Here is a 60948-nt window from a genome sequence, read left to right as displayed (position 1 = left end):
TGATTTCGAGATCAGTAATGGCATCCGTCCCTCCATCCCCATCAAAAGTGCAATATGTCTGATGAATTTACTGTTTTTTTTTGTTTTTTTAGTGTTTGGTATGTTCAATAACACAAGGCGGAGAGGTTAAATTTTCAGAGCGTAGTGTCATGCTTTTAAAAACGCACTTAAAGTATGATTTACATATGTAACGGCATGATTCTTTAAACGGTACATTAATGCGCTTTTCTTTTAATATAAAAACATCATTTGCCAACAAAAAAGCTTAAAAAAATGACATGCTTTATCAAAACAATTATAAGTAAACACATACATCAGACCATATTAAACTGCGACAATCTTTTTTTTTTGTTTGCACTATTCACACACAGACATAGAAAAGTTCTACTCACAATATCAGATGAAAACTAGAACTTTTACTTCTGAAATTACAAGATACATTGCACAGGCCTAAAGCTTTTTCTCAACTGTTTTAATTTTTCAGCTTTTATTTCTTCCCTGGGTCATTAGAAAGTCATATATTTCATATTATAGACCCACTGCCCATCGTGTAATATGGGCTTAAGTGATAAAACCCAAAATATCAATGTGCAAGTTATTAGCTTGTTACTTGTTGAACAAGTGAAACGAATGTTCATAAATTCTGACATCCCTATGAAACAATAAATCGATGAAAGTAGTTCTTAAACAGACCGTGTCTCCTAGACTGGGGTCACCTCCTGGAGACTCTCTAGCAACGGAGGGGCCTTGGTGGCGTCCGGCAGCACCGGCACCTCAGGCAGACTGTGCGCAACCTCCGAGCCAAGTGGCTCCAGCCCGAAGCAGTTTCCGTTTGTGGCGTAGTGGTCGTGTCCATTATTGTTTAGGTAGTTCTGAAAGTCAATCTGCATGAGCTGTCCTGCCTGGTCGCCGAAAGCCGCCTTGGCCGGAGGGGCTTTATCCTGCTCTGAGGAGCAGCAGGTGACCATGGTGGTGGCGGAGGAGGCCCCGTTGGAGAGTGTGGTGAAGTGTTGGCCGTTGGTAAACGACTCGTCCGTCTGCGGCGCATAGTCTGTGTACTGCTGCTCAGGAGGCACGGCGAACGCCGTCGGCAACAGCGGCCCGTTACCTTTGGCAATTCTGTCCTGAAATGTGGACGATTCTTGGTAGGCCTCCTGATTGGCCGGAGCTGTGGTGGCAGCAGCAGCGCTCTCCATCTGATAGTACTTGGGTGCGGGGCTCAGGAAATACGCATTGCCGTTGGTGTTGGTGTCTCTGTCCTGTGCTTCTGTGCCATTTGTGTAGCACAGAGCTTCTGAAAGAGTCTCAGGTGTGGTTGCGATGGAGTTAGCATTGCTGTTGGTGCCACTCAGCCCATTACTGTTGCTGTTAGCATTAACATTGTGGTTAGTGGTGGTAGTGGTGGTGGTAGGGTTGGTGGTAATGTTAGTATTGGTGGTGTTAGTACTACTTAGCCCTTTCTGGAAGTCCTTCACCTCCTCTTCCTCCTCCTCCTCCTCATCTTCATCTTCGTCATCCTCCTCATCCTCGGAGTCACTGGCAGCTAGGCTCTGTGTGCTGGAGTCAGACAGGCCACTGCATATGCTGCTGTTCTCCTCTGACTCATCATCATCTTCATCTTCCTCATTCTCCTCATCATCATCATCGTCGTCATCTTCATCCTCATCCTCTTCCTCGTTGTCCTCGTCCTCTAGCCTTTCGTCCATTTCCTCGGTGGCTTGTAAGTGCATGATGGCCGTCTGCTGGACAGACTCGGACAAAGAGAACTCCAGGCCGTGCTGCGACTGCGTTGCAACCAATGGGCTGCAGTGTCCGTTGCTCTCTCCGTAACCATTGCCAGTGGCAACCTGCTGTTGCACTGTCTGCTGTGGTTGTTGTTGTTGTTGATGGTGTTGTTGTTGCTGCTGCTCGCGGCTCTTCTCCAGCTCCAGCTTCATGATGGTGTGCAGAAAGTGGGTGCGCACGCGGATGGGGTTGAACTCGATGCGGCCCGTGGAGTTGCTGCAGCCCTCCTTGGTGCAGCCACAGGGGAAGGACATGCGGTCCACCTGGGCAGAGCAAAAGATTAAGCTTTCAGTGGGCTACCACATCCAATGGACAGTAATGAACAAAGGCAAAGATACACCAGGCCTTGGAGAGTATATGACCTGTGAATAACGTGGAAGCTGACAAAATGATCCATTTAATGCCAAAATATCGGCATAACACAGTTTCAACACAAAACAACTGTTGTTGTTTGTAAAGTACACATTTTGCTTTAGCGGAAACCTAGAATAAGAAGTTCTGCATGTGCACACGTAAAGGCGAGTGGATATGAATACTGTAGGTGTGACCATCTGTTCATACCCATCCACAAATAGGTGTTTACATGCATGACTGAAAATGTGTATGAATTAAATAATCATGTGTGTAGGTGTTTTTGTGTCTGTATGTGTAAAATAGACACAGAGAGAGGGGGAGATAGATAGATCAATAGAAAGAGAGAGAGAGTGATAGAAAGAGAGAGATGTGTTCTGTGTCACAGCCACCTGGCACTTGATCCCTGCCATGCTGCATGCACAGGTCTCTGGGTCGCAGAAGACCCTGCAGTCACAGCCGCAGTCCTCGCGGGAGACGCGGATGGTGCGCAGCTCGTGCTTCTCCTCCACGTCGATCTTCTTGACGCCCGAGGCCCGCAGCAGGGCTCGCCGCTTCTTGGTGGTCAGTGGCTGCAGGAAGAAGTACTCGTCCACCTCCGTGTTGTCCAGGTCTAGGTCGTCGTCCAAGATGTCGTCCAGCGTCAGTGCGCTGGCCTCTTCCGACTCCACTGAGCCGTTCTTTGTCAGCTGGGGGAGAAAGAGAGACACGGAAAGTTAAGAGGATCACATCCAGTCAGCCGAGTGCACTTAAGCCTCTAGGAAATGTGTGTGTGTGTGACAAGTTCTTGAGAGAGGATGTCCACTGATATTAAATGTCACTCTACTGCAACAGCCCCTTGCCTGCCACGGCAATGGTAAATCCTCCCTTTGCACTGTGTACTAGTGTACTACACAGCCACTTCAACTCGTTTGCTTGATGTGAAACCATCACCTACTCTACGTAATTAACCCTGCACAGTGAATCATCTAATCACGCCAAGTTAAACATGAAAGCATATGGAATTTCCATGCACCCACTTTAGGTGATGAGTCATGCCTCTGATTTCTAATAGAACTGTGGAGATAACTCAATGCTAATGGTAATGTACTTATGCTCACTTGAAACAACTGCTGTGGAAATGGCTTTGTTACCTTAGGTTGGGAGATTGGAATGGAAAATGAAACTTGCTGTTGGTTAGACAGGGCAATGCTATATACATTTTCTCTATAAAATGCTAAAATTCAACCTCAGGATGAATAAAGTATCTATCTATCTATCTATCTATCTATCTATCATTCCACCCAAAATATGATGGCCTTCAAAAAGTACATAAATACCGCATGAGTGTTTTTCATCTTGCTCTTGCTATCAAATGCTAATACATTTAACCTAAATAAATAAGTAATTCTGTTGCACTGGTTCTGTGTGTTGTGTGAATTTCATCAGTGGAAAGTCTGGCACGGCATGAGCTTTGCATAAAAAAAAGTGTGTCTGCTAAATAACTAAACATAAACATGCATATGAGGCAATACCTTAATATTGCCTCATTATTAAGGTATTGCCTTGTATGACGTGTACATTTGACTATGTCCTGAGTCAACCTGGTGTCCCCCCTTACCCGTAGCTTGATGGAGTTGAGCTTCTCCTCCTTGAGGTGGTCGCGGAGCATCTCGCGGTGGATGCGTTCCTGCTCCAGGGCGTACTCGCCCAGGGTGTACTGGCGCACGCAGCTGTGCCGGCTGGCCATGCCCAGGGTGCTGCCCCCCTGGCTGGGCACGCTGGTGAAGCCCTGCCTCCGGCTGAAGTAGTACACCGTCACCGTCTCAAAGTGGACCCGCCGCGTTCGCATGCGCTTCTCCCGCTTCAGGATGGACGCGGCTGCAGGAGTGGGGAGAGGAGAAGAAGAGGGGGGGTCGGAGGGAGAGAGAGAGAGGGGAGGGGAGGGGGGAGGAAGGTTCATTATTTATTCAGGTAATCATTTTTTCTCTCTCTCTCTCTCTCTGTCTCAGTCTCTCTCTCTCTCTGTCTGCCGGCTCCTAATGAGCTCGGCGGCCGGTGAGAGTGAGTGAGGCTGCTGATTGCTGCCGCTGGTTTGCATCAGCGTTTTGATTTAGTGCTGCGTGCAGGTGAGCTGAGGCAGGCCGGCTCACGGCAGCAGACAGGAGGCCTGGCGTGACCCCCTCAGATCCGCTCTGTCTCTGTCACGGTGGCTGTGTCTCTGCGGCTGGACCAGGGGGAGAGATCCATCTGCGGTGACGATGCTCAATGCCTGTGTGCCTTTTATCCACAAGCTTTCAAACACACACCAGGGGCTGGAGGTGGGGAGTGTGAGGATGGAGGGGGGGCCCTCATTTGTGCCTCTGGAGGGTGGAATTAAAGTGGCATGCACGGCACAAGCGAACACACCCCCCCCTCCCCTCCACCCCCCAGTACTGCATCTCCCGCCACTCCTCACTGAACGCCTCCGCCCGTGTCAGACACGCGGGAGCCATCTGTCTCCAGTAGCAACCCCCACCCCACCCACCCACTCCCAGCCCACCCTGTCCCCAAGCCATAAGGACAATGCATTTCATTACAGCCATGAGAGGACCCCTCTTACGCAGCCCAGAGCCTGTGGGGAGTGAGTGACAGCCGCATCCATCAGAAGCGCTCGGCGCCACCGAGGACCGAGGTGTCCACGCTTCTACGTCAGAGGAGCCGCAATCAGCGGGTTTCTCGCGCGGCTGCGCTACGTGTCCACATGCAACGATGAGCCGTGGCATAATCCATGAATGACCAGCCTTCCTCGTTTAATAAAGTGGGATGTATTTCACTGGGAGAGATCTGACCCAGCTGCTGTGCAGCTACTTTAGCCTGGCATATGAAGATTATAAACTCCAAATAATTTTTCAAATAAGGACCCTTATATGGAGAACCCGGAAAGTCTGAAACGACAAGGAGGTGTGGGGCAGTTAACTTGACGAGGTTGTCATAACTGTGGCCGGTTTAAGAGTCTAAGCAGAGCGGCTGGATAGGGGTTGGTGCACACAGTCAGAGGAAGGGGACCACCAGCCTCTGAGAACCCACCCTCATAAAACAGTGCACTCTGTCAATGGGAAATAACCATGTCAGTCCCCACACTGCTGCCAAAAGACTTATTTTTGTCTAGTGTCCCTAGCAAAACAAAGACAGATATATTTTTGGGAGCTGTTATGAATTGACAAGTTCCGTTGTCAGGAGAGGTTGCAAATTGCCATGACTAGACTGTATTAAAGGGCCTGGCAAGAGGTAATGTTAGGTTGGAGTGTTATGTTGAATGTAGTTGAATAATAGGTCGGCTTTTCTTAAACAGCGGACATGCTGTGTACGTCCCCTATTGATTGATGTCAGCATGTTCATGAATAATCAATCTTTCATTCAACAATACAAATTATACGTATACTCAGTCAATCCAGGATTACAGATGTTTGGAGTAAATATTTTAGACTAAGCATGCCTGGGGTGTGATCAACTATCATTCTTTAGGTTAAAAAAGGAAGTTGACTGCTGTAAGGTTGAATTTTAGAGATGGAACTCACAGATGCATGTATGTAGAGAGACAGAGCAGTCTTTTGCAGGTAATATATGGTTTAATGTAGTGTGGAAGGTGCTGTAAAATAAAAATGTAAGGTAGTATTTTTTCCAAAACAGTTATTTGGTTGCAGTGTAATATCATGTGGGACAGTTTAATTATTTTATTTTTTGCAAAACGGCAACACAAACCCTTAATATTAGGCCTACATAAGAAAATCAGGCAGCTTTGATAATACTGGGAGCTGATGTCTCAGTTGCTTTTTTGGCATGTTTTTGTTCTGACACAACCAATGTCAGCAAAAAGCTGTTAATCCACAATCCACTTAGTGCTAATTAAAATCAAACCTCAGAAAAAAAAAACAGGAGGGGCTTGGGATTAAATAAATGCCGACTGCACCGCTCAACAGCGAGAATAGAGCAAAAGAAGGTGTGATACAATACCTCCTGAAAATGACAGCAAAGTCCTTGTGCTGTTCTCCTTGGCGGAGACAGGCACGGCGAGCTCTAATCCCCTGAAGCCCTAGGCTTCAGTGGGTACAGCGGCTCCAGAGACTCTCAATCCTTCCCCGCTGAGCTCACTCCCATTACCCGTAACCCAATATAAACCGCCGCTAGCCCGCTAGCATTATCATGACAAACTGAACCCTGTCAGCCCACGGAGCCCTCGCCAGAGAGAGCCATCCGCAAGATTAGCATTTTCAGAGAGAGAAATAAAAAAAAAAGAGGGGGGTAGAGAGAAGAGCTACTTTGCTTACCACCTAGAAAGTCAGAGAACACAACACAACCAGGCCCAGCTGCGAGCGTGTCAGGGAGCTAAGTAACGCACATGTTTCCTGCTGGGGTTGCTAAAATAGCAGGTGGTTGGTTTCTGGAGACACAGCGGTGCGTCACGTCTTTTTCTTTCCCTCCAAAGGTCAAATGGACAGAAGGCAGGATAATAGGCCCTCAGACAGGGAGAAATGGGGGATCAGATGGGACTGACATACAACGCCTGTAGGGTTGTTGTAAGGGACCAGGGTCTGGGTGGGGTGGGGTGGGGTCCTGCCCTAGGGGTCCCCACCCGTCTCGCTTTGGGAGACAGCACTCCCTGGTGGGACAGAGGAGAGGTGCTCTGTGCTCTATATGAGATCTATTTGGCCATGACATTAAAGCAATCACTTCCCAAAGAGGAACCTTGTTCTAGAGAGCTCATTCTCATCTCTTAAATTGGGTTTCGTATATTAACTCAATTTCCCTTTCTGTGTCGTTTTCGACCTGACGCAGGAGGGCTTGTTTGTTACGGTGAAATGAGCCATCGCCACCGCCACAGCCACTTGAGTCTCAAATTACTTGGACTTTTCTTGACTGAACAAACGCACAGAAATCTCACGGAGCAAATTAAACACTTGAAATGCGTCTCTTTGTGGACATAAATTCCACTTTCAGATTAACAATGAATAAATCAGTGGATAATGAACAAATAAATAATCCATGTAAGAGCTTGTAGCGCTGATAATATGCCGTGTTTATGCTCATTGCCGGAGTCTCTCTGTTGTGTGCTGTACACGGTGGGGATTGTGGGGAGTGCATATAATAGAGAGAGTGGGAGGGAGATGGACTGATTCAGTGTGTTAGGTGAAAAAAAAAGCTCCAAAACAGGAGGAGGATGGCGTGAAATGATTAGTGATCGAGAGATGTGGAGGGAGACATTGAGACAAATAGTTCCCACTGGCGTGCATGTTTGTGTATTCCTTAACAGTTAGCTTCATTGCAGTCATTTGATTTTCAAACCTTGTTGATGCCCTGTCGTTAACCCATATTCATGTTTTAGTAATGTTTTAGCACCTTACTTTTGGCAACACTGTACATGAATGAGAAGAGAGAGAGAGAGAGAGAGAGAGAGCGAGACTGACTGGTGGTTGTTTGACTCACGAGAGAAGCGCGACGTTGTCGGATTGAGGCTGTCCCTACTGTCCCCACTCTCACTGCTGGACACGTCGTCCTCCTCAGAGCCGCGCGGAGACGTGCATGGTGAGGCGGCAGCTGCCTCCACCTCCGCAAACTTCCTCTTCAGTATCCCACTCATGGCGGTCATCCGTACCTGGACAACAAGAACACACACACACACACACAGTAGCCCAAACATGAGTGTGAGTGAACAAACATTTTTACGTGTGTCTGTGTGTCTGTGTGTTGTGTGTGTGTATGTGTGTGTGTGTGTACTTGTGCATACTGTGAAAGCATTTGCGCAGAAGGGAGACAATCTCACATGTCCATGCACACACACAACAGTAAACAAACAAGCGGAACTTTAGATCTTTCACATCTCACTCACATCTCCTGTAAAGATATTCAGAGATGTACACCACATAGCCTTCCCACACACACACACACACACACACAGTGAGGTGAGGGAGAATGCTCAATACTCTGAGTATGCCTCCTAGAATCCTCAAAGCACCCAATTAACACAAGCAAGATACACCCCACCCCCCTTTCACACACGTTCACTCACACGCTCTTTCTCTCTCTCACACACACACATGCACTGCCAGGCATATACACTATGGACCTGATTCTACACTCCCCAGGCAATTGATCACCTTGCCACAAAAGACCTCAGATGGAGAGAGGAGAAAAATGCTAATTGAATGCTAGCTCTCTCTCTTTCCCTCTCCATCTCTCTCTCTCTCTCTCTCTCTCTCTCTCCCTCCTCCCTCTCTGTTGGAAAATGCACACAGCTGTCTTTGATTGAGTGGCCACAAGACAAAAAAGGGAAATGTGCTTTCCCCAACATTATCTCATAAGGACTCATAAAAAAGAGCATTTAATTATAACACACCCATCACCTCGGAACATGAACAAGGCACTAGTAAGACATTTAATACCCAATTCACGTGAGAAAACATGAAAAAAATCCAACCATAATCATTCCACTAAAATTTATAGTTGACCTTAGCCGCAAATAAAGAGATCATTTATCTTAAGAATTGAGATTACACATAGCCAGGAAACAATTTTCGGGTGAGTAACTTGTAATATTGCCTGATGCATGTGACAAGAGGTGCCAGACGCAACGTGCTAACATCTCACCAGTGAAGTGATGTGGATATCCCCATACACTCTTATTACACACATCAATCATTCCTCAATTTCATATTTGCATTGAGAGGGTCCTGATATGTTTTCGCAGGTTTTTGATTCCTCATCTTTGGTGTGTCAACGGCAATTAAACCCGATGCCGGAATCTATGTGTAATTTGAGTGGAACGTGCATTTGTGATAATAAAACGAGCTATTATGCAGATGAATGAGACTCCAAACAGAGTCCACAGACTGCAGCTGCACCACATTATGTTGAAGCTGCCAGGCTCTCTCTCTATTTCTCTCCATCCCTCTCTCTCTCTCTCTCTCTCTCTGCATTTTCTCACACTCTCTCTTTTTCTCTTTCCTATCTGGGAACTCGGGAGCAGGAGAGGAAAAAACCAAGACGGAAGGAGCAGGGAGATAGAGAGAGCGAGGGACAAGGAGAGCGAGAGAGAGAGAGAGCGAAGGACAGGGAGAGTGAGGGAAACGGCAGATTAACTTTGCTGGAGCGTTTGGCTCCCTATCAGCGGCGGCAGCCAGTTTTGGGCCTCTCCAGGGGATATATTGTTTCATCTTGAGCGGCTCTCTCCCCGCTGCGCTATCAGCTGATTACAGATGCAGCGCTGCCTTCAGACAGACGCAGCCCTGAGGGGAGGGAGAACCTGTGGAGGCCACGCACTGCCTCCAGCTCACAGCCCACAACTTACGCTTGGCCTCTCCCCTTACACATCGCTCTACACATCTCTCTCTCTCTCTATCTATACATCTCTCTGTCTCTCTCTCTCTCTACACATCTCTCTCTACATCTTTCTCTCCACACCTCTCTCTACATCTCTCTCTCTATATATACATCTCTCTCTACATCTCTCTCTCTACACACCTCTTTCTACATCTCTCTCTCTCTACATTTCTCTCTCAGTCACTCTCTCCATCTCTCTCTCACTGCCTTTTTCTGTCTCTCTCCCTCTCCTTCACTCCTACACTCCTTCCAACCCTCTTCCCATCCTTCTCCCCCCTCTCTCTCTCTCTCTCTCTCTCTCTGTCTCTGACTGCCTCTGCAGTAGCCCCCATTGTTCCAGCTCGCGCCTACTGAGCTCGCTGAGCCTGGCACCTGGAGGAGATCCAAAGCAAACCCTCCTATCTTACTGCAGCGGAATGTGTGGCCTGGCCTCCTCCAAAGGCCCCGGGCCGCCAACCCCCCCCCCCCCCCTTCCCCACCAGGCCAGAGTGCTCCCTGACACTCCCTGGTTTTATGCTGAGACAACATCTGTGTTTTTGTGTCATTGAAATTATTTTGGCATTCATCACATGTACCGCTACATTCATCACATTTATTGGGGGCAGGGGAGGATGGTTAGTGCTTTTGTTCATTAAAAATCCAAGCCTGTGCTCTGCCTGAGAGTGAGTGCAATCCCAGGTAAGAGTGAATCATGCAGTGCATTGAGGCTGAGAGAGAGGCAGCTGAGGCCAGGGAAATGGAAAAAAAGGCTCTCCCATCTTTCGGGATACAATGTAAGTCTATTTCCTCGCAATCATTGCAATTAGTCTCCCCCTTGTTGAGAACCAGCCCCCCCAACACCCTCACCCCCTCCTCGCGTTCTCATCTCACAGCCGATGCAGTAGTTCCCTCATTCCCAAAGTGGTTACCATGGAGATACTAATATACTTGCACAAATAGTGATTTCACCAGTGATGCTTCTGCAGGCCAATTTTGATCAAACACAAGTGCACATCAATGTCTAACAACAGCACACAATAAACAGTCTTCATAGAAAAAACATTAATTAGTGACCACTCTTTGTGGACAGTTGTACTGCAATTACTAACCATTCTCAAGACAGCATGCAGATAATTAACGTTCGCTTGTGTGTCGTCCCTGAAGAACAACAACAATAAAAAAATCTACACGCTGTTGCAATATAATCTCCCTTGTCGTGCTGCTTACACAACTAAAGGTCCTGATAACACATCTGCAGCAACGCACAGACGCGTGCTCATTAAGGGGCTTTGGCAGAGGATGTGACCTGACCTCAGAACAGCAACTTTATTTTATCCGCGACACAATGAATTGGCATGACATCACAGAGGCGCGCAGATCGGCGCTCTAATGAAAGCTGACTCCGCCACAGCAGGGCAGAGCAGCGCTCTCGTTCCCCCACTAGCTCACGCCACACAGTTCAGTCCAGCCAGCCAGCCAGGCGGTGATCGCTCTCTCTCTCTCTCTCTCTCTCTCTCTCTCTCTATGCCTCATTCTCTATCCCTTCCTCTCTCTGTCTGTATCCAATTCTTGCTCCCTCCCTCTCCCTCTCCATCTCTCTCTCTGTCTCTGTCTCTCTATCTTTATTTTACAGTAACTCTCACTCATTCTGTCTTTTTTTCTGCATCATATTTTCTCTCTCTCTCTCTCTCTCTTTGATAATGTTATACTTCCCTCATTCTTCTGCATGCACGCATGCCATGTTAACATCACGCAATAAAAAGTAGCACTGTACAGTCCTTCCCTCAGCTGGCTCCCCTCAACATCAACACGTCTCCACGAAACCTATTAGTGTTCCAGCACACACACACACACACACACACACACACACACACACACACACACACACTAACACACACACACTAACACACACACACTAACACACACACAGAGTGAGAGAGCGGTGACCAGGCTATGCAGATTCAACCCAGATTTTTTTCTCCTCCCTCTCTTTCTTTTCTTTTTCCACTGACGTTGAAGCACTCATATGATCACTGCTCAGTATTCCAAGCGGATAACACGCACGGCAGACTTTGCATCACAGATTTGTTAAGGAACACTATAATGAGCTTGACAAAGAAACTGTCCATCCTTCACACACACACACACACACACACACACACACACACACACACACACACACACACACACACACACACAGACACACACATACACCCCTCCCTCCACCACCACCAATGGTGACAGCAGCAGGCGCGGAAGTTAGTCATGACACATAGGAAGCTCACTGCCCCCAACCCCTATAAAAGGCGGCCGTGGCCACTGACCTGTGCGGAACCCTCCGACCCTCCCGACTCTCCCGGCAGCAGCTCGGTAGCTCAGCCCGAGCCAATCTAAACGTGGCACTTCAGAGCCAGATGAAACCGTGCGAGAGGAAGGAGTCCCATTTCTGCTTTAGTCCAGTGGCGTGCAGCGACCCCAGCACGGAGGGCCATGTGTGTGTGTGTGTGTGTGTGTGTGTGTGTGTGTGTGTGTGTGTGTGAGAGGTGGAGAGGGGGGTGGAAAGAGAGGCAGAGGGGTGGAAGGGGGGAGAGGCAAGGATGGAGAAGCAGGGGATGAGAAAAGGACAGGGGAAGGGAGAGAAGGAGAGAGAGAACGAGAGGAAAAAAGAGGACAGAAAAACCTGTAAATGATCCAGCCCAGGCTCCACTGCTGTTTTTTATGCTGAGAAGACCACAAACCCACTCACTTCAACTCCTCTCTCTCTCTCTCTCTCTGTTATTTAATTCTATATCTCTCATTCCTTTCTCTGCTTCTCTATCTCTCATTCTCCTCTCGCTCTCATTCCTCTCTCTCTCTCTCTCTCTCTCTCTCCCTCTCTCTCCCTCGTTCGCTCCAGCCACACAAAGACTCATTAGCTGCAGCCGGCTGCAGGGCTGGAGCCCGACTGGAGAGCAGGCAGGCAGCAGTGAGATCACATGGGTGGGATGTCTGAGAGAGACTCAGGCGTGCCTGTGTGCCTGCTGTCTGCAGATATTTTTACCAGCAGGAGCCAGAGAGGGAGGGAGCAAGAGAGGGAGGGGGGGCAAGAGAAAGAGAGAGAGAGAGAGAGAGAGAGAGAGAGGCAGAGGAAAAAATGTGTGTGCATGTGTATGAAAGATAGGCAGAAAGAGACAGGAAGCAAGTGAGAGAGAGAGAGAGAGTGAGTGAGAGTGAGTGAGAGAGAGAAAGTGAGAGAGAGAGAGAGAGAGAGTGGGAAAGTCAGTGGGAAAAAGGTGGGTAAGAGTCAATATGAGCTACAGTACAGTAGTCCAACCAGATTAATGGGTGCTAACCATAAAATTGGACTCACACACAGTTCAGATCTGGGCATAACATTTTTACAGTGAAATCACAATTAAGAGCAGCTCAGGAGGGTATCGGAACTCCCCCTATTACCGTCGGTCCCGTATTTCCGCCGTCTTGCGTGTATGTGTCACTAAATATCCATTTCTATACAAACCAAGACGGCGGATTCCTAAAGAAACGCAAGCACCCACACCATAGGTGTATCTAAATTAGCTATGTACCAAAAAATGACATTTTACCGTGACTCGAAGAGCTGTAAACAGTTCGAGCTCCAGTGGAATTTTAATTTCATGATGAGAAAATAGGCGACACATTAGGCCAGCACTATAACTCCGAGCGTGACAAACAAAATCGGATATTTCAGGCAGTAAATGCTCCTGTTAAGAACCAAACCAGATTTTGTTCAAATCTACACACCTATGGCTACTGAAAAATGTAAGGTTCATTTAGCAAATGTTATTTTGAAGTGTTAAAAAACATTGTTGTTTTAGAATTTCCGAACAAAAGTGGTGATAATTGGGGGTGTTACGATAGACTTAAGGCATGTGTAGGTTTACTCTGCGGTTTTAACTTTACTACACCATCTGAAACTGTCAAGATTATATCATATGCACTAGGAGGTAATAGAAAATGTTGACAAGATGTAAAAAAATAGTCAGCCACAGCAATAATTTAATAATCATTCATAATGGGCTATTTCGCTATATTAATGTATTTCCATCACCTGCACAGGTGAGAGCCAGCTCTCTTCAACAAAAGGTGCCTTGCAGACGGCACAGCTTCTTTAATCCCCCCAAAAAAGCCCCTGTGATTTCACTCCTCTGCCCAAGTGCTATTAAGAGAGTGAATGGCAAGTTATGGTAAATACTCAATTGGCCCCTGATGGAGGGCCGTAGTATAGCTGTCACCAGTGTGGTCATTACAATGTAAAGCCTTCCTGTCCCAGGAAGCGGTCCTGAGTGATGGCGCAGGCAGGCCACAGCTCGGGGGGCTCGCCACAGAGTGATATCGATCTGCCTCTCTCAGGCCCAGGATGAACTTCCTGCTCCTCGCCGGCGCACACACACAACAGCGCTGGGTTGCTCAGGCTGATTTACAGCCAAGGAGCCCATAAAAAAACAAAGGAGGCCGGCGGTGGTGGTGGAAACGTGCCACATTTAGGCTCCTATTGATTCCCCTCAGCCCTCTCTTTCCGCTCCAAGCTCCTCAAACGATGGACCCATTATGTGGCACTCAAGACAAAAAAAAGCTCATAATGACAATAATTTGGAGTTCAAGAGAGATATTGTATCTACTATATTGTCTCGGAAGACTTAAGATAAAAAACAGCTGCTTAAGTTTGGAGCCAGAATAATCTTGGATAGCTGGTCACGGTCTGTCACTGGTTAATCACAGAAACACACACACAAAAACGCTCTATTATCAAACATGACATGTAAGCTCACTGTACACGCATAAACATGCATGGCTGCCTTCCGTCCTTCTGAAGACAGAGTCGTTCTTCTCCCTGATCCTGTTTGATACTGTCAGCTCGCTTCCTGGGAAAAAATCCTGCGTTGGCGCTGACAGTTGAGTTTGATGTCCTCAGCCTGGCTTTAGGAGACATTAATAGGCAGAACTGCTCCGCTCTGTTTAACACCCTTGTACTCCACCCCCTCGCATCTCTTTAGAGCTGCGCATCTGTTATCAGCTCAGAGTGATAAGACAGCAAGAGGGAGAGAGGGCGAAAGGGAAAGAGAGAGAGAGAAACAGAGAGAGAGAGAGATGTGTATGGCTGATAGACACTCTGCTCCACAACCACTAATTCTCTCGATGGAAATACAGAAAAACTAACAGCCCCAGTAGATTTTACGCCCCCCATCCCCTCCCCCTACCTCTCTTTTTTTCAAAAACAGCTTGTGTCTGCTTATCAGTTTTGTAAATCAGGCTTGACACTAGATTGTTTAAGTAAGGAGATGAAAGTGTTTGAGATTGACACGCTGCTTACCGAACTAACCTGGAGACACAATAGCAGATAGAAACAGGTAAGGGGTGACACCTCTCTCTCTCTCTCTCACTACTGAAAGAGAAGAGGAGGCCTTTCTGCTCAGGCAGGCAGAAGTTTCAGCCACACCTTCACTACTGAGTCTTCTTTGTCATTCCTGATTTTTTTTTTTAAAAAGTCACTCCTTGCGCAAAGGTCTCAGGTTACTATGAGAATAAAGAGGACTCTGGACCTCCTCGTATTGGCATGAAAATAATATTTTTCTCTGTTCTTTTCCTTGTGCATTGAGGAAGAGAACCATCACCCAGCCTGAGCCCTTAACAATCCCGTATTGATCTGTGGGTGGCTGAGCACTCAGCCATGGATTTAGATAAATGAAATAAAATACCACTAGATGGACTGGATCACAGATAAAGTAATTCTGCACTCTCTGATTTGGCCAAGTAGCCATGTATCTCTTATGAGAGAGCCTAGCCTTTGATTTGTGCCCGATACATTGCAGTGGCTATGGTAGCTGATGAGCCTGTCAGAGTGAATCATGGTGTATGAGTAAATAATCAGAGAAACTACTTTTGCTCCCAAATGTAATTATTTCCTCTCATTTCCTTACCATCTAGAATATCCATCTATTGTGCTACTGCAATATCTAATTTGCATTCTCCCTCTCTCTCCCTCCCTCCCTCCCTCCCTCTCTCCCTCTCTCTTTCTTACTCTCTCACTCACTTACACACACACTCCCTCTCTTATGGTTATCATACTTGCGGCTCCATTACATAAAAATGCAAAACATAAGCTGGAGAAATGGCATTTTTTCCCCTGACTGTGGTACCAATGCAACAGCGATGATGACCTATATTTTTCTCAATCTCACATGTGCCTCTCCCTAGTCAAGGTTTGAGCAGCAGTGGTGGTGGAAAGGCATCCAGTCTTTGAAATTAATCAGAACTCATTTACACAGCAATGCTTCACTTTCTATTGAGGTCATATGCAAAGTAGCAGTGCCCCCTCCCCAGTTCTAGAAAGCTTAAAAACTGAAGGTGCTCAGTTTTGTAACAAAATCATCTTTTTGATGACAAACATCAGTCTTCTGATGTTTCCCTCTAATTGCTTACATTAGCATCCGCATCAGACATCAATTTCCATAGCTAAGCTATTACAAATGGCAACCCTGATGAGACGATACTGGAACAAATTATCACATCGATGTACATGGCATTCAGACCATAAAAACACGCTTTATATCTAATTTTTTTTTCTGTGTAGTACCCTTATTTTTAATCAACCCTATCTCTCCTGATGCAGCAAAGACACGTGAATAGTTTAAATCTGTGCTCCGAGGTTGGAACATCTTTCAGTTGTTTTTCTCTCCTTAAGGGCCAGCTGCCCCGGTGCCAGCAGTGGGAATGAGACCAAGGACCACCAGCTACCTTGGCTGACTCAGAGAGAACCCCATGCCCTTCCCTTCCCTTTTCGAAGCAGCACATTTAACACCGCCTATTATCGTACATCTACAGTGCAGGATGTTTAATATATCTCAGGCTTATGAATTGTTCTAATAGAACCATTATGTGTATGGGCTTTCTATTATAACGCATGGGAAATTCAATAGCAGCACTGTATGTGTAGAGTAGAGTGCGTAGTGTAAAGTGCAGTAGAGCTAATCTAGAGCTTGTACTGCCATCACCCCTGGGAAGCTTCAGAGGTCTAGATTAATGTTTTTCCCCTGTACCTTTCTGTAGGAGGTGTGGAATTAATACAGTATCAGCCTGTTCCCAGACATCATTTCACTATTGCATAAACTGCCATGAATGCTTATTTCCATGCCATATGTCATATTTAAAGAACACAGACAATTACATGAATACCCAGCCATGGGTTGTTGTTGTTGCTGTATGGTTCAAAGATAGGCCTCCCGCTACTTTCCTGCCGAGATACCTCTAAATGCCTGAGGTTTGCTTCCATAATAATCTTACTTCCCCCTCACACATCAGCGATACAGTCTTCGCAACTTTAAGGCTTGGTGTACAACCACCTCTACACAGCAGAGACATATTATTTAAAGCACTGGTTGAGGGCTATATCTTCTTGAGGGCTATGTGTCATGGTCCAAGTTTAACGAACAAAAACATACTAGAGAGAAAGCAATGGTTGCTACTGCTGCTGCTGCTACTGCTCTGGCCTTTAATTAGCATGACGCTAACTCCATGGCCCCTGGGGCCAGGAATTGCAAGGGAAGAGATACTCATAAGAGAAGTGGGGGAGGGGGAGGGGTTTAGGAGAACCTCATAAGTCTTCACTTGGGCTCCAGGGCAAACAAACAAATTATTGGATCACTACAATCGTGAATTAAACTTGCAATGAAATTAAGCAGGGCAGCATGCCGATCACGATAACAGTAATGAGCAGGGAGCTTTGTCTTTGATTCAGAGTACAAAAAAGCCACCTGATGAGCATATATCAGCAGGGGCTGATGCTGCGTACAGAGATAAGGCAGGAAAATTAAAACCTCACTGTGCACACAGGTATCTTGTCTTGTCTTTGTGCTCTTTAGACGTTAATGTTCATGTAGCGCAGCTGGCAAACTCTGTTTTGGCCCTCAGACAAAAGAGCGTACCGTAATGCCAGGAAAGAGAAGGGCCAGTACAGGTCACATTTGGCTTTGGCAGGCGACAGAAAGGGCAGCGACAGAGCTGGTAGCAGACACAGGCTGCCTGGAGCCAGAACAGAGAGAGAGAGAGAGAGAGAGAGAGAGAGAGAGAGAGAGAGAGAGAGAGAGAGAGGAGAGAGAGAGATGGAGGGAGAGAGAGATGGAGAGAGAGAGAGAGAGATGGAGAGAGAGAGAGAGAGAGAGAGAGATAGCTCAATATGGTCAGCCTCATCACAAAGTGTCAGTGTTTTTACAAAGTGTCAGTGTTTTTACAAACATTCAAAGTAACACAGATGGCTGGACTCCTTCTTGCTCTCCTTCATTTTTTTTTTTTTGAAGTACAGTCGCCCTGTGCCAACAGACAGGCTGCCTCAGTGACCACGGTCATTAAAGACATTCAACGGACACCCTCAAAAAAAGACAGAAAAGCAAAAAGCAGGAAAGAAACAGATACTATAAAGAGAGGGGAAAGACAAAGAAAGTAGAAGAAGACAGAGAGAGAGAGAGAGAGAGAGAGAGAGAGAATAGAAGTGTTTTTTCCCGGCTGCGCTGGTAGCTGGCGAGCTCAGAGGTTGTGTTTAACCTCATAAATCACCCATGTCAGGGGGAGCCGTAAACAGCAACCTTGAGAGGGCCGGCTCTCCAACGGGATCCCCTGAGGAGGGGCCAGAGCCTGGAATGATTACACATCTCCAGATGATGCCGTCCGAACATCCCGCCGACCGACCGGCCAAAGGGAAACCCAAATAGAGGATTAATGTATTGCACATTTGCGTCCGTGTTTAAAGGGGGGGCAAAGGGGTGGTTGTTTCTTTACTCATAAACTGTGCCCGTGGGCCGAGCGGTTCTGTCACATACCGCTGTGGGTGCGTAACGTGACGAGATGCGTTCTGTGCAACAAATTTGCATTGTTGCGTTCCCCCAAAGAGAGAACCCTGCCCTGGGTCGCAGACACAACAAATTGAATCAAGGGGGGGAAATCACTGCCTAACAATATGCAATGCCATTGATTTCCATCTTGTTTGAACATCTCAGAATCTAATTCTGAGTGAATTATTCAAAAGGGTATGCTACAGGAAAAAAAACAGCGTGTTTAGTCAATGCCTTATGGATTTTGTTTTATTTTTGATGAATGAGTCAATCGTTCCTAACCCTGTGCAGTAACAAAATTTTCAAAGGATTCTGCTCTCCAAGGTAACTCAGACACTGCTAAAGGCTGACGTGGGTAAAACATCCATTAACCTCAGCTCATGACTTCCATTGACAACATTTATCACTTTGTCATTCTATTTTGACCCTGTAATGTATTGTGCATCAGTTCATTCCTCTGACTTAAAACATTGTTTTAATTAATCATGACCACCACTTGCCAATACATATCTGAGTCAAGAGTCATGCAATTTGCAATAGGACTGAAGGTCTTGGCTCAGAAAAAAATACTGTGTGTTAAGACTCACTGGATAAATCCATATGTCTGTCTCAGCGTTAGTGTACAGGACTAATATTGATCAAGGACACCACAACACAATGTTCACACTGCAATACCAACACAACAATTTCACAACAGCTCTAACACTAAATTTGGGGAAAAATGACTTTGCATCTCTCGGAAAAACACAAGCAAAGGAAACATCAGGCAATTAAAGACAAAGGAACCCATTTAGTCAAATGTAGTACACTTAGTGATTTATGCAAATGAGGCTTCACACAGGCTCTGTACATTTGTTAACTTGCAGTTGCCGGAGGCTGCAGACAGCTCCATGCACATGAAAGGAGAGCGGGAGAAAGTGTGTGTGTGTGTGTGTGAGAGAGAGAGAGAGAGACAGAGAGAGAGACAGAGAGAGACAGAGAGAGAGAGAGAGAGAGAGAGGATGGAGGGAGGGGGGGCAAAAGAGAGAGAGAGAGAGAGAGATGGAAAGAGGAGGGGGAATTCTGTTCAGCACTCCACACACGGAGCAGACTGCTGCAGCTAGCACACAGCCCAGCACAGCATTGATCTCCTCGCCCTCCAAAGAACAATGGAGAGAGTGCTGGTTTTTTTTTATTTTCAGACAACACAGAACACGAGTGCAGTGATGACTGACACAAGAAGGAAATACAGATAAATGAATGTCTAGCCTAACTAAGCCATGACAGGATTCATCTCAGGGTTCTTCTGCTTTGGCTCAGAACTCTGCATACGCTGAAGAGCATAAAATGCCATGTCTGCCCACTAAATAGGCGACTAAATGGGAATGCCATGTCTGCCCATTAAATAGGGTAAATGACATTGTAGAAAGAACCTAAAATAAGATAGGGAGGCGATCTGACCAATTATCCACTACAGTAGCTGTTGTGTATATGCAATACATACGCAATATCTTGTAGGAGGGATTTTAAGCATTACATTAATCACAGCTGCAAAAAACAATAATGAATCATCTGAAATAAAAACACCTAATTTTGAAGCCTGGCCTTACTGTTAATAGAATCATTATTATATATAGACCGTGTGACTAAGTCACTTGGAGTTACTAAACTCTTCAACTCACACATTTTGTGTTAAGCTAACCATGTTCATCAACAACATCAGCCCCATCATGCTTCGGTCTATTTAATGGTGAGTTGATGGTGCTTAGGTACTTCTTTTTATCATTCAAAAAGAACATTTCTAACAATGAACCCAAAATATTCTAAAATATGCAGAATATCTAGTTGCACACATATTTCGGTGCGGTTCACATTGCACTACTCATAACTCAGTCCAAAGGCAGGACACCCAGCCAAGAGAGAGGGAGAGAACAACTCAAATGACATTCTGCACACAGTGTGATGTCCTGGGGAATACTGGAAACGTGATATTACAGAAATGCAGATAGCAGCCAAAAACAACTTTGTGGACCCTGCCAACGTGCCGTCGATCTGCCTTTTCTGCCGTCGCATTCTGTCGGTTTTTCATGTGAGAAAACCTCATTCTAGTCACGTACTGCCAGGGAATAATCAGGTACTTTCACCAACTCACCCCCCCCCCCTTTGTCAATCACAATGCTCGTCTGAATAATTCATATCAAACTATATTTTATTTATGACGACATTTTCCCATGCCACCAAAAAAAAAAGTTATAAGGAGCTCCACAGTCTGACAGAAACAGAGCTGCCGAAGCACCTCACAAAGACTGTGTTGCTTTCATCTTTAATACAGGCTGCAGGAGAGATGAAGGGGGTTGGGGGTGCTGGTGTCTGCGTGACACTCTGTTACACTGATTACTCATTCATTTCCCCCAATGAGATCTTGCAGCATTATAAATAAGGTGAAACATTTCACTTTGATAACGTGGTTGGTTTGTTAAGTGCAGCATTGCACTGACTGTATGAGTTTAGTGGCTTTGAATCTTAAAGATTTAATTGTGTGTGTGTGTGTATAGTTAAAATTAATCTTCCTTATTTTTTTATCAGATCAAAGAGCAATATCAGATATCAGAATAAATATATCTCAGAATGTGAATGAAAACGCGGGAGAGGTTTCTTTCTTGACAAGGTAGATCTGATTCCCTTCCTGCGACGGAAGAATATGCTTTACAGTGAGAAAACATGGCAGAAATGTAGCCTTAAAATCAACATGAACTGTACACAAACCGAATAGATGTAAACTTTAACTTCCCCATTTGGATCTCACAGGTACCTTTTCTTTTGGTTACTTTAATGGATAAAGACAGACATTTCAGAAAGCCTTCCAGGCAGGCTCAATTTATATCTCAGTGGGACAAAAGACAAGCGACACCCACATAGTGTACTACTGCCAAACAAGGGCTCTCGCCTCGCCTGAGATGCTTTGTCACTGAAGCTTTCTGCACCATCATTCCATTTCTCCACCAGACGCAACGCATGAAACAGAACGTGCCATTACACAGCATTTGCACACAGAAATCCACCAGTCATTTATTCAAACAAAGCCGAGTGAATTGTATGTCTTTTGGCCAGGCACGAGGCAAATAACAAGACTTGTGCGTCTGAGTCAGTGACTGAAATGAGACCCCAAGGAGATGAAGGCTTGTCACACAAAGATGACTATCCTCTCCATTCAAGCAAACAGGCGCTGTGTTCCAAGTAGAGTTTAAGGGGATTCGGATTTTTACGGTCAATGGGAACCTGTCCAGCCTCCCTCCCAATCTGGGGCTAATAGACGAGGTGAGAGCAGAGGAGCCTATTAATTCACTGTCTGCTGTGGGTCTACTGAACCTACAATTACATGCAATGACACATATTCGAAAGGAATGTCAGTGTCAAAATGACTGAAAAAAATGTGCATATACTATATTCATTTCTTTTTAAATGACTACTTACTCGCTTTGGCCTTGTGATAGATCACAGAGACATCCCATTTCACAAAGAAATCCAGGCACCTTTCATATGAAACTAGACAGACTTTAACCTTGGCTCTGCAGTGAACAGATCCCATTCATGCACTACACTAGTCACATTATTAAGTTATTGCAGTGTGCAAAGAGTCTTTCACAAGACCACGCAAAGAAATACTACACATCCAACCAGGTACTTAAGAGTCATGTCGTAAACCTCAAATACCAGTGAGCCTATAATTGGTTTTGGTATAATTGGTCTTGGTATAATTGGCAGCAGGATTTGGGTGGGAGTGTCCTCAAAATATGTGTCAGAGAATCACCATACGACTGATTCATGATGCACTTGTTATCAGTAAAAACTAAATTTGATTCAGTTGGCACAAGACACCTGTAATTCCATATTTCTATCAAACAGGCACATCTAAACATACTCAGATCTGGCATGTGTCTCCTGAAGGATTTTTTTTTTACCCCCACATTAAAACTTGTTTCCATGGTAATGGCAGGTGTAGATGGTGGTGGTGCTGCATGTTTGGTAGGTACTGCTGAGAATACAGTATATCCCATACAAAACAACATGCTGTCTTAAGAATCAGAATAGACATCTCAGCGAGGACCAGCAGTGTCGCCGCTGTAATCAGAACACAAACGTACACATACATGGCACAACAAATACCTTCCATTGCGTTCTAAACTGCTTGTACTTCTGCTGTGCTGTTGTGCTTTGCAATCAAGTTGCGGCAATTATGCTTTTTCTTGGTGGAGCAATAGATTAGCATGGTATGCTCACCGTGTTCAAATTAAAGATTTTAGGCATTAAGGGCAAGTCACTAGTGGAAATATGTAAATATAGTATCTATCATGCGTTTGCTCAATTTTGTAGTTTATCATGGAAATGTGTCCTTTTCACTAAAGTTTTTTCAGTAAATGATGCATCCTATGGCCATAACTCTATTTGCTATACATACAGTATAAGTATAGGTATAAGTATATATACTCTTTTGATTAGGCACTCTCTGCATTTATCCCAATCCGTGAATTAGTGAAACACACTCAGCACACACTAATCCCGGCGCAGTGAGCTGCCTGCAACAACAGCGGCGCTCGGGGAGCAGTGAGGGGTTAGGTACTTTGCTCAAGGGCACTTCAGCAGTGCCTACTGGTCAGGGTTCGAACCGGCAACCCTCCGGTTACAAGTTCGAAGCGCTAACCAGTAGGCCACGGCTGCCCTGTATCAGTATATGATTAAGTTCCTAAAATATACTCATCCCTGTCAGAATCCAATAGTGCTTGTGTAAATGAGAACGCTGTGTGAGCACTCTTAAGACGCCTCATAATAATTCTAAACCTTCTGCATGTATTTTTAGTGACTAGGCAGTGTTATTCTCTTGGCCTAGTTTAAGATGACAAATTGTCACACTGCTCACAGAGACTACCTCTCTGGCAGCTCTATTGAATTTCAGCGCAGCGGAGTCTTCCTCAATGGAGATGAAGGACAAGACTGAGGGGTGAGCAGATGCCAGCTTTCCCTGTCAATACAACATCTGCCATCTCATTCAGTGCCCTGAAAGACAAACACTCTTGCTAATTGCTTTTATGAGGTGCTACTACTTAATACAACAACCAAATGGTGTGATCGCTGACATTATGCAGTGGCAGGTCAGTCTTTGTAACAGCCACCATGATTTCCCCCCTGGTCAATTACTCAAAAGGTAAACAAAAGCTGTGTATCTTTGAAGCAGCACATTTAATATGCTAGAAAGTACATGTCATTTTCTCTGGCAAGATTGGAGGTTTTATTGTGTGTGTGTATGTGTGTTTGTGTGTGTGTGTGTTTGAGACCGTGTGCTGCTCTTGGGAATCTAATAAGCGGCCTGGACATTCCTCATCCACATCATGGTGCGTGGAGACTTTCACAGACGCACAGCCATGCAGCATCATAGCCTGATCGGAGAGTCTGGCGGCCAGGTCTGAGACACACTTAGTAGCCGACATAAAAAACATCCACTCCCATACGTAAATTCCCTGTTGGTCCACAGAAAACCACATTGGACACAGTACAGCCTTGACGCTTAAGCCTGTTTGAAATGTGAATGTATACATGAGAGCATTCAAGGCGTACAGAGCTGAATTCCTGCTGCTGTTGAGAGGCTATTGAGCTCTGCAAGGACTCTTGCATTCCACTGCACACTGCACAATGCCTATAGGAGTGGGAGCTCTAAATAGAAAATAAAACATTCAAGATGGTTTTCCCCTTAGCGCACCCCTTTCTCTCCAGTTAAAATAGCCCCAATGCCTCTTTCTCTGTTCGGTGGTTTTTGTTCCTTAAATTAAAAACAGATCAGGCATACAAGCCCCCCCACCCCACCCCACCCATTCCTCCTTGCTCTTTTTCCTTCTCTCCTAGGATATGGGTTACTGAGCCAAGCACAAGCACTGTCATTGATCAAACTGATCAGGGCATTCAGGATGGACAGCCGCTATGAGCTCATATTTTTTCTTCTTTCTCTCTCTCTCTCTCTCTCTCTCTCACACACACACACACACACACACACACACACACACACACACACACACACACACACACACACACACTCTCTCTCTCTCTCACTGCATCCCTCTCTTTCCCACTTCCCTGAAGCTGTTTCACTGCCTGACCTTTTCCCTCTATGTTTTACAAGTGGCTGTGAATGGAGCTCCAAGTCAGATTTGTAATCATGCATGGATTCTGTCCACCCCCCCCCCCACACACACACGCACAAAAAAAGGGGAGGCAAATTGATTTGGCTTCCACGCGTGAACCTCCTGTGTTAGGATTGCCCACCCACGTGGGTGCCGTGCAGAGCCGTGCAGAGTGTGCCACTGCGCTGTTATCTTTAAAAGCCGTGCCACCTTTTTTTTTCCTGGGTGTCTTTAATGGTCCGGATTCAGCAACGCCACTCGCACGGCCCCCACCATCTGTGCCACACCTCAGCCAAAAGAAGAAATGTGCCGAGGAAAGGAAGATTCAGTTATTCAAATGACCCTGGCTTAATGATCGCTCCTTGCAGGCAGTAAATACATTTGGGTAAATGTTGCAGTGTCCTTTAGGTGTGTCACATCACATGCCATAATTAAATCACAAATCCCCCGCGCTTACATACACAGTTCATATAACCCTCCTCCCCATACATACACACATAAAAAAACACATAACTTATAGACAGTGCATATGACTTGCATACATAGAGACATATGGTCATGTGTAAAAAGAATACACAGAGAGGAGTATGGAAAAATACCAATTACAGATCTGGACCATGGACTGGCAGATAAGAAATGCAAGTATGTGTACCCATGTGTGAACCTAAGTGTCTGTCTGTGTGTGTGTGTGTGTGTGTGTGTGTGTGTGTGTGTGTGTGTGTGTGTGTGTGTGTGTGTGTGTGTGTGTGTGTGTGTGCGTGTGCGTGCATTTGCATCTCTGCCATTGTGTGGGTATGCCGGGCTAGGCACACAGCTGCCTCTCCTTGCTGTTGACAAAAGGGATTGGTGGAGCCGCAACAAAGGAGGCACAGCCAGATAACGAGCCGCGCTGCCACACACTCAAACCCCGAGCTGCCGTGTCGCGGGCACAACACACCCCTGCCAGATCCTGCCAGCCCCACTTCTGACAACCAATTAACACAACCCCCCCCCACTGACTTCGACCAGTCCCTTTAAAATGCATGCAATTTTTTAGCTTGAAGCAATTTATGATTTAATCATTAAAATCACCAGGAGCCAGGCCTGGCCATCGATTCATACATCAGGACTCAGCCTTGTTACTGTACAGCAGTTATCGCACACCTATAAATAAAGAATGAGCAATCAGTATGATAGAAAAGCTCCCCTCAACGAGACTTGGCTTGAACCCACAAAGCCTTCTGCGTTTATTATGTAGACTTCAGCTGTTAATCTAGACACACAATCTAGATGCTGTTGCCGTCCCTGTCTTCAACAACAAAGGAGCATGAAGGAGACAAGCAAAGGTAAGCTACTAAGCTATTAATAACTATTAACTATTTTTTTATAGTTTATAACTTTATTAACTATTAATAGCTATTAGGACTACAAATGACAAAGCTCAATAGAGGAGGTCACAGACAGTATCAAAACATAATCAACAACTGGCAGACTCAGTCCATGTGCACCCATTTAAATTAGTATCTGATAACTTTGTGGAATTGCCCCAGGGGTATTTTTGTTTAGGCCTCATGTAATCTGACCAAATCCTCCTGAATCCACCCTAGACCTATTTTATCAACAGCTGTAAATTGGCAGACGTGCCTCGTTACTCGTTATCGGCAGTAGATGTTCCACAACAAGCTGGCTAAGTAGAATGGCATCGTTTTTTTCTTCTTCTGATAGACAGGGAGAGAGAGTTGCCCACTCAGACATCAATGGGGAATCTTTCCCAATCTCTAATCAGAGGAGCTTTTCAAGTAATGCTGCAGCAGCTGTGCCTGCTTTTAACACGATCTCACTGCCAGACATTCAGCATGTGGACCCATTACTAAGACAGGTGGCAACATATTAATTGCAAGTAATAACCAACTAACAATTTTGAGTTAACTGCCAAATCATAAGCACGGTCGAGAAAGAAATAACATTAAATTGTCTCTTACCTTACAGAAGAATTGCAGTTATCTCGTAATTTTCTGTCAAAAACACAGAGAGACATAAAAATGACATTTTGATATCATAATGATAGTTACCGCATTAAGCAAATTAGTCATCCCTATTTCAATTCTCCAGCAAGATTTGCTCAGGGACACATTACAAAAAAACCTATTTGCAACATGCAGGTCTGGTCCACAGTAATATCTATATTTAATCGGTGAGCTCGGCTGGATCATTCAGGCTAATGTAATGATCTAATAGAAGAATGCAGCCATTAGACTCATGGCCAGGGAAAATAACAGAGCCGCAGCCATGTCTCTGGAGCACTTCCTCATTACTGGGGGCTGGACTCCCATGGGAGGCAGTGGGGCTTGCACTCTGCCTGACACAGCTGCCTGTTCTCCAGGAGGGCTCTGATGGCAGCCAGCCCCCTCTTGGAGCCCTGCCTGGCCGCCCGCCTTTTAAAAAGCAGCGACCCACAATTCAGCCTAAGAGGGCTCACAGCGATGCACTTCCATATGCGCGTGAAGGTGTGTGTTTAGTGTATGCCAGCGATTACATGAGAACACGTGTGTAAGTGTGTGTGTGTGTGTGTGTGTGTGTGTGTGTGTGTGTGTGTGTGTGTGTGTGTGTGTGTGTGTTTGAAAGAGTGTAAAGAGTGTCTGTAAGCAAAAATGTATGTGTGTGAGAAAGACACTTTGCAATTTTGTTACAGATCTTGAAACAATACGTATGCAGATAAAACCCTATGAAACACAACATAAATTGTTCATAAAATAACTGAGCATTGTTTCATTGTGTCTGTATGTTAACAACTATTCAATTTTAAGAAAAGACCAATGGAATGCTCTTTTAATATCCTAACATTATTTTATGGACAACACACAGTCATAATTTTCTTTCAATTAACAGTTGTTAGGATTGATATACTCAACACATTGCAACTCGGATGCAATCACAAAGCTGTGAGTTAAAGTGAAGCTACAACACAACACAAAGGATGCAGAATATTACAATGCATCATACACATTATGGCTACTAACAAGAATGTGAAACCACCACAAAAAGTCTAATGCATTACCTTAACATCACCATCCTGTTTGTAGTAAATATAGAGCTTGAAAGACGACTTACCATTCATACTGTTAGATAATCATGTTTCTTGAGAGTAGCGCATTCAAGCTCAATCGCAATGTCGCCTTCTCTGACAAATTACATGTGTGGCTGAAACATTTCCAGCGAAGGGCACTCACACAATCTAAGACTTACAATGTAGAGACTGTTGCCTGTGTCGTCTATGCTCAAGTGGATTTTTGCCTACCCGGCAATTGTCGCATCTACACAATTGCATACAAGGCAGGACAGCTCTTCCGGCTGCCCAGGGAAACAATGGTGCAGAATGGGGCTGACAGCTCCACAGACAACGTGACTGCGGCGGGCCAATCACCAGCCATAGATGAAGGAATCAAGAGTAGCCTTTCACAAACTAAGGTAATCTTAACCGCGGACACGCAACAGAATAATGGTATCCGGGGACACTTTAAAATGTTCAACATGCTTAATATTTGCCTACGTTATCGTATATCAACGCAGGTGACTTGTCTGCTGATTCTGTTAAGGCGAAGGCTATCATGCTAATAATACAAATAATTAATTACTCAGAATGGGACTTAACGTGAATTGTTGACTTGAGACACCTTTACTGGCTTTGAACTACAGTGTGACATTATGAATGAATAGCCTCATTATCTTAGTGTGGCTGCGTGCGATTTAGCGATCCTGTCCATTGGGCCACTCAATGAATAGACACTGTATAAAAACTTTTGCAGTGTTGTGAGTGTGTTCAGTGGGCAATGGGTTTGCCACCAGAACTAGTCTTGAATCGACAAGAATGGACTGCATTGATGATGGTGGGTCTAGCCATTCTGGGAAAGCAAGCAGACCATTACCATTGATGAGTTGGAGGAAATGTCAGTGAAGGAAAAATCCAGCGCATTATTGGGGCCAAATCAATAATTTATTTTAAAAACTCAAAATAATCCATCTGCCCTAAAGAAGCTTATAGGGATCTTCTTGTAGGCTATTTTGGGACAAAATGTTATAGTTATATATATATATATAACTATAACATTTTGTATATATATATATATATTAGAGAATGTCATAGACGTTTTTATTATACACTATTATAAACTAGTATACGGTACACTAGGCCTATTATAAAATTACTATGGAAATCTTATAGTGTTAGGCCTACTGTACTATCGTTATTTTCCCAATAAGGGAGGCTAAGGCAATGCTATGGCTTTTAATGATTTGACAGCTTATAAATAACTTAATAAGTTAACTTAATATCTTAAACATCCATGGAGATTTGATAATGTGGCTTGGGCAAAAAGTATTGCTGTCGTTCTGAGGTCAACATTTTAACATGAGATTTCAATTAACGGTGACCTTGGAAGGAAGGTGAATAATTGAACGCATAAGCTATTAGTTACGATACATATAGGCTTGTATATTTAATGATATTGATATCAAATACTGATTAAGAATTGCAGGCAGACTTCAGCTTGTGCGGTGTCCTGCAGTGTCCACTAGGTATCAGTAGTTGCCTGAACATGCAGGTGAATTCTTTTCAAATTACTATAGCCTACTGACATCTAGTGACGAAATCTAGTAGTCAAGCGCACTAAAAATAACGGATACTAAATTCATTCATACTACGCCATACCATACCATACCATAACATACCATACCACGAGGAATAGATTTATGTTGATAGAATTGTATAATTTCAAGGTCAAATTTACCCTACACTTGAGGCAACGTTTATTTATATTCTGACACATAGAGTAAAGTATATGCAATGAATGAAGAACAAAACTGAAATGCAAATAATTATTGTACAAAAGGAACCCTGCATAAGAGGTAGCCTAGTCTTTACAGAGAAAGTCTTTCACCTTTCAGAAACAAAGTCGTCCACCACCAGTCACCAACAAAAGATCCATCAACAAAAGGAATTAATTTAATGTTCCACTGAGGGAGCTTTTGTAAATGAGAAAGAATTGAATGTCAAATTATAGTGAAACATAATTCCAGGTATGTCATAGATCTATGGGAATTTAACTGGACAAGCTAACTACATCTCTGTAATGAGATTGTGGAAATATCCTTTGTATTCTTGAAGCACACACATAGAAAACATTTTTGAAGCTTTAGAGCATCTAAAGCATCTTTATGCTTTAGAAATTTAAAGGAGAAAATGATTGGCCTGACCATGTCAGAAAAGGGTGATAAAAACATAGTTGAGAGATTTTAAATGATTTGTGTTACTACTGTGTACCAACAATGTCTGTTTTTTTCGTGACGAATGATAAGTCACCTCTTTTGGTCAGCTGTCCAGATTTGCCATGTGTGCACTCGCAGAAGCTCCAGAGCCCATGAGACCTCTTAATGAATGTCGAGACCTCAGATTTGCAGCTCATTTCAGGGAAAGCTCCCGTATTACAACACACACCAGTGATCCCCCACCCCCACCCATTCCACCTCTCCCATCTTGGCAGTGGGCAGGCGAGGCTGAAACTGTTTTGATTAGAGAGAATAGCATCCCCCTCTGGTTTGGCACCAGCTCCTCCAACAGCAACCTGGGATTCCCAGGGGCTGTCCTCCCAGTGCAGTCCCCCATCAGGGTCAGTCTGACTCGCCTCATGCGACAGTGACAGGGGCCCACTGAGAAATGGTGTCGCGCCACGCTGACAAAGACAAAGAGTGGTGGACATGCTTTAGCCTGGGGAAAGACTCGCTGTCGCTGAATGTTTTTGTACAAACGTGGACTTTTTCCACCCCACCAAGACTTTGTGTTATATAAAACTAGCGACTCTCCAGACCGCTGTTAGGATGCCCTGCTCCATGGCTGATCCTCGTGGGAGCTGTCACTCACGTCACTCATATGCGTCCTCAGCCCCAGAGGACCCTGCTTACTGGGGCATGGTATTATGCAGAGTGTCTGAATAGTGTAAAAATGCCCCCCCTTCAGTTTGACATGCTGGCCATGTTAGAAGGAGCAAGGTCAAGTTCGTGCAGAGGAGGATGATGGTGACAAACACCACAGGCATCCATATATTTAGAAACAATCAATCTTCAAACAATAACTCAGTACTAAGGAGAACCAATGAATATTTAAAACAATGCCCTCATCTATTCGTCCGAGCATGGCTTAGATAAATGCAGCTCTAATGAAAAATACTGCACCAGAACACTTGATCATTTTCACTTGGCCGAAAATAAAATTTGAATATTCGATAGATAGATAGATAGATAGATACTTTATTGATCTTCAAGGGGAAATTCAAGAATTCGTTCATTATTCATTGTTTTTGTTTTAAATATTTATCATTTACTCTTGCCGATAGTAAAAGTTACCACTCATAAATACTGCAACTAACCATCTGATTTGGAATGTTTTACTTTTAATGGCTGATATATATATTCTATAAATATTTTTCGACATTAGTAAAGGTATCGCTGCTTGATGTGATTTCCCATCCACAGTCCATTTTCATAACAAATGACACCAGTGGGATGATCAATTCTTTTGTCATTGTCATTTATTGGCTCACAGTTATGCAAATACCAATACATAAGCATCTTCTTGTTTCTTATTTCTATGAAGAGATCATCGAGTCTAACCTTTTTATGCTATCACTGTTGTTAAAATGGCCTACTTGTAGATGCAGACATCTGTCCTGTCCTAAATGCATCCTTTAGAAAAGTAGACATTCACTCATGAAGATGAAAATAATTTAAACTTAGACTAAAATATTATAAATAATACATTATAATGAGTATTTATTTTTAATATAACATTTCAAATGAAAATGTAACAGTTTTTTTATGGTGCTTCCAGTTCCTTCAGACCTAATTGTAATCAAATTGGCCAATTTCAAGTGCCAATGCCAAAAATGAGCTTCTCAGGTTTATTAGCTGATATCAATGTTGATGCTGATATTATCATGAATATATCAAAATGCAAAAGACCAGTCGGTGTTATGGCAGTGTAGCTGGCCAAGAGACGCCTGAAATTCTTCCTCAGACGCTGTAATTTTACAGAAGCTCAGCAGGTGATGCTAGTTGACCATTGTCATGGCTTTCATCTCAGGCTTGCTTCCTCAGATATAATATAAGGTGTAGAGGTTATGAAGCCAGTGCATTTTTTCATGATACCAGATGGGATAATAGTTGGATAGAAGATATTCTGTGTATTTTAATTACACAGGTCATGTGATCTTTTGTTTTAATGAGGAACAAACATCATATCTTACATTGAAGGTTCAACAGAATGCTCTCAGCGTTATGTGTGCACATGATTTTTGACAACTTGACAATCTGATGTATTATTCAGTTTTTAGGTATAAAAATAAAATGCAGAATTACATTCTATGCATTATGTAAAGCAGGCATGTTACTTATGCATTGTGCCCTTGTCATGCAAAAGTAACCAACACATAATATTAACACACTTTTGTCTGTTTTGATTCAGCCTTTACCTATACGTTATTTAGCTTGTAACTGGAATTCACCCATCTGTTTCTCATACAGGCCTTATGAGGTTTGTGACAGTGTTGCATGATATGAGTACAGATAACTGCTCTGCCAGTAGGCTACTGAGACTCTTGTCAGGGTGGAACAATGCAACTAAATGGACTCCTGACTTTAATCTACTGAGACGGCCTCGGCTGAACTTTAATGAGAGAGCTCTGCAGATGTTAAGCAAGGGCCTTAATTGCGTATTTATGCCCTACTGATCATGAAAAGAAGACATTCATCTTAGGCAGCCATGGATAGTGATGACACTCGGAGATGGACCATTTGTGCAAAATGGTTTGAACATTTTTAAGCGTCAGGAACAAAGAAAGTACACAATTATGCAAATCACATTACATTTTTCGCAGCTAATTAAATCACTTAAATGGAAGGCGGCAAATTGCTGAAATAAAGGATATTAGGGGAGAAGTTACTCTGTTTCATGTTCGGACATAGATAGATAGATACATGTCTTTGCTGTTAAGTCTAATTGTCTGACAAATGGTTAATTGTAGCCATGGAGTTTCAGATAGATTTTTAATTCTTGTTTAATATAAGTGACAGATAAGTGAAGGGAAAACTCTACAAAGATACTATATTTAATAGATTTGCTATTGATTACACAAACAATGGAATATTATTTTGGTGCAGTTTACAATGAAACAAACAAAATAGTTCTCAGAACAAACACAGAGTGGGCAAAAAAGGCATGTTGAGAGTGTAGCTGTTAGAACTGGAGCTTCATGGTGTTATCCATGACAACCATCACAGATATGATAGTTACATGCACAGTGTCAATAAGGAACACAGTGGTCTACAACATCTCCCAGAGGGTAGCAGCTGGAGTAGGCAGTTCACAGTGGTAGTTGTGGTAATAGAGTAGTTAAACACAGTCCACAGTGTTAGTTATGGTGATACAGTAGTTAGACACAGTCCACGGTGGTAGTTATGGTGATACAGTTAGACACAGTCAACAGTGGTAGTTATGGTGACAGTCAGACGTGATGGCCAGTGGTGATGGTCTCTTTTCTTTTTACCAACTGTTTTTTTAATTCAGTCAATGATTGTGGAACCTTTTTGACAGTTTATTCCAGATGTTTTTGTCAGGATCACTGCCGCAGGCTGTTATGGACAAGTTTGAAATGGAGCTGTATCCCTCTGAATTTCTTTAGCTGATCCTCTGAAAGGTTGTTGATGGGCTTAAAGCAAGACTATGCAACAGTTTGCCACTTGTCACAGCATGTGGGATGCTTTTATCAGGCAACTGATTTTGGTAACATCCTCAAATTGATTTGATCATGATCAATTTCAGACAGTCATTCCAAAATATGCAGCAGTTCTGTGTTTTGGGCTGGAACACAGCAAAAAATGACCGCACAGCACAACATGACTATACTGCCAAAAGTTAGCATGTTAGCAACTTTCTGGCAGTGCCAATCAGGCTCTGCTAGCTTTTTGTTAGTTGGAGAACAAGACTCCATAGTGCTGCTTTAATGGAGTACTGTCTTTTACGTCTTAAGGTTACATTTTAGACAATTGCAAATGAGTGTTTGAAGTTCAAATAAGTTTGACTGTAAAGTAAAGTAAAGAGAGATGTGAGAGGAAAGGTTGGGGTGAGTAGAGATGTAACAGAAAGACAATGTTCTGGTGTTTTTGAAGAGTTTCATAGCACATAACTGTGTGTTCTCCAGAACACTGCATGGTTCGGCTGCCCCCGCAGCAGCACTTAATTACTGTTGGATATGATGATGATGTTTGTAAACATGTAGGACAGATAAATGGCTGAACGCAAGTGTATTTTATGTATTTATGTATTTTATGTTTTATGTATGTGTGTGTGTGTATGTTTATGTGTGTGTGCTTTACACTTTCTGTCACCTCATTCATATTAATATTCATTAATTTCAGTGTTATGATTCATGAGTAAATATTATTTAATGAAGGATCTTATAGAAAATTACTCTGTGGTCCCTTAGGGTTTTGTGTAAATTAGAGTAGAGTAGAGTATCATTTATTTATCCCGAGGGAAATTAAGGTGACCAGTAGCATACATACATAAATACAGAATAGAAAAACACATATGTTCACCATACAGCACACGCTTACATACATCTAGCCAAAGTCAGATCTCTCACACATACACACACACACACACACACACACACACACACACACACAGCTGTGGTTGTGATGAGAAGAAAATAGTGGTTCATCACATGTGCCATAGCTGAGTGGTACATAGCAAGAGCAGCTAAAAAGAGTCAATAACTGGAAAAAGTGTTCAAGTGTCAGGTATCTCAAAGTGTCACTATGTGCAGATAAGTGTGCAGGTGTGGGAAGGTCGATTATGTAGTCCAGTCACCTATGATGATCTCTTTCTGGGTGTCCTTCTGTGTGGTGTTGAACAACTGGATGGCCCTGGGGACAAAGGACCTCCGTAGCCTGTCTGTCTTGCATGGGATGGCACGGAATCTGTAGCTGAATGCGCTTCTCTGGTTGTCAAAGACTGGGTACAGGGGGTGATTGTAATTGTCCATTATAGAGTCAAGTCTGCTCAGTGTCCTCTTCTCAGCAGTGGTAGTGAGAGTCTCCAGTTCTGTGCCAACAACAGACCCAGCTTTCCTCACCAGCCTGTCAAGGCGTCCAGCATCTCTCTTCCTAATGCTGCCTCCCCAGCATGCCACAGCATAGGAAAGCACACTGGCCATGACAGACTGGTAGAACATCTGCAGGAGTCTGTTGCATACATTGAAGGATCTCAGCTTCCTCAGAAAGTAAAGCCTGCTCTGACCCTTCTTGTAGAGTGCTTGTGAGTTAGCAGACCAGTCAAGTTTATTGTCCAGATGTACCCCCAGGTACTTGTAAGTGCAGACTGTCTCCACTGTCTCCCCCTCAATTGAGACAGGCAGCAGGGGTGGGGTAGCACGTCTGAAATCAACCACCATTTCCTTGGTTTTGGTGGTGTTCAGCTGCAGCTGGTTGGTCCTGCACCACCTGACGAATTTCTCCACCAGTCCCCTGTACTCCCCCTCCTGCCCATCTTTAATACATCCCACAATGGCTGTGTCGTCTGAGAACTTTTGCAAGTGACAGCTATCTGAATTGTCGTTGAAGTCTGTGGTGTAGAGGGTGAACAACACCGGGGAGAGTACTGTTCCTTGTGGAGCTCCGGTGCTACTGACCACAGTCTGTGATGTGAGGTCACACAGTCTGACAAACTGGGGCAGTTCTGTGAGGTAGTCTGTAATCCAAGTCACCAGCCTCGTCTCCACTCCCATCTGCAGCAGTTTGTCTCTCAACAGGAGTGGCTGGATGGTGTTGAAGGCACTGGAGAAATCAAAGAACATTATTCTCACAGCCCTGCCTCCTTTGTCCAGGTGTGAATGCACCCTGTGCAGCAGATAGAGGATAGCATCCTCTACTCCAACATTCTCCTGGTAAGCAAACTGTAGGGGGTCCAGTGCATGGCGAACCTGGGGTGTTGAGAAGTACAACACGCTCAAATGTCTTCATAATGTGTGATGTGAGGGCGACCGGTCTGTAGTCATTCAGTTCTTTGGGGTGTGGCTGGTATGAGGCATGAGGTTTTCCACTGTGTAGGTACCTTGCCCTCATGCAGGCTCTTGTTGAAGAGGTGTTGCAATGGCTCAGCTAGCTCATCTGCACAGGACTTGAGTAGTTAAGTAGCATAGCATAAGTATTAAGAAATGTCTGTTATTTGCTTAGACTTTAATTGGATTGGCTGTAGATTTTCACACACTTTCCGTTGTCTTTCTAATGCACTGTCCAAAATGCCTACCGCACAGCACGTGTGTTTTTTTTTATTGCCGTTGATGACAGAATATAATTACTGTTGAGATTGTAATTATTGTGTTTATGCTGATACATTTTGTGGCATAATAAGGTGTTCATATAAGCAGTATAATTAGTGGAATTTATTCATAGAATGTATTACCCAAAAAGTTGTTATATCTGTCTGCCTGGATGAGTTGCAGCCAAGTTACACTCTTTCATTTCCCAGTGCCTTTCTTAAACATTACAATTCTGCTCTCATGTCTAATTTCCCTGTGCAGTCAAGCATGCACCTCTGTCTTACACTTAATATTCAAATTGCTAAAAATGTTCTCTCTGTCTCTGTGTGTGTGTGGGGGTGGGTGGGGTGTGAATGTGTGTGTGTGTGTGTGTGTGTGTGTGTGTGTGTGTGTGTATGTGTTTTTGTGAGTGTGTGTGCGCGTGTAACAATGTTGTACCTGCAGCTCTTTCTTAGAAGGTTTGGCAGTTAGGGCGATGCGATGTCATTGCCCCATAACATTAAAAACGCATTGCAGGTGCCTCCGCCATGATTAAATCCATTGCCTGTCAGGTGCGTGTCCTTGAGGTGACAAAGCTACGGTCTGTTACATGTATGTTGTGATAAGTTCTCTCTCTCTTTCCTTACTCCCTTTTAAGAGACTGCACTAATGAGTCGGCGATGGAGCACTTACCTATTAAAATGAATCAAGTGAGCATCGTGTGACACAAGTGACACTTATTAGCTCAAATGAGTTCTCTGGGGTAGATTTTGTCGCTTTTGCGCTCCTGTTGTTGTGGCTCTGAGGATTCGATTCGGCGCGCTCATTAACGTTCATCTGCGATTGTGCCCATGCAGTGTGTGATGTCAATTTGGCTCCTGGCACATTAAAACTTCATATTATAACGATGACAAATCTGTTTATATCCCAGGAGATACGCCTTTGAAGCAACACAAATGCTGCCATTTTTAAAATGACTCAGACCCCCCCCCCCCCAACTCCCCCAACTAAAGCTTATTGGCATAGCTTGACACACAATTCAAAGAAAGCTGGGCTTTGTGTTTTCCAATGTTTTCACTTTCATTCTTTCTTCTTGTGTCTGTCTTGTGTAAACATACCCTGAAAAGGGTTGACTGTTAAGATTTGGTTGTCTGAACATGTGAAAAAGCACTGTGCTTTGGGATTTTCAGACACTTCACCAGCTTTGGACTTATATGTAAATGTTCTGAATCTGAATAAATATTGAGTTGCAACAAGGAGCATCCAGTGTCACTGCACCGTGACTCTGCCTTTGTGAAGACAGAGCCTGCAGGACTGAGAGATACAGAAGAGCTGAGAAAACTAAATATGGTGAAATAGTGAAAAAGCTATGGGTACAGTTTATTAGCATGGATTGTGTGTCTCTTGTAATGCGCTTGAAGTGGTCCACAGTGCAGAGTAGCACATTCTCATTTTTGGGTTTTATGTGAATATCTCGAGAACCATAGGGCCTAGGAGGACCATATTCTTTTTGTGTGTTGGTCTCAAGGGGCCATGTCAACCCATTCCATAACCACTCATTATAGTGGATGGAATCCACTATCTTGAAATCTCCTGGCTTCTTCTTCTTCTTCTTCATCTTATTATTATTATAACCTTTTCTTTTTACCTTTTCAAGAGTGAATGCGACTCTAACCGCTTACCGTACAAACATGTTGAAATAACCGTTCTGAAGGTCTGGAGTGGGGCAAGAGAGTTATTATTTCAGATTTTTTAAAGTTTATACTTATTGAGAAAAAAAAAACCTACACAATCTGTAATAGACGCGTGCGCATGCGCAGTAGCGTTCTCCTTGCGTCATTGATTCCATGGCTGCTATGGATGCTATACTGAATGGATGGCAGGAAAGCACAACACACGTGAATTTCTAGATGAAGAGTGAATAAATGCACTTGCTTAACTGATAACAATGGTTATTTATGCAAGCTTGTGTAGCCTAAACCAGACATACCTAGGTCTAGCCAAATTTATCCTGTCTGTAGATAAAGCAGGATATAATTTCCAAATATTTTGCCAGGCTAATAGTGGTTTACTGAGGTTTAATATCAATTGAAATACCATTGAAATCACATTGATCTTTAGTTTGGTTGTACTATTGTTACAATATTATACTATACTATTGTTGCAATATTCATTTTAGTGGAAATACCATTGAAATTCCATTGATATGTAGTTAGAATTTCAACAATGCTTCAATATTAATGAAGGGTGCAAAAGTGATGCAGAAACAATGTTGCAGTGTGACATTGATTCAATGATTTTAATGTTGACAAAGTAGCCTAATGTTGATTTAACATAGATTTAATGACTAATTGTTATCTGGATGCAGAATGAGCAGTCATCAACACCAACTGAAAGCCCCTATTGCATTACATGTAATTAGGCTTTCTCTGAACTACATTTTTCAAAGGCCAGCTTTCGTGCTTGTGCCACAACTTCAAAACGGCTTGACATAGGCTACATGCTTCAAATTTGGTGTGAACATTTGTATGGACTCAATGATGAAGTCAAATGTCAAGGTCAAACCCACCTTAAGGGTGATATCTCAACGCCAGACACACAAGGTTTTATGGTAAGAGGGTTTGTATGAAGTCGAAGATTATTAAGCGATTCAATGTTTTTTTTTCAGGAATCTCCCCACCAACATTAAGCCAGCAGCTTTCCATCCACTATTGTAATTTCTCTGGCATTACATTTGTAGTTTGATGTATAGCGCCACATGGCTGTCAAAACTGTACAAAATTGGAGGTGTAGGATCATTATGACACCTTCTGAATGCATGACAAGTTTTGTGGAACTCAGTTCATGGGGGAACAAACAATAATTTAGTATATGTGTACATTTAGTACTGTACTGTACTGTACATTACACATGCACACACACACACTCACATACACACGCAAACAAACACATAAAGATACATTACATTACATTACATTTGGCTGACGCATTTTTAACCAAAGCGACTAACAACATGGTAACAGTTAAGTTTTAAAGCAATTCTCTCAACAATTTTAGGACAATTTAAAAACGGTAGAGTACAGTAAGAATAAGTGCATCAGTGAGTGCTGTTTTTAAACAGTTGAGTGTCAGTTCAAGATGGATGGTAAGTGCTAGCATCAGCAAGACTTGTTGTAAGTGGTGCTATGAGAGGAGATGTTCTCTAAAGCGCTCGGTCTTCAGGAGTTTTTTGAAAATGGAGAGGGATGTCCCTGCCCTTGTAGGAACTGGCAGTGTGTTCCACCAACGAGGAACAACAGATGAGAAAAGTTTGGATTGGCCTGAGCGTACCGGTGGTAGAGCTAGACGTTGTTCGTCTGAGAAGCGCAGCGGTCTGGAGGTAGCATACAGTATGTCTGTATGAGGGCATTCAAGTAGGTGGGAGCAGAACCGGAGACTACTTTGTAGGCAAGCGTTTGAGCCTTGAATTTGATGCGGGCCGCCATAGGTAGCCAGTGTAAGTCTGTGCATGCATGTGCTTGTGTACACACATGCAGGCACACACACATAAACACACACACATATAAACACACACACACACAGGTACTCACACACACACAGACACACACACGCACGTACTGTATGCGCACACACATATAAATACACACACACACACATAAAGACACTCACACATACACACACAGTAGACATTCAGGTATATGCACGCACACGCACACTTGCACACACACAGGCACACACGCAAAGACTCACACGCACGCACACACACAGACACGCACACAAGCACACGCATGCACACACACACACATAAACTCATACACGCACACATGCACAAACACACCCACACGCACAAGCACGCACCCACACACATAAATCCACTCACAAGCACACACACAGGCATGCATGCACAGACTCACACACATGCACATGCACATAAACACAAACACGCACACGCATGCATGCACACCCACACACACACACACGCACACACACCCACACACATTACCCCCACACTCACAAGCGAACATACACACAAACACACACACGCACAGACACATAAAACACACACACACATGCAGGCAAGCAGACAGACACTCACAAGCGAAAACTCACACACAGAGAAGCACACATACACAAAAGCAAACACACACATGCACACACTCATTTACATACACAAAAGTTGATTTATTTTTGCGGAGAGAATGTGCAGGACTGAGCAGTGGTCATATTGTGTTATATCTAGTTATAAATGGAGTCATGTTTCTTCTGGTTGATATTTTACGCTTCTAACCACCATACATCCATATTTTTAAACTCCTTAGGCAGAAAATACATCATTTAAAAGCAAATTTGCAGCAACGTGCACATAAGTCAAAGTCAAACACCTGCAGATGATAACTCAAGGTGCGCATTTTTGATGTCAGTTGAGAATATGTAGCCTTTCATTTAAACATTGTTATGGAATGGGGAGATAATATGATCTGCACAATAGATACTCTTATAGGTAAACAATGGTGAGAATATTGTAGTCAAAATCTCAACCCAGATTCGAACTCTTGGACATGTGACTGTCAATAGCTGCACACCGGAGGCTATCATCAGCCGACCTTAATGCACTGCACCACAGAGCTGAATGAATAGGGGGTAAATAACAATAGAGTACACAACTGTTTCAACAGCACATTTAAATGAGACATGTTTAAAAGTGAATTCAAAGCAGTTGTTAATTTACAAGGTCAGCCTATATGAACCATTAAGTCTCATTATGTCTCTGTTATTTGTAGGTGTGCCCGTTCACATGCTACTAAACATCATTAACCACCTTAGTCTAGACTACTGATGTTTGGAAACTATCATGGTTCAAATTTACAAAGTATTAAGTACATCAGGTTTGGGAAACTTAATTTTGATGTTGGTTTAGTTGAACGATGCATTGTACCATGTTAGTAAAAAGCTAACCTCCATAGTTTTACGGGAAATGCACCCCTGGTTAGAACAACAACTGAGATTGTTCGATTAAGAGAACAAAGAGTTTTTCAGCACTGTCTCCTTGCATAGTTAATCTCCTCTCCTGTGCCCCCTGTAATTATGGGTCTCATGTTCTCTCATGAGTGCATATTGGATGTCCAGACCTTGTCAGATACATCCTGCTGCCCCTCCTCAACTGTCCACTCCTAACAGGGCAAATGCAAATGGAAAAGACACATTTAACTGTAGTATGCTGAGCTGATTATGAAAACCTTAACTTCCCTCTCTCTCTCTCTCTTTCTCTCTCTCTGTCTCCCTCCCTCTCTCTCTCCACACAGCAGTAACGTGAGCGACCTGAACAGGGAGGTGAGCTGAGTGGCAGCTTTGAGTTACATTCACTCCACTGACCTGTGCTAAATTATACATCCCCTCCTCTGCAAGGCTATCCCGTGTCCTTCGCTCGCCACCACCTTGGCGGACGAATCCATCATGGCCGCCCCATTAAAACACTCCCTTTCTGACTTCATTCCAGCTTAGCTGACGGAGGAGAAGACTGTGAAAACAGCACAAACTTCCAGTGCGTTCATTTTGGGTGCTTTAGTTCACTTTCTTCTCTCGTGCTGTGGGTGTTTCGCCTGGGCCTGGATCTGGCGAGCAGGTACAGTAGGTGATAGTGTTACCAGTTGGCAGTGGAAACTCAATCGGGAAATGAACCTGGGCAAAATGGAAGGGGGCTTGAGATGAGCGTAGCCTAAGGGCTTTAAAGAAACTCCAAATGACGTGTCCCCAGCTTGGGCCAACCCCGCCGGCTGACTGACCCCACACTGAGCGGAGCAGTCGGCCCGGGAGCGACAGGCCAAGGATACTCTGTTCCAGTAGAAAAGCCTGGATAAAGATGTCTGCGAGGTCCTCGACAGTCTGCACTGTGAGTATGTGTGTTGTGATATTTAATTGGGCCGGTTGACATTTCTTTGTCATTTGCACAGAGAAAAGACTGGTGGAGAAAGTTTTTAGTTTTTAGTTCTGGCAAATATGCCCTGGCAATGTCATCTATATTCATTTATATTTTATGAGCTTTCATTCTCATTCAGGCAAGAAGCTAGAAGCAGTGTGCATTTGAGTTCATGGGCAAGGGTCCCCAACTTAGAATCATCATGTTGCTTTACAGATACTGTTTGAGCCAGTGTCCTCTGCCCTCCAGCATTCATTTGCATGCACTGGCAAGCGTTACAGAACCGAAGGTGCAGCAATATTGCCTCAGCGTCAGTCCTGTTGATGAGCACGAACAGCCCGAGTGCTTACTTGGGTAATCATCATCAGATACTCACTCAGCTCAGCCATGGTGCCCTCCAAGGGGGTCAGTTTTTAGAGCAGCAGAACATAATTTCATCTCAACTCTGGCTTCCAGCAGTAGAGGACGCAGCAAGTCCTCCCCACGCCACCTGGTTACAGTATCATCACTCGGGCGTTTGTAATTCAGGCAGTCCCTGACCTAATGATCACACACAGACGTCCGCCACAAACTAAGGCAAAGAACAGGAGCCAATAATTAAAGAAACATGGACAGTGAGACAGTGAGAATGCATTAAAGATTCAGTGTGAGGTTCCATTCAGGCTGCCTCTGCCTCTCAAATTTGGTTTGATAATGTAGCTGATGCGGGTTTGTGGAGGTGGGGGTTATTTTATTTGTGGTGCCCAAAAAGAGGAAACACATTTAAATGAGCTCCTGAAGAGATGTGTGTGTGTGTGAGTGTGTGTGTGTGTGTGTGTGTGTGTGTGTGTGTGTGTGTTTGTGTTTTTGCACGGAGGAAAACTTGCCAGGAAAATGATGATGAATGATGATGCGTTCCGTTGCTTTGTTTCTCATTTTCTGCTGCTACGGGTCCCTGATGAAAACTGCCCAGGTGTAGAGGGGACTTTGTCATGGTTTTACCCCGACATCCCATTTCCCTTCTTTTATGTGAGATGCAATGAAAGAGTGAGATTTCGCTGAAGATGTGTTGATGGTCCGAAAGAATATATGACACTTTCCTGGCACGTCGTTCCGTGACTTTTATCGATTTTGGCACAAACATTTCTGTGTTCTCTCGCTGGCACCATTTCTCTGCCATTTAGTTCTTGGGTTTTCCATCACCTTTGTAGAATTGTTTATGATGAAAACCAGTATGGGCTTTGGGGTAAAATGAGCCATCACAGACATAATTTAACAATGCACAGGGAGTCCAAACAAATCATGTACAATGCACTTGCTGTAAGATGCATGCGCCACCTTGGCTGCTGTTCAATTTTATATAATCCTCAAATCACTATTGGCATTCTCTATATTTGTGTGTGTGTGTGTGTGTGTGTGTGTGTGTGTGTGTGTTGAGGATGTATCGGTCAGCTTGTGTCTGGTTTTCAAAAGGAGGCCTGTAGCCTGTATGTACATTCTGAACTCCCACGCATGTAATAATAATGTCAAGTGTAAACCACACACAAAGAATAAACAATGCAAGCATTTAATCTTGAAAGTAGCTTACACCCATATTTTGCATACGATCCTTTGGTCCAGTACCTGTAAATGGATAGCTTACTTCAGTACCCATCCTCCACTAGAAAGAGTAGATAATGGAAAGGTGAGTTGGGGCAGAGGGGAAGTCTGGTTCAGGTTTTGACTGAGGCCCCCTTTAATTACTAGTGAATTGTGGAGATGCGGCCATGAGGGGATTAGCCTTGTCTGGGATTGTCGAACTCTTGAATGGAGCGGGATTAGGGCTGGTTTAACACTGATCCTAATTATGAGGGGGAAACGCTTCCCTGACCCTCCACTACATCTATCACTGTTGGACGTCGCGTGCATTCATCGACTGGGTGGGCCAGGAGAAAGAGCTGTGGAAGCTGCTTTCTCAGATGGAAGATGGGGTTTTCAATGCTCCATTGTTACGCTCTACCACAGAACCGCATGTATTTTAATTAGACTCTGTCGTTAAACTTTTTGAAGTTATTTCAGTCAGTCCAAAAGGGTTGTGTAGTAGTTTCCAAATAGCTCAGTTTCCGGAGCCTTCTCTTGTCATCTAGGCAATAATGAGGTTCTTTGGATGTCTCCTTTCTTATCTTTCCTCTCACACCCTTGGGTTTGATCTTTGCCCCTTTTATCCATGACTCTGGGGTAAAAGATGCCGTTAGCGGCGCTGGGTGACAGTCGTGTGGTGGCTTGTCGTGATGGTAACTGCAGGGAATGCCACTCTGCCATAACCAAATGGGCTCCTGACGGGAAGATTAACCAGCAGCAGTGAGGGACACGACAGCATTGTTCTGCCGAAGCCTCTGTTCTATCCGCCTGCCTCCTCTTCCAGTGCCACGTCAGCCAGACCACAAGTGCACGTGTAGCGTTGATGTCCTTCATGACCACGGCATCGTCACACAAACGTGCCCCGGCTCTCCTCTGGCACCTGAGGCCATGGGCGGATTATGAACTTTCGGGCCCCTGGGCCCAGATGTATTAAGGGCCCCCAACTAATTGTCATATATGTGGGAGGGGGGGTTTGGGGGTCCTCCCCCAAAACATTTTTAATTTGTTTGATGTGATTTCCTGTATTCTGGTGAATTTTGGGGATGGCCAATACTAAATTCAATCAGATTCATAGCCTACATCCTGATTTGTTGATATTGAGGCAATGATTCCATGCAAAGGCTTGGGTTTCAGGGCCCCCTGACCCCTTGGGCCCCTGGGCCTGGGCCCGGTAGGCCCGTGCAGTAATCCATCCCTGCCTGAGGCTCCAGGCGGCTACCCGAGGCGCCCGCTCCCCTAATTGCTGTGGGAGGCAGTGGTTTAATTCTCATCCGCATGCGGGACGGTAGAGAGGAGGATGACGAGGGGTGACACTGATTGATTGTCTCCGGGGAGACCCAGCCTCATACAGTCATGTGGTCTCCTAATGGAGACAAATGCCGTGTCTGCTATGATCTGCACCTGTCAGATGGATTAGAGCGATATTCGGGAGTAAATCACAGCCAATATGATCCCCGCTTAGACCCACTCTTTCATCTTCCAGGCTGGCAGAAAGAAAATCACCCCACTTTTATCTCAAAGACACATGCCGTGCTGTACTGTACACTAAAAAGATGTTGTATATGATGCCGCACATGTGATTTCTCCCCCCTGTTAGAACAGCATTGTTTTGATCTGTGTGCGCAAACTATGATTGACCTTCCTTTTGGGATAAGTTTAATTTCTTCTAAGTTCAGAACTATCTTACTTTTCGTGGCTTGATGGCTTTCATAATTCTGTGAACAGAGGCAACTCAAAGGTTAGCTTGGATGGCAGTAGCTTGGATGATCAAAGGATCACTCCAACTTTTCTGGGAAATTAGCTTATTAGGACAGTTAGGCTGGGATCACATTGGAAATGACAAAGCAGCAGGTAAAGTGTAACACAACTCTCAGACCATAATAACTCAAAAGAAGTTCTATCTCATTCCTAAGTTACACAAACGGTCTATATTCTGTTGCCTAACCTGACGATGGAATTCAATTCATAGGGGGAGGGCATACAATTCATTTATGTGTAGATTTAGTGACTGTACACAAATCGGCCTATGGATGGTGGTGTTGAGCGAAGGGTTGCAGGATTGAAATGTACACACACACACACACACACACACACACACACGCACACACTCACATACAGTACATGCACGCACATGCACACACAAATAAACATACGCACACACACATAATCACACCAACATAAACACACGCGCGCGGAGAGAATGTGCAGGACTGGGCAGCGGTCATATTTTGTACCGCTCTGCAGTACATCTAGTTTCCCAAAAAGTTGGCATGTTCCTTTAATGCTTCCCTTTATCAGGAGAAAAGCTGCTTTGCAGAGCCATTTGTAAACTGCTTGTCCTTGAGTGAACTCTTGTAAACTTTCTGTGCCAAGAAGACCCCACAACGTAAAGCCATCTTTGGGCTCTAGGTCATGCCACATCAGAATGAGTAGTAGCCCAGAACATTGACATTTCCTCAGGGACAGACAAGAAATGATTTTCAGACATTGATTTCTAAGTTTGTGCTGAGATAGTGATGCAGATATCTTTCACACACACACAGCTGTCTCCATCAGAGAGCCAGCTCTTCATAGTGATACAGTCATGCACGCCTCCCATTGAGCCTGTGTGTGTGCGTGTGTGTATGTGTGTGTATATGTGTGTGTGTGTGTGTGTGTGTGTGTGTGTGTGTGTGTGTGTGTGTGTGTGTGTGTGTGTTTATGTATGTATGTCTGTCTGTAAGCGTGTGTATTTGAGTGTGAGCCTGTGTGCATCAGCCACGCTGTCGTTTGTGTGCGGCCAGTGCTGCCTCTGTGGTTTTCCACTATTGTTTCCGAAAACCTCAGCTTCAGCATGTCCACCCACTGCTGATGTAGTTTTTATCACCTCATAAAAACTGTGCCTTCAGAAAAACAACATCAACAGGAAGCCAAAAGACTTAGCCTATCTGCCAATAATGCTATCAGACATCAGACATCAGACATAATGCAATGAAACAGCCCTGTGAAAACAACATGCAGGGCCGTTTGTCAGATGGGATGAAGTCATTTCTATGCCAAGCAAAGAGCCTCAGTTTCGTGAAATGCTCACTTTGAAAAGCTGAAATTTGTGATAAAATGACTTCCAATGTTGATGTTTTCTCCAGTGACAGTGACGAGGTCAGCTTGTTTGATGTCCTCCACCACATGGTGGCAGTGCAGTGTGCCTGACCGTTCACTGTCGGCCCATCTATCACCCCTGTGGCTCCTGTCACTGATGGTCTGACGCTCATTTGGCTTATCACCGCTGCCGGTCTGTGCAGGCCAGCAGAGGCTCCTGATTGCTAAAATAACCCAATTTCACAAGGAGTGGCCCTGATGGGACACACATTTGTTATCTCAGTAATGACAAAAGGGCCTAATTCATTATCACGGCCAAGGAAGTCTGTATTTCCTTAAATGATAAATGTTTTTAATGGATTATGTGGTTTATTCATGAAGTTTTTAATATCACACCCGACGGGTGTTTTTTGTTCGCTGCATGAGTTGCAATTGAAATGAATGGCACACAGGAATGCCCCTGAAATATATAATAATGACCTGTTGGCATAAATAGCTTTGCAAGACAGCAGCGTTTTACATATTTTTATGTTATCCGGATGATTTTTTTTTTTATTTTAAAACAAACAGCCATTCGTGACTGCCCTACTTCAAAGAGTGTGACAGACAAAAAAAAAACGGCCTCCCTGAACTAAACCCAGTGATGTGCTGAGCTTCCTGTTCTCTCCTTTGTCTACTTCTCCCCGTGGATTTCAAAGTCATTGCTTGTTTGCAAACTAAAAAACATATGCATCTCCTCAGTAGGTATAATGTAGGTCATCTCTGCTCTTGTGATCATTCTTTTGTCACTTGAGACAGTTATATTTAGACTCTTTTTTTTGAGGTCCTGTCCAGGCAGAGGATCCTGGGATTGGGTGTCGGGACTGACAGCCTCATAAGACCAGCAGCAGCTAAATATATGTGCTGTTGCCATGAATTAAGGGGGGTATGGGGGTGTAGTTGGGCTGGGGGTGCACTATATGCCTATCCTGACATGCTGTCCAACTCTTTGGCTGCAGTGGTAACTCACACCCCCAATGGTATATGATCCAGCGTTTCCAGCAGCTTGAGGTCTGTGCATTCAGTACCCTCATACCATTCATTTCCCCCTCCTCCAGCTCATCCGGGGGGGCGTTCTTCTCGACGTGGCCCGGCCTACACAGCCTGGCACTCTCTGAAACGCTGCTGCCACACTCTTCGTTATAAAACACAGAGAGGTGTGTAGGCTAGTTTTCAGATATGAAGGCCTCCTTCAAGATAACTTTTTACGTTTTTTTCCGCTCTTCCCGCCTGCTGTCACAATGTTGGAGATATTCAAGATGAAAAGGACAGATTTCTTTCCCCAGAAAGGTTGTTCTTGACAAGAGGTGTTGGGGAAAAGTTGGGGATCATTATTTCCCGGGGCCTTTAGTGGGGCGGCTGACAGACAGCTGAGTGTGTGGGCAGCTGGCGAGAAAGTGTACTTCCTGATCAGGGATGACACCGTCACCACACACACACACACACACACACACACACATATCTTGACAGCCAACTTACCGGACAGCCTCTGCCGGCTTGCATCATCATCCCTGTCTTGCCTAAGCACTACTTCCTGCCCCTTTCCCTATAACATGCCCCTCAACATTGTCATCGTCATGGTGAACTGCCATTTGGTTGTCATAGGTACAGTATGTATTTGAGAAACCGGTGCCCATAATTTTGAGTGTGCTTTAATTGGAAGTCACTCATTTTCACAGCTAGTGCATTATCAAAAACGAAGATTAACCAAGCGCTTTTTTTTTGCAAATCAAATATGGCATTTTAATCCGTCAGTGTAGCAAAAACTTAGGGGATGACGAGGAGGGGAGGTCAGGGTAATTTTAATTTTAATTTTTAATGTTCTAAAAGCCATCACAAAATTGGGAAGATAACTAATTAAGGTGAGGAGGCCATGTTGTGATGTGAATCCCTGAGACGTGATTCTCACCCCCCTTCCTCCTCCTTCTCTTATTCCTCGTCCTCGTCCTCCTCCTCGTCCTCCTCCTCCTCCTCTTCCTCCTCCTCCTCCCTCATGTCTGTTTGGTGCGGTTGGCCCTCTCAAAGCTTCAGGCTCCCTGAAGGACGGGGCGGAATGACGCCAAGGAACACGTCACCCCCGTCCCTCACCTCCTCCACCTCCTCTTCCCACTTAACCCTGATCCTCCCACACCTCTCTCCACTCCAAATGAAACACCCAGCCCTGGGACATGATTCTGTCCAGCCTCCACAAAACACACTCCCTCTCTCTCTTCTCTCTCCCTTTCTCTCTCTCTCACTCTCTCTATCTTTCTCTCTCCTTCTCTCTCTCTTTCCATCTTTCTCTCTCCTTCTCTCTCTCTCTCTCCCTCTCTCTCTCTATCTCTCCCTCTCTCTATATCTCTCCCTATCTCTCCCTCTCTCTCTCTCTCTCTCTCTCTCTCTCTCCTTAGCCTTGTCTGAGCGAATCCAAGTGGGTCATCCCTCTTCTTGTGTGCCCCATCTGCACCTCCGTTCAGCCTCGTGGGCTCTGCCACTAAGCCTTAGGGGGCCCAGCCTCTGCCATGTGGGGGGCTCGTGGCAGACCGAGTGAGAGAAAGCAATATGCTCTCTGCCTCGGCATCAATTATGTAAACACAAAGAAGCCCCTGCGTCCCCGGGCGTCCAGCCACGACAACGACGACGACGACGCAATGGTGCACCCCAAACCGCACAGGCTCGCTATCTCCACTCACAATCAGGTTGTTGAACAACGGGACTAGAAAAGCTCTTGTCTCAAGAGTGAAAAATAGATCGCCTGATGCTGTGTCGTCTTTTCACAAACATGTAGACACACACACACACACACACACACTGGCATGCTTAGACACAAGCAGATTTCCCTTTGCCATCAACCCATATCATATGTTTTATTTTAAAGGAGACACCCATTTAGGCCATGGCCTCTGCCTGTGTAGAGATTTCTCCAGCTGTCATTCCATCCTGTGACATTTCTCATTTGGGCCCCTCTTGAATGTCCAAAGGCTGTCACTGATGACAGCAGGCAGCGCCACAGGTGGTACCCAGGTAACAAAGCTCCCTCATGTGACCGAGGTGCGTGTTTAGCCTGTAAACGGGCTGTGGTTGCTATGGCGAAAAATGATGAAAGGATGGGAATGGTGTGCATGTGTATATGTGTGTTTGTGCGAAACTGAAATATAATGGAAAGTGTGAAGGTCATGTTAGCACCATGTGTCATGCGTCGTCATAGCATTTGTTGAGGTGTGGTGAATGAGTGTAATTAAGCACAACAAACACACACTCCCTGGACGAGGCGGGAAAAGGGGAGAGGAATTCCAGTGCTGCTGTTTGCGATAATTGGCCAGTTATTTAGCACCAAATGGGAGAGTTTTTCGAGGAATGAGAGGAAGCGGGGTTGGCTGTGTTTCTGTGTGTGTGGAGAGCTTAGAGGAATGTGATGCACGGTGTGAAGTGGGCATAAGTAGAATCTGGACACTGATGTGTGTGTGTGCGGAGGAGTGGCAGGTGGGATGGAGGATTTGCATGTGTTAAGCTTTAGCCGATGCAGGGAGGCGAAGAGGCAGAATAGGAGATTTAGGGCACCTGAATGGAATGATCACTTGCCATTCTCGTTCCTGCTTGCCTCTGTGATAACTTCTTTGGTTTGGATGGGTTGGAAATTTGAGCTCTTTGTTAGAGCAAACAACATTCATGGACCTCAAGGTTGTCTTTTTGTCCAAGCTTTTCAATCCGACTAATGGGAGCTTTCACATCTAGAAGGAACAAAAATTCAGTTTAGCCCTAACTCCAGCACAATGGCCATGAAACAATAATGGTGCTAGAAATACACCTGGCTATATAACAGCCCTCTTCTTTACCAGGTACAGCCATGAAACACCAGATTTCAGGACCAGAGAGTGGCTTTCACCTCTCTGCTGCATTGAAGAAACATCTCCAATCCCACAATCCTCCTGTGGTCATGTGCATGAGTGTCCTCAGAGCCGGAGGAGCCATCAGCTCATCCGTCTCTGTAGGCGAGGTCTCTGTCCGTATCTGGGGCCCGCAGGTCCCCCCCCCCCCACCCTCTCCTCTCAACCACAGACAGCACTGTCTCCCTCAGCATCTCAATGTCAAGCTGAAGCTGTGGAAGTGTGCACAACTCCCAACACCTCACAACAGGGAAGACAGACCCGTCCCCTTCAGTCTCCCATGTTCACACTCTCTCTCTCTCTCTCTCTCTCTCTCTCTCTCTTTCTGTCTCTGTCTAACAAGTGCATCAAACATATACTCTCTCTCTCACACACACATACACACACACATATATAATCTCTCTATAGCCTACACACACACACACACACACGCACACAGACACACACACACACACACACACACACACACATTGCGCGCGCACATACACACACACACAGAGACATACACCAAACTTCCCCCACTGCTTGTGTTTCATATATTCCAAACTTCAGCGCTGCCAAATCCCTGTCATGTAGTTATCCATTTTTTTGGCCAGGTTGTGTCTTTAATTACCCATCCAGGTGAGGAGGACTCCATTCTCGTCCTACCTGTCGCCATCAGCCATCATTACCATTCTCTCCTTACAGATCAGAACCGCAGTCAGATGTCTTGACTCCTCACGCACATCCCATCTCTTTCCACTTTTTCTTTTGTCTTTCTATCTTTCTCTCCTCTCTCTCTCTCTCTCTTTCTTTCTTGAATTTCCCCTTGGGGATCAATAAAGTATCTATCTATCTATCTATCTATCTATCTATCTTCTCTCCTCTCTCTCTCACTCCAGAAGGGAAAGGTCTGGCTGTTGGGTTTGATGGGATAGACAGAGGCACCTGTGTGTGCTGCGTGCTGCAGGGTGTGTCTGGCACACGCTTCACAGGACAGGCAGAGGCGTCCCTGTCCCCCCATCATTACTAACCGCCTCACTGAAGCGCACCGAATCTTAGCGAATCAGTGGAACAAGGTGCATGCAAACGCCCCGACTCACCCTAGCAAAAGGGATCGCTAAGCTTTCCTACCTACCTGCGGCACTGTGAGAGGAAGCAGAGCCTTTTCCTTGTCTCGAATAGTTTATTTATGGTCTAGTGTTAAATGAGGTCTCTTAATTTCATTAACTGTGCTTCTGTTTTTGTCTGGGAGACAGTGAGCCATGGTGTGTGTGGTATAGAACCTTTTTAATAGTTAGGTGAATGTCTCATTGATATATTTCTACAAGCAATGCTTAAGACATTAATAATCACATAATGCCCAGGGTAACAGCCAAAGATGTATTTTCAGGTGGGGAAACCGCCTTATTGAATAAATCCATTCTTATCATTAGTCGCTGGCGACTCTACCACCACACACACACACACACACACACACACACACACACACACACAAACATACACACACATACACCCTCACGGGATCAAAAGAGTATATATACTTATACTTATACACACAAACACACACTCTCTATCTCCCTCTTACATGTACACACACAAACACACTCACTCACTCACTCACTCACTCAAATATAAACAGGCTTCATCAAATGTAAGCTCTACAGAGTGGGGGATGCTTTTTCCAGATGGGTGATGCGCCTGTAATGCCTGCCAGGGTATCGCCTGTACCATGCTGTGCAGAAGAGGGTGCTTTCTTGGAAAGGCTGGAGCTGGCTGGCTGGCCCAGGTCTGTCCATAAAGCTATGCAGATTGAAGTATGCTTCTGTGTATCACCCTTGGTTGCTCATCCCCTCGCTCATATCCAGTGATTGATGGAAACTCCCCTTTCCCCACCTGCAGACGAGCTGAACCTCCGGCCTAAATATACACAAGGCACTGACATATGGGAGCTAGGCAATGAATGTGTGTGCACCCACAACGTCCATCTCTTTGGTTCTCAATCTCAGCTCTTTTGTGTGCACACAAGGTCTGTGATTCCCCCACAAACACAGCCCTACACAACGGCATGTCTGACTACAAAACACTATCATCGCTCTTGAAAGCCTCCATGGAGCCACTTTGGGGTGGTAAAATATGGCAAGCATTCACATTTGGATGTAAGGGTGTGTGTGTGTGTGTGTGTGTGTGTGTGTATGTGGGTGTGGGTGTGTGAAAGTTGGGGCAAACTGATAATTTGATCCCTTTGGGAGATAATCCCACAAAAAGAACCTCTTTGAATTCAATTGTAGTTCTTCTTCTTTTTACTGCACGTTTCATGTGTGTGTGTGTGTGTGTGTGTGTGTGTGTGTGTGTGTCTGATTCACCAAGCACCGCCCTGATGCCAGAGCGGGGGAGCTGGCGGTTGCCTGGTGTTGGTAGTGGTGTGTGTTCTCCTCTCCATCCAGAGCAGCCAGGAAGCTGGAGGCTAACTGCTGCGGGGTGGAATGTTTTATTCCAAACACATTTCATAAGCAAACAGCAAACAAAGCTCTCTGATGCCTCAGCCTCAGCCTCGCCCACAGACCTGGGAATGGTCTCACAGCTTCTTTCAAGGATGACACAAACGGTGATGCGTTTACATTAGCGATAGCTGCTCATCTGTTACCATAGCAGCAAAGGTGCACGCGAGTGTGGTTCAGGGGAGTGGTAATTATCAGATTTTCTTTTAAGGTTTGCCAGGCAAATACTCCTGGATTACTTTAATGATTGTTACACACACAAACACACTCACTCACTCACTCACTCACTCAAATATAAACAGGCTTCATCAAATGTAAGCTCTACAGAGTGGGGGATGCTTTTTCCAGATGGGTGATGCGCCTGTAATGCCTGCCAGGGTATCGCCTGTACCATGCTGTGCAGAAGAGGGTGCTTTCTTGGAAAGGCTGGAGCTGGCTGGCTGGCCCAGGTCTGTCCATAAAGCTATGCAGATTGAAGTATGCTTCTGTGTATCACCCTTGGTTGCTCATCCCCTCGCTCATATCCAGTGATTGATGGAAACTCCCCTTTCCCCACCTGCAGACGAGCTGAACCTCCGGCCTAAATATACACAAGGCACTGACATATGGGAGCTAGGCAATGAATGTGTGTGCACCCACAACGTCCATCTCTTTGGTTCTCAATCTCAGCTCTTTTGTGTGCACACAAGGTCTGTGATTCCCCCACAAACACAGCCCTACACAACGGCATGTCTGACTACAAAACACTATCATCGCTCTTGAAAGCCTCCATGGAGCCACTTTGGGGTGGTAAAATATGGCAAGCATTCACATTTGGATGTAAGGGTGTGTGTGTGTGTGTGTGTGTGTGTGTATGTGGGTGTGGGTGTGTGAAAGTTGGGGGCAAACTGATAATTTGATCCTTTGGGAGATAATCCCACAAAGAACCTCTTTGAATTCAATTGTAGTTCTTCTTCTTTTTACTGCACGTTTCATGTGTGTGTGTGTGTGTGTGTGTGTGTGTGTGTGTGTGTGTCTGATTCCACCAAGCACCGCCCTGATGCCAGAGCGGGAGCTGGCGGTTGCCTGGTGTTGGTAATTAGTGTGTGTTCTCCTCTCCATCCAGAGCAGCCAGGAAGCTGGAGGCTAACTGCTGCCGGGGGTGGAATGTTTTATTTCCAAACACATTTCATAAGCAAACAGCAAACAAAGCTCTCTGATGCCTCAGCCTCAGCCTCGCCCACAGACCTGGGAATGGTCTCACAGCTTCTTTCAAGGATGACACAAACGAGTGATCGTTTACATTAGCGATAGCTGCTCATCTGTTACCATAGCAGCAAAGGTGCACGCAGTGTGGTTCAGGGAGTGGTAATTATCAGATTTTCTTTTAAGGTTTGCCAGGCAAATACTCCTGGATTACTTTAATGATTGTTAATTGTGTATTTAACTGAGAGTTAAAAGAGCAGAGAGCTCTCCACTCATACTGATTGGCTTTAATACTGTTCACTTCCTGCCATTCAACAGGAGCGGGAAGAGTGAGCGAGAGAGAGACTGACCACACAGACGTCCAGTATCCACTCGGATGAGCATATATCGACATGCAGAGTAAGAGCACCACCTTTCTCAGCAGGCCTACAGCTCCGCGCAAATGAGTCACTCAAGGTTCTCTTCATTCCGTGCAGCAGCGGTGTACCAGGGATATGAGGTCATTTTTATACATGTATGCGCACGAGAGGATTTGCTCAAAAACATTCAGATGGTTGAGTCAAAACACTGTGAAGCATCCTCTCTGGAATGTCATTTTCGCAATTTGCAGTTACTCTGCCAGAAGAAGAGAGGTCTCATTGCTGTGATTGAAAATGTTATGCAAAAACGGTAAACAAATCTACAGATATTATTTAGTCACTAGTTCAAATACATTTATCCAGTTTAGCATAGTGTCTATCATTACACACACACACAAACACACACACACACACACACACACACACACACACACACACACACACACACACACACAGGCTCTCCAAATGATAAACTATACTAACTATAGAACCTCGAGTTAATTTGGACTTTGTCCCTGGTTGTGAGACCTACAAGCACTAATCTTGTTCATCCTTTTGATGGATTTTTATAAGTTTGACTATGGTAGAAAGTAATGTGCACATTGGCCTATGTAAAAGGTGATGAAACAGTCATGTGAAAGGTGACTTGTAAAGATGGGGGCAGTGCACAGCCCAGCTGCTCAAACTAACTAGCTGTTCCTCTTTACAGCTTGACCCTCTAACCTCTGGGCATGCTCTTGAATGTGTTCCACGCAAGGCTCAGCCGACCCTACATATACTGTACTCTTAAACAGTGAAGTGGCTCACGTCTCCACAGACCATTGTGTTTAAATGGCCATGAACTTTAATTCCTGCATTCTTTGCCTCTTTCATACACACCTTTTAATAAAGAGGTACTAATGCAAAAAAAAAACAAAAAAAACAAGTGGGAAATATGGGTGTAAATGAAGAAAACGCTGGTTGTTTTTGATAATAAACTAAAGACAAGTGGAATATGGAGTCATATGTTAGTGGAGGCCATATGAACACAATGCCCTGTGACAGAACATGGAATGTTCCATTACTTTTTAGATCATCAAGCATTATTGGAATACAAATACACATATTAGTTTAAGTACTGATTCATTCTGTCTCACCCTCTCTGCATTTATATTGACCAAGGCGCATGTTACACTAACCCGTACCTGTTATGCTCTCCTCAAAGTGACAAAACCTCTCCAAATGTTAAAGGAAAGTGATTGTTTTCTGAGATTCAGTTCCACAGAGATACACAACCATTGTCTTGCTCTCACCCACTCTTTCAAACTTACAAAGACAAAGTAACCTAACACCAAATAAAAAAGTAAAGGGCAGATTTTCATTTTCAGAGTTTGGTTTTTAATTATAATATCCAATTTAAGATAATTATTGTAAAAAAAAAATCTCTTAATATTAGAACACTGTTCTTCTATCCTATTTCTATCTTCGCAGAACTGAAGAATTGCATTACACAATAATGTAGGTGTATTTTTTAATATTTTTTTTATTCGACTTGTTTTTCTTAAGTGCAATTTTTTTTCGCAGAAGTGCCTTTGAATAAGACAAGTTTTTGATTGCCTGGCAAAATAGTGTGTGTTTGTGTATGTGAGTATGTGCATGTGCGGTGTGTTCATGTGCGTGTGTGTGTGTGTGTGTGTGTGTGTGTGTGTGTGTGTGTGTGTGTGTGTGTGTGTGTGTGTGTGTGTGTGTGTGTGTGTGATTAAAAATGCATAGCAACAGATTTCCTTATTAATGTCTTGCCATAAATATGCATGTGCTTTTCCCTCTCTGAGCAAGATGGAACAATATCCTACTTTATATCTGCGTTTTGAATTTTTCATCTGGGCCCAAGTTGAATATTTAGAGAGTTTTTCCATAATTAATCAGACCCTTTTCCACTCTCAAAATATTGTATTAGGAAGAGAGGCTCTAGCTGAAAACACGGAAACACGTCAATACCCTCCTAATCACCTTCACTTACCTCTAAGATCCCCGACTCAGCACTCTACGATACTGCCCATGTTACATGTCTGTATGTCTTCTGTACAAGCTTCCGTCTTGTACAGACATGCATGTTTACGCTCGCCTTGTCGGTCATCCTCTGTGGTGGAGGTGGTGCTGGTGATGCTGACCTTTTGGGCTTTGTGGGGAAAGGTTGCGATCCCTTCAGACGTGTAATAGTGGAATGATGGATGGAGACAGATTCCAGGCGACCTGTGAAGGGGTGAGCTCGCTGGCATGCAGCAGGACACACAGATTCCAACTTGACGAGCTGAGAGCTGAGACTGGAGACAGAGCATAGGTTGTCGCTACACCCCCCCCACCCCACCCCAATTCTGTCATTACTTCAGGAGGTCAGTCATTATGGTTATATGTCATCTAACATGCCTCAAGAATCCACTTGTTACAATTAACAATAAAATGATTAGTTAGTATTGCCAGTCTAGCAGTAGTCCTGTGGCGGGGGGTTAGGGTGATTCTATGGGCCCAGCACTAATAATTCTATATATAATCGGGGGGCCCAGAATTATTGTCTATCATAGGGCCCAAATTATCTAGCAGCGGCCCTGCCTATTACTGAGCTATTGAGGGAGAATCAGCTGTTTGGCTATTTGCCTGAGCTATGCTGCTGTGTACCTAGTCTATGGTGTATGTTGTAGTCATGTATGTAACTGTGTTTTTCTTAAAGTAGCACAATGCAGTTCTTTTACCTTAAAATAATGCCTTTAAAGTAACACATTCTGATGCTACACTGATTCATAATACAGAAAAAAATGAAGAAATGAAGTCTCTGACATTGCCAATGTGCACCCTGGAATGCTTGATATTGCGCTACCACTACCATTGTACCGTTGTTGATCAGGTAGGATCATGACAAATTTAGTCGTTTTTTGACAAACATCGGGTACCATCGTAGCGCTACATTGTGTTGAATATTGACGCCAAGGGGCATAAATATAAATTCCTCCATCATGTTGCTTTAACCATGCTAAAGTCTGTGCTACAGCTATTTAAACTGTTGCTGTAACCTCTCACCTCTGCATTGTGAGAGCAAAGAACTCAATTGTAGATTGAATGAGACATTGGTTCAGAGCCTGATTAAAGCCAGAAAAAAAACTTTGCATTGTAGAGAATAGCTCAGAGTTCAATCCAGGTGTCCAAAGTATGGCTTTAAGTGGCACACACAAATCTTTCTCACATGCCTTTGCTCTGGGCTTACATTGCCTCCTTTCAATGATGTATCATTGATGTGACTGTAATGGTCCAGTTACAGGGTAATTTTCTGTGGTGCATTGTTTGATAAATCCCAGGGTGGAGAGCTTGGTATGGAGGTTATTGAAGATGTTGACAGCAGAGCATCATCACGTGATGGCCCAGCCTCCGCCCACACCCCAAATACACCTCCACCCTTGCTCTGCAGAAAAAAAAGGATTGTTGGGATATTAACGTACATGACACGGCAATGGCAAAGCTTTTGTGGCAGTTTGAGGTTTGAAGCACGCAGAGTGTCTGTGTGGACATTCCTGCTCTTACCAAGCAGCTTTTATTATTGATAGACAATTATGCTCGCATCCTCTGTGCGAGTTCCCCCACAGTGCACACAGGGCACATTCCCCTCAGTGGAATTAATTTAGCTTCATGCCTAATGGTAGATCATTAAAGGCTCCAATTTGCTTGTCATGGCATCTGCTGTTGATGCAGTGTGAAGCTCTCTAACATGCAGCAAATTGAAATAGGCCTGCAATTTGATACCTCCACCCATTAAAAAAAAAAAAAAACAGCAAAGTGTCTGTGTTGTTGTGCTGTTTTCCAATTCCCGTTCCCTCGTTTGCCAACTCGTAAGGCCCCAGAGGGTGAAATTGCAGTGGAGATTTCAGGTTTTTTTTTACTTTGCATGATCTGTGCCGTTGGCGGTGCCATGCGTGCGATGGCTTTAATGCTAAGAGGCCTCGACGACCGTAAAAAATCCTGTCTGGGCGCAATGCCAGCGCCGGACACTCAAGTCCTCCTGAAGTGTAATCAAGTGTGGACAGTTGCCTGGGGACTGAGGAGGTGCTGATGGCCATGCTGATTTTTCGCATGTGGGCGGCAGATCTGCTCCAGATGGTGTTTTCATCGTCAGGTTCGTCTCCTCAGCCATCTCAGTGCATTTTCAAATTAAGGATAATCTTACCTCTGTGAGTATGCCTGCACGTGTGTGTGTGTGTGTGTGTGTGTGTGTGCCTGCCTGAGTGAGTGAGTGAGTGAGTGATTGTGTGTATGTGTGTGTGTGCATTTGTGTGTGTATGTGTATGTATCACTGTATGTGTGTGTGTGTGTTTGTGTGTGTCTGCCTCAGTGAGTGAGTGAGTGCATGAATGTGTGAGTATGTATTTGTGTGGGCGTGTTTTGCATGGGCACAATTAACAGAATGCCTCAGTGTAAAGTGATATGGCAAAACAATAACGTGAAATATGCGGCAGCTATTCCCTCTATCAGAAGACCTGGTCTGGAATCACAGCCGTGAGAGTGGCAGTGTGGGAGATCATGCCTGACTAAACACTGTAGTAAAACAGCAGCAGGGAAATGAGGGAGAAAATCATTTATCAGCAAATTTATAGCACAGAGACGCCATTAGTATTCTTTATTAAACAGCAAATATTTATTCACATATTTTAAAGACAAATGTGTTTTTATTAATGGAAATCTAATTATGTTTCACAGCCACAGCTGAGCCATTAGAGTGAATAGTGCTGCACTGTGCACATTCCTTAGGCTTTTAATTTGCCTGCCTCTCATTTATCTTAAACGCATGAATTTAAATGTTGAGGTGGATTTCAAATCTCTCCTTTATAGCTTGTAATAGGAAACTAGGGAAAGTCTATGAAGTGTTTAAGCAAACATATAACAAAAAGTGCCCTGACAGATATTGACACAAGTGTCAACGGTTCTCCAGAAGGAGGAATTACATTGCTCTTTTGCCTTACTGAGGAGTCAAATCGTTGGCGCCTGGCAACACATCAGCCACTTTTGTCAAATTCGGGCCTCTCGAGAAGGACGTGCTGATAAGTTATACTGACCCTTGGGAGACCTTTTATGTCATCCTGCCTCCCCATCCTCCATTCCAATCTATCACTGCCCTCGCTAGCCGAGAGAATTTATGGGGGGTGGAGTAGAGGCGTCCGCCTCTGAAGCAAGCCTGTGAGCCTTGTGCCTTTTGACACCACGAGGCATTTTGTCAATCAAGAAAACACATCTCTACTCTGATCACACTCTGGTTATTGCCTTGTGTTTACAGAGGGGATTACCTGGTACATGCTGACACCACAATCCCTGCAGAGTTATAGTTATAGTATAAATGATAACTTACAGGCGCACCGTAATTCAAGATGGCAGCTTTATGACAACAGATTCTGACCCAGATTGTTATGTCCATGTTGCACTAGGTGGTAATGCGCTGGTGAGTTGTACCCTTCACCTTGTTTCCAAATGAAGAGAATTTGAGGTGGTGCACAAGTGCTCTCCCAGGTACAGTTTTGATAGTTTTGATTTGACGAGCAGGTTCTCCAGCAGAGCTCCTCCTTCTTCTGCTTGCCAAGACTTTCAAGACCTCCATCCTTCTGCAGCAGTGCCTTCATCTTTCCCTATCCTAGGTCATGGGGCTTTTGGCCCGTGTTCAGTCATTCAGAGGTAGACGGAAGGCTGTGCTGGCAGCCAGCGTTTATCCCCGGCAGAGAGCGTGGGAGGCTGGACAGACAGCGACAGCAACTCTGGGCCGAGTCCTGGCTCCGGTCCTGGTCCTGGCTCTAGCTCCTGCTCTGGCTACTGCTCTGCTCTGCTCTGCATGAATGTGCCTGGTGCAGCGGATCAGAGCGCACACACTCCCTCTGGCAGAATAAGAGGCAGAGTCATAAATAATGCACTCAATAACAAGCCATAGACTCTGCCACATGATTCACGCGCTTCATTAAAAGAAAATATCCTCTTTATTTATTTATTGTTTATTAATGTGTGTGAATCTGAGCAATCTCAATGATGTGTGGAGATTAAGTCAAATCAAAGCATTAGGTAAAAGTTATACATGAAGCCATTTTTATACGCTGTTCCAATTTCTCGTAATTGCGCGCACCTTCACTTGCACTTGCTCTCTCTCTTTCTCTCTCTCTCTTGGCCTCATTCCTCCTCTCTGTCTGTCTCTCTGTCTCTCTCATGGTATATGATCAGTAAACATTTGCCGGCAGCCTGATTCATCGGGATCGTTTCCTGGTAGGGCTCCAGCAGCGCTGCAGGAATGTGGCGAGCCTGTCGTTCCTGGGAGGGCAGGTGGCAGACGGAAGGCGTTCATCCGCAGACGCTGGCGTAGTCTCTCGCTCTCTTCCTCTCTCTCTCCGTCTCCCTCTCGCTCTCCCGGGCACACGCCAGGTCTGGATGGCAGCCATGACATGGCCCTACCGGGGATGCCTCAGCCGTGCTGGCGCCGGCTGCCCTGAGATGGGTCACTGTGGGAAGAGATGAGAGAGAGAGGGGAGAGGGGAGCGGAGCTGGCCTCAGGTGTCTCCTGCTCGTCATGCACCTGCTCAGGACTGCAGCAGGCGCAGGACTGGGGCTGGTGTTATGGTTCTGACCTAGTTTGAAGAACCCAGAGC

The 60948-nt window shown here is 44.6% G+C and overlaps 1 protein-coding gene across 3 annotated transcripts; it reads right to left on the bottom strand.

The window, feature by feature from the left end:
- Positions 1 to 500: 500 nt before the first annotated feature.
- csrnp3 (cysteine-serine-rich nuclear protein 3) lies at positions 501 to 27783 on the bottom strand. 3 transcript variants are annotated; one of them, XM_048240020.1, is made up of 6 exons: positions 27542 to 27783; positions 26413 to 26445; positions 7582 to 7750; positions 3737 to 3996; positions 2529 to 2825; positions 501 to 2048 (listed from the first exon to the last, which is right to left on the bottom strand). In XM_048240020.1, the coding sequence occupies exons 3-6, from the start codon at positions 7742 to 7744 to the stop codon at positions 702 to 704; spliced, it is 2067 nt and encodes a 688-aa protein (XP_048095977.1). In that variant the 5' UTR covers positions 7745 to 7750; positions 26413 to 26445; positions 27542 to 27783; the 3' UTR covers positions 501 to 701. The 3 variants fall into 3 exon arrangements, with proteins under 3 accessions (XP_048095977.1, XP_048095980.1, XP_048095978.1); XM_048240023.1 differs by having other exon boundaries at positions 27489 to 27552; XM_048240021.1 differs by lacking the exons at positions 26413 to 26445; positions 27542 to 27783 and adding an exon at positions 11778 to 12462.
- Between the last annotated feature and the right edge of the window lie 33165 nt (positions 27784 to 60948).

Source organism: Alosa alosa, chromosome 3 (genome assembly GCF_017589495.1).
Source record: "Alosa alosa isolate M-15738 ecotype Scorff River chromosome 3, AALO_Geno_1.1, whole genome shotgun sequence".
Taxonomy (NCBI): domain Eukaryota; kingdom Metazoa; phylum Chordata; class Actinopteri; order Clupeiformes; family Clupeidae; genus Alosa; species Alosa alosa.
This window is presented reverse-complemented; position numbering and strand designations above follow the sequence as displayed.

Coding starts and splice junctions, on each gene's coding strand:
- csrnp3 (XM_048240020.1), bottom strand. CDS start 7,744: ATGACCGCCATGAGTGGGATACTGAAGAGGAAGTTTGCGGAGGTGGAG. Junction 2,826..3,736: donor TCAACTCCATCAAGCTACGG/GTAAGGGGGGAC, acceptor TTTCTCCCCCAG/CTGACAAAGAACGGCTCAGT. Junction 2,049..2,528: donor TGGCAGGGATCAAGTGCCAG/GTGGCTGTGACA, acceptor TGCTCTGCCCAG/GTGGACCGCATGTCCTTCCC.